Raw genomic sequence first — 72,089 nt, forward strand, 5'->3', positions numbered from 1 at the left:
TTTTTTGTCTCAATTTTTGGAATTTGAATCTCTACAAAAACTTAGGCATTTTAATAACCATTAAATTATTGGCACACTTTTTAGTGTTTTAATAAGAAAAATATATTTATAATTAATCTCAAAGTTCAACGCAACTAAGCCAATGACTTGTAATATCACAATGTTATTATTTCATTCTTGTTTACAAATTAAACTCTGAGAATTTTACATGTTTTATGAATATGATTTGGTGAATTTTATTAAATTGGAAGGGATAATGAAATGTTGCATTGATAGGACGTGTATTGGTGCGCACACAAATTTACAAGTTAATCATGATATGGCTTATGTTGGATTAATGGGCAAAAAATATCTTTAGCGTTTGTGATTTATCTTTTATATATATATATATATATATATATATATATATATATCATTCGTTGACTTATTACCTCATAAATGCCCTCGATGTTATGTTTTATTCGATTATTATCATGAAAAATTAGAAAAGTTCATATATGCCTTTTGCACTAACGGCGATCCATACCATGGATACTTGGACCTTTTAATTATTCAAGAATATTCAAATATTTTCAATTACTCAAGAATATACTTCAAATTATTATGAATTATATTTCCAGACAACACACACTTAAAAATGTGACCCTTGACATTCTTTTTAATAGATAAAAGTTATCTTTTCATTTTATTTTATAGTATGTTGTAATTTAATCTTATGAAATTTTAAAAGGTAAAAAAATTTAAATTTAAATTTTAAACTAAAGTTATGTATGATATATATATATATATATATATATATATATATATATATATATATATTTTTTTTTTAAATATGCAAGGCAACATTTTATTTTTGAAACAAATTAAAAAGGAAGTAAAACACATAAATTAAAATTAAAATAGATAGTAAGAAAGAGAAAGAGAAGAAACTTTGGGAGCCTGGGAGGTCGTTTGTTAGGATGGATAAGCAAAAATAGTCTTGGGATAAAAATTAAGTATCATCTTATTCCACATTTGTATAAAATCACGCGATAACTAATCCCGAGATTAGTTATGCCAATACTGTAGTATTAGATTAGTTATCCCGGGATCACTTGTTCTCCAGCCAAACGAGATTTGACTACACCGAGGGATCAATGGGAGCCAACAACTATGCGTGAATAGACCGGGTAAGGCTGAAACAAATGAGTTTTTAAACGAATCATGTATTCAAAATTGGATAGGTCGTTTGATTATGAGGTTGCAAAGTGTCCCTCATCAAAATTAAGAATAAATTTCTGCGACAGGGTAACGTTCCAAAAGTATAAGACGAGAGGTATATTTCGTCAAAATTAAGAGTAAATTTGTGCCAACACATAACAAAAGTGTATGTTTGGACGGAAAGTATAGCAATATTTGTAAATTTGTGCCAAAATATAAGAAAAAAGTATTTTTGGACCGAAAATATAACAAAAAAGGTATATTTAATCAAAATTAAGAGTAAAACAAGACGAGTATATTCGGATCGAAACTATAAAGTAGGGTATATTTAAACTATTTTTGATAGTACAGGGTTATATTTATAGCCCTTTTCCTTTTCGTAATTGATTTGACTACGCTGACGGATCAATAAATGGCTCTGGTGAGGACTCTTCCTACCTTCGAATCAAATCCTCATTATTCAAAGCTGAATTGGGTATTCTCTTTTTTCTTTTTATCTAAATATTCGAAAATTTGCTCAATTAGTGAATTCGCCAATTCATTTGCAAATCTCAGAATTATTTTACTTATAGAATATGCTGCAGTTAAGATTACTTTTCACGATTTCTAGTTAGTCAGTTAAGCAGTGTGTGCAAATTTAGTATAAATATAATTTTTTAGCTGAATACATCGATAACCCCTTAAACTTGTCAGTATATTTTATTTAAACAGTCGAACTATGGTATGTGTTACAATTAAACACCTGAAGATATAATAAAGTGTTCCTACTAGATACTTTTGTCTTAAATTTTGGAAAACTTTTACGTGCAGAGGCGTATCTAGCTCAGTGGTGGAGTCAGGATTTTCGCCGAGGGGGTTCAAAAATATAAAAAGTAAGAAATGAGGAAGCCAAGGGGTTCAACATCTATTATTTATACATAAAAATAATTTTAACCTTGTGTATACATGATAATTTTTCGCCGAAGGAGGTTCGGGCGAACACCCTGGCCATTGCTTGGCTCCGCCCCTGATGTAGCCTTGTTGTCTGGGGTTCAATTGAACCCCAAACTTTTGACACGAGCATAAATTTGTGTGTAAAAGAATACTAAAATTGTAATAAATGGTATATATGAACCCGTGACTTTAAAAATATAATTGATTCAGTGCTAAAATCTTAAAATTGAACCCATAGAGTTTAAATCCTGAATTCGCCTATGTTTACGCGTGTTCTCAAGTTTCCATTACGTAGTCACATAAAATATATCACCTTCTTTGATTAAACATATCAACATCAATTGAAACAGGAGTGAGGTTTTAGGGATTATTGAGGCTAATGCGTATTATTAAAAGGAACTGACATATGTTAAGTGGTTGAACTTATCTACATAATGGGCGCTAGAAAACACGCGCAGAATTTTTTTTAAAACTTTAGCCGGAAGTGTATAATACAGACACATTATCACGTGTTTAGGTGATCAGTTGGAACGGCCAGGCATAGCAATCAGAGGCGTAGCGCATAGTATGTTGGAAGGTTCTTATAAAAGGAAAAACCAACTAAAGGCCTTTCATAGTCTCCAACTGAAAATTTCTCTCGATCACTCTCTAACAGCCTTACCTCTTAGATGACCCAAGCAAGTCATTAAGCTATTGGATGGATCCTCCTAACTGTAGTTACTTGAGGTCGAGTAGACGCGCTATTCAAGTCGAGTTTCCTTATTGTCCCTTCCAAGACATCCTTTCTAACTTCCCTATTTCCAAAGGAAGAAAGAAAGGTCGAAAGCTCTCTTTCGAGAGCCTCTTTTGTTGGGCTCGGCAATTCACGTATCGCTTGATACGGACGACTTCTATTTTTTCGATTGCTCGTTCGAGAACTACGATCTTTAGCTCTGGAACTGAATCATTTCCTTGTATCTGAGAAGAACTTCCGGGAAGGAGAAGGTAGGAATCCCTTATACGGAACAATAATTTCTTTTTTTCATTTCCACGATAGACTTCAGCTAATAAAATCAAGTCAGTCACTACTGAGACAGCTCATAAAAGTCGTTTCAGGTTCCCTCAAAATGGAATATTATCTCAGCTCAAAGGTTTTTTACTCAGATATTTCTTATCAAAGCGAGGGGAGTCTGTAAACTCAAATGGTCTGAGAGTTGCCTTTGGCTTGTTCGAATGTCTAAATGATATTTATTTGCAAGTTTAAGGGGCTATGACGTATCCGGGCCTAAATTTTTTCTTCAAAGGGTGTTCAAGACTTAATGAGCCCGTGTTCCTTGTCTGATTGTTTATGTAGCTAGTTGAAATTTGCTGCTGTTTTTGCTTTATTTTTTCTTTTTGTCCCCAGTTTTCTTGTAGACTCAATTGCAAGGCTAAGAGAGTACATAAATGTAATTTAAATCATATATAATCTTATAGAGTTGATACTGCTGATCTTTCTGAATTATGAGAGAAGAAAAGAAGTAGAGCAGCTGCAGACAAACTTATTAGCCTTTGTGTTCTATAAGCAGCTGCAGACAAACTTATTAGCCTTTGTGTTCTATAAGCAAATAAGATCTATGGTGTGGTTTAGTAGGTAACAGAAGTAGCAGTTTAAGAAAAGCTGTATATTTTCTAGAAAGGTTTAGCATTTTCAAGAGTTTGCACAGATGAAACAACTCAGAAGAAGAATTTTATAGATTAGGTGTCAAGTTACAATCTTCAGAAAAAGAGACACAACTTTGAAAATCTTAACATTTCTCTTTTTTTTTTTTTATAATGGTGGTGTCCGGGCCAACTTGTGCACACCTCGACTAGACCGGGTATCTGCTGCCGAAAATGTCTTTGAAGTAATATATATATATATATATATTTTAAGACTTACTCTTTTGTGCTTACCATAGAGATGGTTTGGGCATGTGAAGAGGAGGGACACAGATGCCCCAGTGCGGAGGTGTGAGAGGTTGGCTATGGATGGTTTCAGGAGAGGTAGAGGTAGGCCGAAGAAGTATTGGGGAGAGGTGATTAGACAGGACATGGCGCAGTTCCAACTTACCGAGGACTTGATCGTAGATAGGATGTTGTGGAGGACTCAGATTAGGATAGAAGGTTAGGAGGTAGTCTCGCTTATTCTATTGTCCTAGGAGTTGTAGTTTTGCTCATTCGTTTAGTGCCATTTGATTTCTGCCTATATTTGTTGGGTCTTGTACTTCGATTATCCTATTTATCTATGGTAGCTACTGCTCCTTTCCTCCCAGACTGTTTTATCATGACTTTCTCGCTTTTGTTATTCCTCGTTTTCATATTGTTTTGATATGCTTATCCCTATCTGACCTTTTTGTCTTGTTCTCTCTTGAGCCGAGGGTCTTTCGGAAACAACCTCCCTACCTTTCAAGGTGGGAGTAAGGTCTGCATACACTCTACCCTCCCCAGACCCCACATTGTGGGACTCTGCTGGGTATGTTGTTGTTGTTGTACTCTTTTGTGCTTACCAATACCCATTTCAGATGGACTTTCCCTATCACGTAGCTCAAAGTTTATGATGATTGAAAGAGAATTCATTTTCTCCTTTTGTTTATTTTTATAGGGTGCATTTTGAGGAAGGTGAATGCTCAAAGTCATCATTCTTTTTACTGGACAACTATATCTCGAGCTGATGGAAATTGTGTCCCTTTACCACTATGTATAAGCTGGTTCAAGCTGATTGAGTTGTTTTTGGGATATCTTTTAGCTTGAATGTTCTGAGTGCCCTCCACTTTTGTCGACTGAGTATCTTTAACTGTACAGGAATTTCATCTGCTAGATGTAATTCTGCAAAAGCAAAACAAAAGAAATAATGGATGATCGGACTGTTCTTGACAAGGGTGGAAAAAGGCAGTTGCCTGGGTGGATGTTTGCTACGTCTGCTGCTGATCAATTAAAGGAAAAAGTCAAGACTGATCATGTAGACGATAATGATAATACAGAGGAGAAGATTGTTACCAAGAGGCGGAAAAACAGAAAGATTACAGATAAAAAGGAAGCATTCACTGAGGAGTCAACTACTCAGATTCCAATATGTCAAACAACAAAAAGAAGCAGAAGAAAGTTAAACCTACCAAATGATGATTGTAATGATGAATGCGGTTTAACGGGGAGTGAATGTGACAGGATGAAGGTAAATGGTGATGGACCGTTGCCTATGTTGAGGAGACGGAAACAGAAAACGAAGAATTCCAAGATTGAGGAAGGTGCTGAGATGGAAGAGACAATAACAGAAGCAAGTGATAAAAGTGGCTTAAGGAAGAGAAAATACAGCAGGGTGAAGGAAAATTCTAATGAAGCTGGCCCTAGTTCAAGGAGGCAGAAACAGAAAGCAAAGAATTCTAGGAATGGGAATTGCGCTGATGTTGAAGAGTCAACACCAAAAACAGATGATGAGGATTTGACTGTTGAAGATCTAATGAGCATAGCAGAAGAGGTGATCTGCTAAGTTCTCTTGACGTCTCCTAAACAATTCTTCAACTTTACCATCTGAAAGTAATGATCACATTTGGCTTAGAAATGCGGTATCTCAGATATATTTACTGTTCATTTTTGCAGTATGCTGGTGATGATGATGAAGATTTGACCGTAGAAGATTTAATGAGCATAGCTAAAGAGGTGATTATTGATATCTACATTCTATTAATTTTGAAACATCTGAATCGTTTAATAAAGCTATACTGCTATTTAAAATGAAAGGTACGATTTCGCTCTCTATTTAAATTAAGGAAAGTAGGTTATTAATTTGTGGCATCTCATTTGAGTGAACTGTGAAAAATATATATTATCTCAATGTGTTTGTTATTTGGTATAAAAAATTTGCTAGTTTTAATTCTGTAGTAAATATGGGACCTATTGGTTGTAATTGTATTTTTTCTATCCGGGCAGTATGTGAATGAGAGCGAGCAAGCTGCATCAAACAAAGAAAAAAGCGGTCCAATGGAGGATGCTATTTCCATGTCATTAGGCTCGTTAAGTGACATTGAAGTTGACAATCAATCATTGAGAAGAGAAACAAATTTTGATAGTATTTCAATTCAAGAGAGAACAATTGATGCTCCTCCTCCTAAGGTTAAGATGTCCGAGAATCCTACCCAAGACATGTTAGATTTGTTTTTGGGCCCCCTATTGAAGAAAACTCACGAGGAGAAGAGAGTTGAACAAGTTAGAGAAGAAATGAATTTTGCTTGTGATCTAAACAAGAATAAACAAAGTGATCCTTCTGGGGATCGGCCAGTTGTGGTAAAGAAGAAGAGCAGTCTCAAGGACAAGGTAGCCCTGCTTCTTGACTAATAGTTGTAATCCTAGTTAGGTAGAGGATTTGGAAGAATAAATTTAGTTGATAGCTGGATTCAATTTATTCACCAAGCATTTACTTGTCTGCTTATAAATCCCATCTGAGAGTATCTTTATTGTAGATTCTTCATAGTAGTAGTTTTTTCGTTATCTCATCATTGTACAGTAATTATGAGAACTTGATATCCAGTTATACAAAGGGATAATTTTTCCACGGAAGTGAATGGATTTAGAGAAAGATTCTTCAGTAGCTGTGTATTATTTTTGTCCATCTATACCAAAATGTTATGTCCATATTAGCTAGGGGACTGAATTTCACATTCTTGATGCTGCTGATGGAGATCTTTCATCTGAAAAATATATTGAATATCGAAATTTCTATTTATCAATGTGATAAAAAATCATACTGAATCTTTAGACACGCACGCATGTTGTGATTTGTTATGTTGTTGTTCTAAAGTTTCATTTATAAGTATGTGGCCTTCTGGGTATTTTACTATAGTTGACATATGATTGGAAAACGAATGAAATAGCAAGTTTTGATGATCGGATTCAATTGGTGTTATTAGATGTATATGAGTGGCTTAGTCTACCTTATGATTGCTTGATTTTATACATCTCTTGGTTGACTAATTCGAAATATATACCTTTAGTTTTTTATTTTGTTGTAGAGGTTTTGTGGTCAAGTACTACTTATCATGTGACCTATGATTAGAAAGTGTAAGAACTCGTATGGGTCTAAATGATGAAGTAGAAATTCAAGGAGTCTAAATGATATAGTTAGAACCCTACCAAACCTAAAAGTCGTATTTAAGTGGAGAAAGATAGAGGTAAGGTTATGTTATCCATCGAATTTCAGATCGTACGCTAGCTGCCTCTCATAGATTTCTCAATTATAAAAAAGTAAAGAGTCTAAATAATATGGATGACAAAGCGTAACTTTTATCTCTATTCATCAAATTGAGAACAATAGTATTTAACATACAGAAGTAATCTTTATATCTCTCTACGCGGTCGCGCCGATGGCATAACGTCTGTATTGCCTCTTCCCCTCTGAAACAAAAAGAAGCAATCTCTCTTCTACCTTAACTTTAGAATTACATAGGTGAATTGATCTACATATATATACGTACGAATGAAATAGAACACAAAATTTATCTTGTATCAACTCCCTCAAATTTGAAGTTCTCTTTCAGGATCTAGGACTAGTGAGTACGATATGCAATTTTTTTTTCTGTGCTATTATATGTGCTAATTCCTATAGAAGAAATCTCGAGAGACCTACTTTGTGGCCAATCAATTTGACATCTTGTTGAATCTGATATCTGTATTCTCCAAAGGTGAATTTCTTATAGACAGAGGGCTCTTTGCAGCTTCCAATTAAAGAATCATAAGAAGGACAAAGGAAATAAGCGATTGAGAATCTCTCCATTTTCCCATTAGCCATCACTTTGTGTTCCACACTTTTATACACATCATTGCTCCAAGCCTGCATTTATTTTACATTGTCAATCATCAAATTTATTTCTCCATAATGCAAAGTAGGACGAAAGCAGTAGGAAGACTTAGAGGCGGATTCAGGATTTGAACATTAGCGATTTGAGTTTGGGATTTTAACACAATATATTTGATTTTACAAGGTTCCAAATCTATAATTTCGACTTATTTAGTAGATTTTTAACACATATATAGGGTTCGAATGAGCCTATAAGATGAATGCTAGATTCGCCCCTGAGCATGTTTCATTTTTCCTAAAGGAGAAAAAAGAAAGACCTTCTCTATGACGTTCGAGTTAGATTGCGTCCAATTCTAATTATTTTACTAATGAAATGCATAAACTTGTTAATGACTTGGAGATTAGCCACCAATCAAAGAGAAAATGAGTGTTTCATCATAGGCAAGTATGGACAAATGAGTAGTGTTATTTTTATCGATGGAGAAGGAACTAACTTTGGTGGGCATAATACTTGGACCAATATAACATGCCAAAATTTATTTTTTAAATTAGTTGATAATCAAAATAATAAACACATACCTTGCTTTTACTGGATTAATATTTTTAAATAATGACAATGAGACCATAATAAGTGACTCTGGCAATTGGAGACAAAACTTAGTGAAAAAGAAATTGCACCTGTGGACGTTGGTTTCACCATTTCTTGATCAATCAAAAACATTTATAAAGAAATTGGACTTGGATTATTTATATAAAGTTGATAATGACATTTTCTTCTGTTTCTTGTAATTTTCAAATACGAAAGTTTTACTATTCAGAAACAATAGAATTGATGTTCAAAATGAATCCAAAAATTAGAAAATTTGACCCTGATATTTACAATACTTTTGCTTTTTTGTGATAAAGGAATAACATGTTACTGAAATAAAAGTTATTATTTGCAAAAAGAACTTATTTTTGGAAAATGGATTTTTTTTCAAACTTAGTGTTTTTTTTTTTGGTTGGAAGATATTGATTTTTTTAGAAGATGAAGAAATGATGATCTTTTTTTTGCTTTCACTCGCAAAATACTCACATTTATTTTTAAAAAGCAACTACACGAACATACATTTTTTTTTATAAACCAAGCAAGAGAGGAAAAAACAATTAGACGTTTCTTTTCTTTCTTTTCGTTATCATTTCTCTCTCACTCATGAACTACGAACCAGGAAAAAAATAGTATCTGAAGTCGAAGCTGAAAAAACTATTCAGAGTCATTATCACTTGTCATTTTCTCTCCATTAATTTCCAAAAACAATAGTAATAACCATATAAAAGTGAGAAAAAAAAAGAAGAAGGGAAAAAGTGTACCTGAAAAAGATCTCCAATGTTGACAATAAGTGCATTTTGGTTAGGCTTGACAGCTACCCATTTGTTGTCTTTCATTAGCTGAAGTCCACCAACTTCATCTTGATGAAGAATTGTTAAGAAATCACTATCTGTGTGTGGCACTAATCCAAATATTTCTTGAGAAATTTGACATTTTGGATAGTGATTTAATCTAAGGAAACATGAACTCTCATTGCATATTTCTTTGATGTGACTATCTCTGTGGCCTAAGTTTCTTACAAGAACTCCAGCAAGTGATTTGGCTAGATTTTGCATTGCATTTGCATATTCCACCATCACTTCCCTATAACAAAGTTAAATTTTATGTTAGGATAGGCCGATTTGAAAGCAAGCTTAAAAATAAATTGGGAGGTCATTCATTCGTAATAGAAAAAGAGCCCATTAACTCGTTTCTGAAAAGGCAGGGGCTCTCTATCTTTAAGATAATGTTTTTTCCATTCTTAAAAGCCCTCTTTCCTAGATAATCAATAGTATTCCTCTCATTAGCTATTCTAAACTAAGCGGGAGAGGGGATCTTTACACCAATAACCGGCCAGAATGACTGTTAACTTTTCATAGCCAATATAGATAGATTATACACTGTACGTTATATATATATACACATTTTTTTTATACTTCTGCTGGCTATATATTTTTAGTTTATAAGCGGTTGAATATGGATGGCTATTTAGGTTAATTTTCTTTGTGGTTGGGGGTGTGGGGAGGGAGGGGGGGGGGGGGGGGAGGGAGTAAGTTACGTGAAAAAACATGATACAAGGTTTGTTTTCAAATCACACTACAGGGTCCATGTCCTTTTCTAACAAATTATCTGAAAAAATATGATAGTAAAGTGAACTTTAAGTTGAAATATGGGGTAAATGATAACATGTTAAGGAATAAAAGAAACGGCATATACACAATTTTATATAGAAGATTCCGTTTTATTATGGTAGAATAAACTATCACACCAGTATATATATTCCAACAATATATTCTCTCTCTCATACATATATAATTTGCACGTGCAGGTTTGATGACAAAATGTTACAATAACAAATTTATTTCTTTTAATGTGGAAAAAGGAGGAGTAAGGTAAACTACCTAAGCTTGTTTCAGAAGCCATCCTTCATCCATAAACACACATTACTACAATAAATCAATTCTAATTTCAACGCGTTTATTCTTAATTTTGAATTTTCCTCTACGCATTTCATTACACAAGTAATCAAGCTAGATATAATAAAAAAAAACGAGCTAGATATATAAATGATAAAACCTCTATTTATTTAAGTTATATAATACAGTTTTATATAAAAAAAAATTACACCATCCGGTCACCTGAACCTGTTAGAGCAAGTAATCAATCTGTCTTAATTTTCAAATCTCATATATTTAGGAGACTTACATGTAGATATTATTTAAATGATCTGATAGTATTTTTTTTTATACTGACAGTGTATATATATATAGCTTAAAACTCTTTAATTAATTGATATATAGATAGTAGTACCTCAAAGTTGTGAACTCTCCATAACAAGCAGCTTCTGAAATCTTTGTCAAAGGGATATGAAAAGCTTCTGACCAAGAAAATTGTTTTGGACAAGTAGCTGTTGAATTCCCCCATCTATAAGAATTATTTAAAATTCCACAACTAGCTTTCATCTCAAAAGGTGCTTTAAACAATTTCATTTGTTCTCTTCTCATTTTTCTAAGTAATTCAAGACTCACACCATGGTTCACAACTTGGAAAAAACCCCATTCAGAAGAAGCCTTTGAAATGGCGTCTTCGCATCTGATCTTTTCTCTCTCATCTTCACTTGTCAGACCATTCAGGTCTATCAATGGAAGTTCACACTCTTCCATCAGTACTTTTTCAGCGCTGAGGTTTGCTCCACCATCATTACGAATGTTTTGTCGTCGCGAAAGCTTAGAGTAGTCATGTAGGAGAGGAGGATTCCAAGACTCTATCATCATGGCTTTAGAAATATGTAACAACTAATTAAGTTGTGTGATCAAATTAAACAAGAAAAATGAGAAGGGAAGAAGAATTGGGAGTTGAGGAAAAGAGTGTACATGCGGTATTTATATGGCTAAGGAGAGGGAGAGGAAAAAGAAAGGAAAGTGTGGAAGGTGGCAAGAGACAAAAGACCGCATGGGGCAAAAACAAAGAAAATTAAACCTACCAAATTCTTGACAATTGTCACAATGAGAATGTATCTTCTTGAAATTGACCCCTCACACCCTTTTGTTTATTAATAACAGTAGGTTGCGAGCATCTTGACTAGTTCCGAAGATATTTGGTATTTTCATCAGTGTAAATATTGTCATACCCGATAACTTAGTCCGCTGTGCACAGATGAGAAGAAATTACCTAGTAATTTTTATGTTCCATGAATTTTGAAAATGAAATTGAGTTTTTCATCATATAGGACTAATCCTAAACATTCACAAGCCAACGTTTTTTCTTTTAAAAATATTCAAAAGTTTGAGAAACAATTTTTGTCCAGAATATTGCGGTGCCTAAATATATTCCGTAGAGAGGAGTTTTATAGAAGAAATACTTTTCTATATATGTGGAAAGATGAAAAAGAGAAGTGTCAGATTCAAAATAATTTGAATTTCACCACAACTAGGAAATATAATAACTTAAATTCCTGATTATACATGTTAACCCTGATTATACATGTTAACGAAGAATATTGTCGTTGACTTTGTCGAGAAGAGAAGTTTTGACTTTTGAGGCATTTATTTGAACCGTTGATAGTGAATTTTGCATTTAGAAGGATTTGGATTCTGTCTGCTAATGGTTGTAAAAAAGTGAGAACGAAAATCCACATAAATTAAACCCTTTGTGACAACTTCCTTTTTTTCCCGTTTAACCATTAGGATCATGACACATATTGTCTGTTTTGACTCAATAAACTTCACAAATTTGTCCTTCAGGATATGGCATCATCGAGTTCAAAATCACATGTAACATGTGAACGCAAGTTATTCCATATAAAGTATAAAACTCTTCACTTTCCTCTCTCATTCGACGTGAGATTCAACTTATGTGTTATGCATACCCTTTCTTCAAAAGTTAGACAATGTAAGCCTGCCAATATTTTTAACCCACCCTTATCGTCGGCCCGGTCTGTGTCATGAATGTCACACATTGGTTAGTGTATTGATTCGAATTCGCGCTAAGTAAAACTGTTGAAGGGTAAAATTATTCTTGACCGAAAGATTTTTATTTTCAGAGTTCAAACATGAGACTTAATTATAAACTTAAAAAATCTCAACATCTCCCCAAATCCTTCGGTCATTCTATGATAATAATGTGAATGCTAATTAGCGTGTTCATGAAATATTGCTGTCATATTGTGCAGCTGTTTGTGCTCTGTATTCTTTTGGATCGTCAGAAACGAAAATTTTAGTGTTTGATGAAAAAGTCAGTCACACGTACGGCTGAATATTAAAGTAAATAAAAACAGTCAATTTCCAGTATGAAAGTAAATTTGCTTTTTATTTCCTTTTGACTCATACATAAATATAGTTGAGACAAAAAGACATCGCGTAATCAGGAGAGTTAAACTTTCTCTGTCGTAATTTGAATGTTTTGTTATATAAAGTCAAAAGTTAAGTTGAACACTGTCTAGTAAAATCGTAAAACACGTTACTCTTTTTTGAATGAGAATTCTATATTTTAAGTTACCTGACAAAAAAGTGTGCCAATATTGATTAGTTTCTTTTTATTGTTGTAAAAAGCAAAGTATGGAAATATCGGTGAACTTTCTCGAGGAAGAGATGTCAAATTTAAAGTGGTCGTCCACTTCTTTCACTTGAGCACCTAAAGTGACCCTTGTTCCATTTAGACACTTTAGGTGGATCATTCCTATTCCACTTAGACACTTTTTGCACCGTTATTGGAGCAAAACCAACACCAGTCGTCTCCTACGTGGATTAAGTGGCCAATTAAATTGTGTCAGCTCATTTAAATTGTTCCAACTCATTTTAATTGTAAATTCACTAATTTGTAAATTCGTGGAGTTTTGACCATTAAAAATTGGGGCTTTTGGGCTGGTTGGATGTGCAATGAGGTGGCGCCCCCTTTGGTGTTGGTTTTGCTCCGATAACGGTGCAAAAAGTGTCTAAGTGGAATAGGAATGACCTACCTGAAGTGTTTAAATGGAACAAGGGTCACTTTAGGTACTCAAGCGAAAGAAGTGGACGACCACAGGTATCTGTCGATGGGTTTGGCCTAATGTAAATTAATTCCTTAGTACTAAGAAACTAATTACCTAAATCTTTGACTTTGCGGAGAAGAAAAATATTGAAGGCACTTATTTTGAATCGTTGATAGGGAAAAGGATTTTGTTTCAGTGTGCTAGTAGTTACAGAAAATGGGAAACGAAACCCCACAAAACAACACCAAGGAGTGTGAAAGAATTGTTAAAATTCGTGAATTTTTAAGCAAAAGTCTCGAATTTGAATCCAGAAAATATTGAAACTCTTGAAATAGAGAGCGGTTTACTCCTTATAGTGGATCGAGTCGTTGTGAATTTAGAATAATTGAAACCCGTTCATTTTTAAGCAAAGATCTCGAGTTTGAATTTGAAAATTGGGAACCTTTTGGGATAGGGACCATTTCACTCATTAATAAACTACTCATGGTGAATTCAGGATGGTTGAAATCCACGTACTTGTGCAAAAATCTCGAGTTTGAATCCGGAAAATGGATAACCTCTTGGTATAGGAAGTGTTTCACCCTTTCAGTGGATCTATTGGTTGTCAATTCAGGATGTTTAAAATCCTTACAATTTTAGTTAAGATCGGGTTTGAGCTCAAAAAATAGAGAATCTCTTGTGATAGAGGGTGTTATTACCTTTTTAGTGGATCTATTAGGCCGCGGTAAATTCAAATTAATCAGGCTAGTGATTTACCGAATATTTAAACCCGAGAAAAGAATAGGAAGCAAAAGAAAACCCCCACATAAAACCGGTCGTTGTGTTGCTGGTTAAGAAGTAAGTTATTCATGTATTAGAATCATTATAATTAATAAGTATCATTTTTGGTAGCATTTTAATTGTATGTACAAAATTCAGCACATTAAATTAATATAATGTTTGGTTACCAATTTAATTACAATCCCACGTAACTAATTAATACATGTACTATAAGTTATGAGAGAATCTATATATTATTTTATACAGAATAAAAAAAATAAAAAAAAATTAATACATGAATAACTAAACCCTACATAACTGATCTTTATATAGTTATGCATAACTTTAACATGCAACCAAACGACCTACGAACAATGGCGGATCCAGGATCTTCATTCAGGGGTTCGAAAAAAACAACAAAAAATCTAAATATAAAAAATGATGTTGATGGGAATTGAACCTAGGATACTAGAGATAATTTTGAACACCCTGAACCGCTTGAGCTAACCTTTTGCATTTGTTTAGGGTATTCAAAAGTTAATATATGTAAATAAACATAAAATGATCTACCCTATATATACACTGTAATTTTTTGCCCCTGCGCGCCCACTATGTGTGCAGTTTGTGTTTGTGCTTTGTAAGATGTTGGTTGTTAAAAACGATAGTTCTAGAGTTTGATGAATAAGTTAATCACACGTACTACTGCTGAATGTTAAAGTCGAAAAAAGGATTCAATTTCTAGTATGAAAATATATAGTATTTGCTTTTTCTTTCTTGACTCATACGTAGTGGAGACACAAAGAAGTCATCGCAGATTCAGGAAAAAATAAACTTTTTTTGTCGTAATTTGAATGTGTCTTGTTGTATAAATTCAAAGTTAAGTTGAAACACTGTCCTGAGGAAAATCCTAAGACAAGTTACAATTTTTAAAGTACCAGGTTTATATTTAAAAACTAGACAAAAAAAGACCAATTTCGTAAAATGAAATTTGCTTGTCTTAAAGCAAATTAAACCTGGAAATCTCGGTGAACTTTCAGCATAAGAGAGGAGTATATTAGATGCAGAGTGTGTATAAAGATAAGTTTTAATTTATAGTATTTTTAGCATAATGGTGAGTTCCTCTCATTCATGTAGATAAAGTCATAAAACCTCAAACACAAAATAACACAATACTAATATTTACTCTTTTAATTATACAAAAATCACTAAAAATAATAAGATTGCAATTGCTTTTATATTAATTAGACTTAAAATAACAAAAAACTTTAGATCAACTGCCTTAAAATTTACCTATACATGATATTTATATCAAACTATATCAACTTATTATAGTTGATGTCAAATGTAAGCAACCCAACGGTCAATCAATCATATGGTAATCTCTTCCCTCTTTATGAAGATAATATAAATCTTAGTACTTTTATTCAATATTTTTTGAAGTAAAAATGATCAGAAATCTGCACTCAGCAACAATGGTCGGGGTTTCAAAAGTTTGAAAGCCTAAAACCTTTGCTTTGATGGTTTGGTCCTTACTGTCTACCAAAGAACCACTTGAAGGGTTGTGATGAGATGAATGAGATCAGAGGGATGGAGATTTAGAATTTCAAGAATATTAGTTTCACCACTAAAAAAAAGGGGAAAAAAATAGAGTTATAATACGTAGGAATCAATCCCTATTCCTCTAAGTAAATAATTTAGCATTCAATCAAGTGTGCTATTCAATTTATTTAGAGCATGAGAGCCATCAAATAATATTGAATTATCAATTCTTAAAAATACACTATATACATAAGTACCTAGTTATCCGAAGAAATCATGAGTACACATGCACCATAAATTATCAGTTAAATCTGTCACCGGATAGGATTTCGCCATCCTTAATAAGAAAAAGAATCGTGTTCGAGCTCTGTGTAGGAAAACAATCTTATTAAGGAGCGCTTTCACCTTAAATATGTTTTACACCGAACTAGTCGTGAGCCATTGTGAGTACCGAACATCGCTTGAGACCTTGAGAGAGAGAAAAAAAAAAAAAAAACTAAACTGCGTGAGGAGGAAGCAAGCACGAGGCAAAATATGGTTGAGCACATGCAAAAGGCACGCCCAGGTTCACTGCATGAGTGTGACATATGTTGGCCGACCATGCATGTCGAGGGCAAGGCCTAGGCCTAGTGGCATATAGTAAAATATTTTACATCACAGTTTCACAATTCATTTTTTTTTTCAAGGTAGGAATGTAGTTTAATCAGTGCCAGGATTAAATATTTGGCTGTTTAATCTAACAACCCTATTGTTTTGCTGGTGACTTTACAATGGTATAATTTAAGCCTACGGGTGGATAGCAATGTAATAAAAACGATTCTTTATTGCTTTGTCTCTTATATTATAAGAAATAGCTTTAAGGTTTAGTCAAATTAACTTTTTAAAAGTGAAAAGTATAAATAAATTGAGATGGAGAGATTAATTTTTTGTATCTATCTGTACAATATATAATATTTTAGCTCGGGAGCAATTAACACTCCTTGGGAAAGGGTGGCTCCACCCCTAATTCTTTTGTTAGATCTTCCAGTCGTTCAAGCTAGAGGACAGCTGACTCTCTTTCTTGTTTAAGTATTCAAACTCTGAAATTAGATGATTCGATTAATTTCAACCCACGCCATAAAAAATTTACAATTTAATGCTCCCTAATAAAGGAGATTTCACATCTAATTAAGAATAGAAATACTTTTACTAATTTAATACATCCCTGTCGGTGAGTCGAGTAGCCTGTTTGGATCGGCTTAAAAAAACAGCTTATAAGCCAAAAAAAATAAGTTGGGGTAGTCCAACTTATTTTTTTTGGCTTATAAGTTGTTTTTAGCTTATAAGCTGCTTTAGATAAGCTAAGCCAAATGGACCTAATTAATTTTTAGGCTTATTTTAAGCACAAAATGGTTTTAAGCTGGCCAGCCAAACACTCAAAAAAGCTGAAAATAGCTTATAGGCAACTTATAAGCCAATCCAAACGGGCTCTAAAGATACAAACTAATCAATTAACAAGTTCGTACTAATTATTAAAAGGCTGCATGGATTGGAATTGGACATTCCATGACTTAAAGCATGCGCCAGGCCATCTTAAGTGGCGCATATATAGTTATTCCAATTAGACTTTATTCAAAATATTCAATTTGTTCTATGAAAGTGCACTAAATATAGGAACTATCCTTCAACGTACGTAAGAGGAGCATGACAAACTCAATTATTCAAAACATACTTAAGATGAAGCAATGATGATTTTTCAAATTTGGTTGTTGTGTGTCACTACTCATCTGACTGATCGATTTGATACATAAACATCACTAAAAAAGAATGGTATTTAAGATTGGTCGTTGTGTATTACAACCATTCACCAATCTTTCCATAATTGATTGCGACAATTGAATTAACCGTTTCTCCTTAAAGTGTGTGTTGAATTATTCACGGTTTGACTCGATTCAGTTTTGCTAATTAACCAAATTTCATCTCAATAGATCTCACTGTTGAATGTAACCAATGTTTATTTGCCGTCCATCACTCAAAGCAACAAAATCAAAAGGTGAAAATGCCGTCTCGTGACAAGAAGCAAAGATGTTGTTATTGTATGTCCAATTAACCACTTAGCTAGCAAACCATTGATCTATTTTTTTATTGTTTTTAATTTCTTCTTTTAATCAATCCCCGCGACTAAAAGAAGAACAAGTTGGCATTTGAAGTTTTGAACAATATTTGAGTTAGAAATATAAAAAAGTATTAGATAATTTTATTATTTTTTGTAAACGTCTAGACATGAGATTCAATTAAGAAAAAAGTTTGTAAAAGTTAAAAATTGATGAGTGCAAATCAGTTGTTCACCTTAAATACGAAACTAGTTGTTACGTTTTTCCTATTTTGCATTGCAAGAACAACTTATTACTACCTTATTTGTCCTTTAAGCTCGTTTTCCGCTAAAGGCAACATAATACAACACTTATGTTGTAATACATAAGAGAAATCAGGATTAAGCAATTATGTTATTATTGACACCCAAAATTAGAAAACCATAATAGGAAATTCAATTGTAGGGGTCTGTATGATCATATTATGACCAGTTACAATTTTAAATAGAAGAAAATAATCTTATAAAAAATTTATGTGTTCTATTTACCGTTTTTTTTTTTTTTTGTGTGTGTTATTTTTATTGATCTCCTGTAAAATCCATACTACAAAAACATATTTTTACTCAAAGTTGCATGTGAAAATTGAAGAAGTTGACAAATAAATTTAGACGAGCAACAAAGTGAGGGCCGAGAAAAGCATCTGATGCTCCAAAGACTAAAAGATGGAAACAAGAAATAAACATTTGAGTTAATTACATGGAAATTGTCATCTCAACTTAATTAAGACTATTTAAAATTTGCAATCACGAGGGGAGCTGAAAAGAAATTTTATGTACCTTTGTATAAATTTAAAAACAATTACGGTCAAATACTGAATTAACGATAATTAAGAGCTAAGACATCATCATTAATCTCTGATTAAGGAAAGCCATTGTCTAAAGGTATTGATTCATTCTCAGGCCTAAAATATACTATGATCTCTAACTTTTCTCGTAGGGCGGCAAGAATAGGTACAAAGTTATGAATATTTAATATAGGGACCCTTTATGTCGTAATGAATATATTATAAGTGTTATTTTATGTATTGTTACACTAATCGTTGATAAACAACCACTAACGGTTGTGACGGGATGGTAAGTACAGTCTCCATCATTAACTAGATTCCTCAGGTGGTGGCTAAGGAGCGCCTAATTCCCCTCATAAGTGGGACATCATGCGGCAAATTTGGATTACTCAGAACCAAAACGGATGTTGGACACCTAGTGGAAAAGAACCTATTGATGGACATAAAAATTGTAAGTCTTGTTTCGAGTTGTTGGAGAGTCTGTCGAAAAAGAAAAATACTTTGAAGTGAAATATCTCGATCACGAGGGGTCAAATTTGATATTGAAATCAATACATACCTGTATATGAAGAGATACATGGAAGAAATGAAAGATAGAGAGAAACGTAAATGATAAAGCTCACACGAATATAATCATGTCGTCATGATTCTGGATCAATCCGTTGTATCTACATTATATTATATGCTATTCATATTCTGATCTTACTTTAAAAGCTTGATCAAAATGACTCTTAATTAAGAAGCAACATATTCCATTTGGCAAAGAATAATATCTATTCTCTAATAAAATAGCCAAATATACAAATATAGTAAATCCACAAACATAATGTTACTATATATAAGGATAGGTTAGGAGGAACCTACCACTTTCTAGGAACACCTTGTCATGTTCCCTTGAGAATACATTCCAATAGAATAGGCTATTTGAAAAATTGCATCCACGAGTGGAGCTAAAAGAGAACTTTATGAACTGGTTTGTATAATAACTAATATTTGTAGACAATTTGTTTTAACTATAATATTTATGAAGATGAGAGACAAAAACATCAGAATCTCATAACACATAAAGTCAATGTATGTCTAAACTTAGCTTTATAGGGTTTCGATTTGAGGGCCCTAAATATATTGCTTTGGGCGGCAAAAGGCACAAAGTTGTGCATGATATCATCTAGGTCCCCACTTTGCGAAAAGGAATCACAGGTTCTTTTATTTTTTTTTATTTTTTTTATGGTTGTTCTTCTGTTCCATATCATTGAGTTAGGTGCATCTTGTCATAGTTATAATTCATTTTTATTGTACTTACTTTTTTCCACCTTCCAATTTGAATATCTTATTTCTTTTTTTGAATGTTGAATTTGATACCTTTTTCGCAAACCAATTTTTGTGACGTACCGCATGAGGCTGATTTGGAAGTGAGTCTTGGTACTCAGACCATTAAAAAAAATAAGTTTCAAATATCTTGAGTTTATTATACAAGGAAATGAGAATATTGACGATGATGTCACACATCTTATTGGTGCAGGGTGGATGAAATAGAGGCTCGCTTCCGGAGTGTTGTGTGATAAGAAGATGCCACCAAAACTTAAAGCCAAGTTCTAAAGTGGTGGTTAGACCGACTTTGTTGTATGGGGCATAGTGTTGGTCAGTGTCACGACCCAATTCGTCGATCGTGATGGCACCTACACTGTGCCCCCAAGTAGGCGAACCATTCCCAACTCATTTTAATCATTTATAAAAATTATGCGGAAATCAACAATGATTTAGTTAAGAGATTCAAATCATATTGATAACAAGTGCGGAAATAACAACAACCCCAAAATCTAGTCTTAACTAGTACAAGAGCTACTACCAAGAAGATACAAGTCTAATAAGAAAATAGAAATCTCAAAATATCAATACTGTCTCAAGAATACAAAGTAGACAACCAAATGCAAAGGAAGAGTCTTCGGGTTGTAGAACTAGCCAAAGCTCACCCTGGAATCTCTGTCAAGTAGACTCGAATCACTCTCGATGATAAGAACTGGAACTAGCAACAGACTCTGCACTCAAAGAAGAGTACAACAAGAGTAGCATAAGTACAAACAACATGTACTGAGTAAGCATCATAGGCCGACTAAGATTAGTTTACGCATATAAAGATAAAATCAACAAAATAAATAGACAGACACATAATACTCAAATCAAGGTCACAGAACATTCCATAACTGAATCGCAGCCTAAGGTGAAGCTTCTAAACCACAAGTTTGTCGAGTCTCAATACTCTCACACGATATTCACAAGTCCAAATTCCGACCATAGGTAGAGTCACTACTCCACAAATTAACTCAGTTAATTATCATATCTATACCACACAACCGTTTCAACAAACGATACTAAAATCAGAACTAATAGAGCTATATAATAATGCAGAGTATATGTTCCTTACATAGATGTATATGTTCCATCTTCAATTATTATCAGTATTATCCATCACAATGTATGTCTCAGCGTAATCCAGTTCATTAGTATGTATGGACTGCGAACAATTAGCAATATCAATGTCAAACACAAGGCATCATGCCCCAAGTCTTTCATGAATCGTTTCCGAACCATTTCCATCATGTATGAGTGAATGAATGCAAAATGCTTAAATCAATGTAATCAAAGCCAATGAATATACTATGGAGTCACAACACTATAAGCCATTCAAGACTTATATAAATAAACTCAACAGTAAGCATGATCAATCAGTGAAATCAAATGCAATGAAAGTGCAAGTCACAATGCTATAAGCCATACCAAGACTTTAGATAAGTCAGCTCAACTATGGAATGAATCATACAAACCACCTCAGTCAACACAAAGAGTCTATGTCCCCATTTACTTCTACAGATAACGAGTACACCTCACAACTAAGTCTTGTTTTACCAAGGTGTTCCATTTTATCGTATATCATCATCAACACTAAGTCATAACTCAATATCAATATACATATGCAATGAGAATGTATGCCATGCACAATATCATCATCAGCAGTAAGTCATACGTCAAGTTTCCATCTGAGTACTACCATAAGTATATATCACGATTGAGGTCTAAACTCATTATCCTTCCTTTCTCCGATGATATTTGTCACAATAAGAGAGAATGGAGTTTAACGCGTATCACAACACAACAATTCAAGTAACAAGTCTAATCACAATAATATGGCAACAAGCCACCATCAACAACAACCATCCTAATAGAACTCCATCCCGAATCACCACAGTATGAATACAAATACACCTTCATAATGCGTAAATAAGGGCGACAAGCCCACATAATTAGAAGTCATACCAACTTAGATAATATCCAACCATACATCTTGTCCGAAGACCTAGTCATGCTTTCTCTCGTCAATTCTACACAATATATACGTTTTACTAATCAAAGTCTAACTAAAGTAAGCCGTAACCTACCTCGAATGCAGAACAGGAGCCACGAACTACTCCACATGAGCCTTCTGTTTCCGAAACGCCTTAGAACGATGGTAGTCTAGTATATAACGACAGACCATAATGCTAAGTAAGCAACATACCATCTAATCAACAAAAACATTAATTGGGGAAGAAAATCCAATTTCTTCTACTCTGTTCAAATGGATAGAACCATCATTAAATGATAATTCTATTATAATCTCACTCCCAACAATCATTATCCTCCAATTTATAGTTTTCTAATCAATTTAACCCTTTTAAAACAAATTTTAGGCCAAAGTTCCCATTTTTATTAGAACCCTAAGTTTCAATACATAATTCTCATCATTAATGTCACGCCTCGAACCATGGCCTGGGCGAAACACGGCACTCGCTGCCTTACTGCATGTGACCGAGCGAACCACATGGCTTGCTGAATCATCATGAGGCATAACATGAGCGGAATATAACGTGAATGCATGATGAGCCTTTATAAAACGTAGCAAGTCATAATACTTAATAAAAATACTTGTTTAAACATGAGTACGGAAATAACATGAATGAGCCAAAATGGCTATACGACTCCGAATGTCTGACATAACATAACTAACTTGTCTAGTCTATGAAACCTCTATCATGAGTCTGACTGGAAAACATACTTACTGGGACAAGGCCCCCAGTATACCTTAGATGGATAACTAATCATAAAACAAAAGTTGACTAAACCCCGAATGAGATGGGGCTCACCAATAAGCTGATACGAATGCTGTCCTACTGAGCAGATGTGTCGTCCTGTATATCAGTACCTGCATCATGAAATGCAGGCCCCCGGGCAATAAAAAGGGGACGTCAACACATTGAATGTACTGGTATGTAAAGCAACTGAATGAAATAACATGGGACATGAAATAACATGATAAGAACTGAACGTGAAACTGAACCTGGTTATGAGCATGAACATGAATACATATATAATATAAAGCATGAGTAAAACATGGTAGGTAGGGAGAGCATTTCATAACCGACAATATAATATCACCACGTGGGTACGTGGAGTCTGGTACCTCGCCGGACCAGTAGAGCCCCCATACCTTGCTAAGGTATGAGGTGGTATCGTGTCTGATGGATCCATTCAGTGTAAAATTAAGGTATCATCTTATCTGGGTGGAGCGATCCTTGTCCTACGGTGGCTACGTAGTTTCAGGCTATCTGAGCCTTCTCGGTAATTCATGCAACTCCCAAAAACATGTACATAATATAGTTGGCTAAGAAGCCCATGATTTTCGTGAATTAACTTGTACTTGTCTTGTAATCAAGATTTCACGAAATAACTTGTAAACGTGGTTTTATGAAATAACTTGTAAATATGGTTTTATGAAATAACTTGCAAATATGGTTTCATGAAATAACTTGTATTTGGTATGTATGTATCTTGTATCATAGCATGAAAGTAATTATATAATATAGTTGCATGAAAACTTGTAGACATATAGGATATTCATGAAATAATCACTCTTAGTAAACATGCATGCAAGAACCCATGGAATACAAAATATGGGTTTTCATGGATTACAGACAGATTCTCAATAATCATAATGAGTATCAAGAACATAATGATAGAACAGTAGCAATTCAAACATAATATAGTCATAGACATGGACCTAGGGTTATCATGAGCATAGTATAGAATAGGAACCCTAGTTTTCTAAAGTTTCATACTTTATGGATTAGGAGGCGTGGGGAAGAACAATGATGTTTCCACACGTAGATAGTAACTCTACATACCTTAATTGCTCCAAAACTTGAAGAAAAGTCTGAATCTTTTAAGAAGAATCCCAAAATCTTGAATTCTTGAACCTTGAGATGGGTTTTCTTGAAAACCCTAGTTTATGAACAATGATTTCTTGCTTAGATTACAAGGATATATATATTAGAATTGACTTGGAATGATTAGAAGGGTTTACTTAAGTTAGAAAGAGATTAGGGACTTGAATTCAACCTAGAATCATGATAAAACTTACTTTGTAGGGTTCTTGAGGCTTGGGACTTGTTCTCTATGAACTTAGGGTGATTTTTCGTAAATGGGGTGTTGGGGAAATAAACCCCAAATCTTAAATATAACCTCAAACGGGTAAACCCGACTTTTGGGCGACTCCCTGCAGGTCGATATTCAGAGAGGGTGTTTTTGTGAGATCGGCCCGCGACGCGGGGCCATCGCACGCGCCCTCACAAGCGGCATCTGTCGGTTCTGCACAGTGTTCGGTAAAATAGGCATAACTTCTTGTACACAGCTCTGTTTGGGCTGCACAATATACCGTTGGAAAGATATTTCAAAGTGCTACAACTTTCATGTTTTAAGTTTCCTCAAATAACCGATTCTATAGAGTTTTAAGTGCCTTACTATTAGCCATATTGAGACGATCATATCTCCTTGCTCCGATCTCTGATTGGCTTGGTCCTTATATCGTTAGAAAGGTATTTCTACATACTACAACTTTCATTATGGATACTTTCCCAAATTCCCAACTAATCAAGGATTTATGGCTGCCCGAAGTAGGCCTATCAACCATTTTCGCAAAACGTTCAAACCTTCAGTGTTTCCACTAAAACTCTAATGATATGAGTCCAAACTTAGTTCCAAGATACGGGGTGTTACAATTAATAATCGAATTCTCATCCTAGGAAGTGATAATCTATACTCCTAGATGACTAGACAACAATAAAATCAACAACCTATCAATTATTTAAGGATTTACTAATTTTTAGGGTTCTAGGATTTTCATTCACCATTAGAGAATCTTAAACTAGCCATGAAACTTAAGGAAGAAGGGTAAAGGAACAAATAAAGGTAGAGACTTACCCTTAAAAATGCTTTCACTAATGGATGGAATAAAATTCGCCCCTTTCTCTCTTGAAAACTGTGTTTGGGGTTTTATGGGTAATGACTTCGAAATTTCAATATAAAAGTAGGTTTCTGCCCCCCGTCTTCGTTGTAGCAGTCCTTGGCTTCATCGCGATGGCTTCGTCGTAGAGGTCACGAGTTTCGCTGCAACGAACCCTAGCTTCACTGCAACGGGCCTCCCGGTATAGCCCGCATTAAAATGACCATAACTCCCTTATCTGAAGGCGAAATGAGACGGTTCTTTTTGCTATAGCTTCGTAATTCCGATACGGATCTAATGGTTCAATCAAAACAAAAAATAAAGGTCGTTTGATCAATATGGTTCTCTTAATTTCCAAAAGACTACGGCGAAAACATCGAATACGAGCGCGACATAACCCGAATCCATCTAAAACTTTTCGGAACCTCACAAAAACTTGTGGACAAGTCCAAAATCATCATACTAATTTGTTGGAACTTTCAAAACATTGACACGGGGTCATCTTAACCTGATGTTGACCGTGGTCGACTCTATCTCTTTAACTTAACTAGTTCCCCCACCATTGATTCAAATCACACTCAAACCTTTCGGGAATCAAATCAATGACTTTACTAAGTCATAAGTCATACTAACGGGACTCGGGGAAGGGTCAACAAGGGTAAATGAGTAAAAAATACTATAACTACCAAACAGGTCGTTATAGTCAGTCAACTCTCATGTTCAGAAGATGAAAGTTGAGGAAATGAGAATGTTGCGATGGATGTGTGGGCACACTAGGAGAGATAGGATTAGAAATGAAGATATCGGGGACAAAATGGTAGTGGCCTCAGTGGAGGACAAGATGCGGAAAGTGAGACTGAGATGATTTGGGCATGTGAAGAGTGACACAGATGCCCAGTGCGGAGGTGTGAGGTTGGTTATGGACGATTTCAGGAGAGGTAGAGGACTAGAGATAGGTCGAAGAAGTATTGAGGAGAGGTGATTAGACAGGATATAGTGCAGTTCCAGCTTACGGAGGACATGACGTTAGATAGGAGGTTATGAAGGACTCAGATTAGGGTAAACGACTAGTAGGTAGTCTCGCCAATCTATTCGTACTAGTAATCTCAGTTTGTGATAGTTTCTTGTCCTTTGATTTACGCTACTATCTGTTGTTTCTTATGCTTCGATTATCTTATTTATCTGTGGTAGCTATTGCTTTTTTTTTTTTTTTTCAGACTGCTTTATTATGGTTTTCATTATTTTCATTTTCATACCGCTTTGAATTGCTTGTCCTTAGCTGACCTTTTTTGTCATGTTTTCTCTTCAGTCGAGGGTCTAAACAGTCTCGATACCTTCCAATGTAGGGATAAGATATGTGTACACTTTACCATCCCCACACCCTACATTGTGGGATTTCACTGGATATGTTATTGTTGTTGTTGCCCGTTCAGTAAGTGAAACACATTAGTTCTCCGCTTTCAAATTGACAATCACCTTTGAAAACAGGCAATGATTCATTCATAAAAGCAGTTTCTTAGAGAACAAAACATTGGGCGAAAAAGGAGGCACCCGTCTCAATTCTCACGTAATTGGATCCATAAGAAATCCAAGGTTTTACTAAAATTTTGAATAGTGGTCTCTAATTCAAGTTGATTCTATTTCGATTGTTCCTCAAAAAAAGATGAACAACTAATTCACAATCATGGTCCTTGAGAATTGGATCATTCAAATTATATACAAAAAAGAAGCTACATATATTTGTGATCTTTCTTTTTTAATAAGATTTCAATTCGAGCGACAGTTTCATTAGATATCAGTAGAATCCCTTTTCATATGTGCATGATAAGTTGTATTTAAATTAACTTAGTAATATGATCATTGAAGAATTCATATAACCGACCTGAACTTATTTGAGATTGAGGCATAGTTATACAATATACTCTAAAACTTAGACCCCCACCGTAGCTCCCTCCCCTTAGAATAAGAAAAAGAAAGGAGAAAGACCAAGCGAACAACAACCCAACAAGAAAATAAGTCAATCAAGCCGGGGAACAAGTCCAATAACTTTGTTAATGGATCAGAGTATGCAGATTTACTACCCCTGATCATCAAAACTTTTACAAATTTACTCCAACATCTACAATGGTTATTTCAACATTAAGAGTGTCAAAAGGGATTATAAAACTGTGCACTGATTCACCAAACATCAACAATGAAAACCGGAGAGAGGAGTTGGGGAGAGACGAATTGAATTTTAATGTGTTAAAGGAGAAAAACGGTAAGCACTTATAGAACAACATGCTTTACAAAATGCAGAAGTTGGAAGCTTGAGAGCTACCGATTAAAAACACCTTCCCATTTCACTCACTCTTGGTAAGCAGCACAAATAACTCTTCATCTTTGATTGCACCCATATCCATGGCCCTATCCAGTGTACTGAGTCCACCATAATCCTTGATTGATGCACGAGCACCTCTGAAACATACAGAGAGGCAAAGCATAAGAGACTCGACCAAAAAAAAAAAAAAAAAGTTTGATGCTTCGTTTACAAGGCATAAGCCAAAAGTACTTTCAGTAGGAAAAGAGAGTTAGTAGAGAACGTAAAATCAGAAGCTTGAACTCTGCTGATTCCCATGAAGAGAGAGCTAACGTGAAGTGAAAACCAAATTGAAGATGAGAAAGGGTACAGCTATCTTTTTCTCAAAATACACAAGTTTTTAGCATATGATCCGACTCTAAATTGTTATGTTAATGGATAGATGATACAGCAGAAGTAAAATGGCTCCGTCTAAAACTAAGAGCAAAGGAACAAAAGATGGAGGTGAGCATACAACTAAATGTGAGAAAGAGTATAATCTCGAATTCAGTTTAATGGGGAAGACACTTTGTCATGAATATCAATAATTTAGCCAACTGTAAAAAAGAAGTATAGATCTAAATGCAGAGATAACGTAAGAAAATTAAATACTGGAAGAACTAATAGAAAGATATGTCGCTGAGCGCTTAGGTTATTGAATTGCCTTCAAATTATGCTGCATTAAATGGATTCTGAATTGAATATATTACCTTCTAAGCAAAAATTTAGCTAAGTTGTGTCTCCCATTGCTGATGCAATGTTGTAGAGGAGTCCTTCCATGAAAATCACGTCTATTTATATCTGCACCAAATTGCAGCAGAAGTTCAAGCATCACTGGAGTTTCCCCTTTGCATGCTAGATGTAACAAAGAACAGCCTTGAAGGCAAAGCTTGATTTCCTGGCAGGCTGCTGGGTTTTGATGTTTCTTTTCGGAATCCTGAAAGCCTAGTTTTGCATCATTTTCAAAAATTTCATGGTACATTGTAGCGCCCTCGAACTCATCATAGGTAGTGTTGATAATATTCACATCTGACACTACAATAATTCGATAGACGTCCTTCACGTTATTACTCCTAACTGCTTCCCAAATGAGGGTGGCACGATTGTTGTAAGGTCCAAAAGCTTCTTTATTCAAAACCTGCTTTTCAACATACTGGATAACATGAAGCAAGTTAATATCACATCTATTCACATAAGCTTTGCACGTATTCTCAATTGAAGCAGTAATTCTTTGATCATAGTCATTCTATATGATCCATTGCAACTTTTAAGATTCAGATTTTTTTTTTTTAAGATTGGTAACAAATTCTATTATCAGTGCACAAAGGCTGAGCAAAAGCCATATATACAGAAGAGAAGCTGCAAATGCTTGCATTAGGTAGGCTGTCTACATCACACCCCTCAGGGTGCGGCTCTTTCCGAACCTGCTAATGCGGGATGCTTCGTGCACCAGGTTTGCCCTTTTTTTTTAAGCTGATAAAGTGCAATCCTATACCTACTTAAGAAGATTCTAAAATCTCTAGAATAAATTCAGTATTCTTCTTTCACACCAAAATTAAAACAACAAAAGAGAGTTCATAAGATCTTCTGAATCAGACTACCTGCCTTCAAAAGTATCTCAGATTTCTTTCATTCTGATGCAATTTTCATTACTAACAGAAAACAACACATACGAGTGTGTCCACCCAGCTCCAAATGCTCAACTTCCTCATAGCAATTTAAACCCGAATTTCTTTAAATAGTTCTTTCACAGTAAGTGGGAAAACACACTGTTTCTCCAGTAGACCTCCACAAATAATAAAAGAGCAGACAAATGATCATGAGATTTGCTTTGTAGAATTCCATGGAAAAACTATAAGACTGATTTGATGGATGATCAGGCTTTAGCACAAGGGATAAAATGCATGATATGGATAAGGAATGTCCTTGAAACATGCAAGAAAGTATACCTTTGCCAAAATGTACTTCTCCTTTGCATGAAAGGCATCTTTGGGGCTTGGCTTGGAAGCAGAGTGAATAGCATCATCATTTGTTAATCTGAATGAATTGATCATTCAACATGAGTTATACCAGTAAAACATAGTTTACAAAAAGTTAGAGCTATGCATGCTATATCATCATGGAACATGGGAACATTATCTATCTGACAATGTGTACTGAATAAATAGGCATTCTGATCCAGATAGAAAGTCAAATTATGATGGAAAAATGGAATGTGCAATAACTAGTTCAACTGAAGAACGAATAGAAGTATAGACATAGTTATGGGAACTGTATAGTGAGAATTTTATGATCTTTGATATCTCTCAACGTTTCGTCTTTTCTTGGCTGGGTGGAGGACCTTTCACATTAAATATGAACCCGAAGATCAATAAATAATGGAGGATCCACTGAAATTTATACCCATGCAAGAATGCCTTTCTTGTATGTTATCAACTACTACATACCCATCACTTGGAAGTAGAAGCAGCTCCTCCCACACCGAGTTACAATAAGAATTACCCAATGTGCGGAATAGATCCAAGATGGTAGGCTCCCAAACCCTGACATCTAATGTTATGGACCTTACCTGCAAAGGATAAGTATCTCAATTATCAATCAAATCAACAGGCCCATAGACTTTCATTTCGTTGCCTGCTGGGGGCAGCAACTGAAAACAAGTTATACTTTGAATTGCATCTCCGCAAAAGATTCAATAGCTACGAACCTTCCAGAATGAATAATGGATTGTCATGAAATTAACACAAAAAATCATATTCTTAAATATACATGCAGGTGGACCAGTACGAAATTGAACAAACACCATGAACTAAATTGGAACTTTCTATTTTTTTTTAAAATTTTTTTTTTTTGGAGAAAGGTAGATGTTTGTAGACAAAAGGAACAAAAGAAATTTCAACATAGGTAAAGATGTACCTTTGAGATATGAACACCAAGGTTCCGATGAATTCCCGAGCATTCTATGCAAATTAAGATGCCAAGATTTAGAGATGCCCAATCAGGTTCTGAAGCACCACAGTCAGCACACTTGTCATTTCCAGGAACTTCTCTGAGAATCTTAGAAACTGAATCGGCCTGATTGGCTCTTACAGTAGCTAGTGCATTTTCATCATTAACCGCCCCTTGAACATTTAAAGCAGCAGCATAGGTTTTAATGCTACCATCAGTGTCATTTTTACTAGGATCAAACTGCAAAGACGAGACGATGCTCAAGATGACTTCAGAAAATCATTTTGTACAGAAATCATTTTGTACAGAAAACTAGATTTCAAGATCTTGTTTTTGTGAAATAGAGAAAAATAGATTTCAAGATTCAACCTTCTGTAGATGAGAATTCAAAAGGGACGCAATTACTCCGGTGATTTTATTCATCCAGTCAACTCGCTCAGCTTCACTTTCAGCCTGCCAGTGGAAAACAAAGGGAAATCATTATACGTGGTGGATCAGCCCTTGCTAAAGTGTCGTTGAGTCTGGTAAGACATTAATCCAACTGCAAAAGAGTTTGTACTGTTCATGGTTCTTTCTTTTTTTTGATTAAGCACCGGGTGTCCGGGTCTCTTTGAGCCCCGACTAATCCCGGGGGTGCACAGGCCCTCGGCAAAGAGTTTCCCGCAAGTGCACCACAGGTAATTCAGGGTTTTACCCCAGTCTGATGGCCCTCAGAAATTGTTTGCACCCAGTGGGTTTCGAACTTGAGACCTTGAAAGGGAGCAAACCCCAAGGCTCAAGCCAATTACCACCAGGCCAACCCCTGAGGGTTCATCATGGTTCTTTCTGCTGAAGCAAATAAAGAAGCCAATCGTGACTATGGCTCAGTGCATAGATTCCTAACAAAATGTTGCATAAGACTAGATAAACACACAGTTGACAGAACTTTTATTTACTAGATGAAGTTTAAAATAAAGTATACAGCGCATAAGCTTAGCAAATGATAAGCTGAATCATATTGAGTAAAAGAGAAGTAGCCAAATGAAACAATTACATTATATCAAGTCAAACACTTCTACATACTAGCTTAACCATGTAATTTCCTCCTTTCAGTAATCAGATACAGATCTAATGCATCAAAGCAATAGTAGACCAAGAAATTAAAACTTCTATTGTAGACAAGAAAAGAAGCTCCCAGTAAAACAGCTCAAAATATTGAGTAACTCTTAATTCTTTATTCTTTGAGATGTTCTTCCCTTCTAGAATTGAAATATCAATTTAAGTATTGAGAACAAAGATCAACTATTCTATGATTTACCTGCAAAGTATAAGACTTTAACGGCGAAATAATTCTGAAGCAAAGCCTCAGGTCTGTGTCCTCCGCATCCAGTTTTATTGTAGAAGTATGAAGATCAACAGTACGACAACCTAAACTCTCCTCTCCAACGGATGACGACCTATACCTTGTCCGGAATCTGCCAAATACACTACTATTGTTATCAACACCAGGAGGGTGAGATGATGGGGAACCCTGCCAATAAGATAAAATTTGAAGGGGTAAGCAAAAGAGTGCCCTGGAAAAGCTTCATTCCTGAAATACTCTAGCACATTGTAAATCAACATCCGTCAGATTTGAGAAAAGCATACATTTTACATTGAATAGAAGTGCTTTCCAAAGTACTAAGGAAATACCATAAAGTACTTTGCGTGAAATTTCCTTTTCAAAAAGCTCAAGTTTAAAGCTTTAAAGTACTTTACAGTTTTGAGTGGAGAACATGTCTACAACTTATCTTGGCATGCCTCTAGGCAGCAACCACAAAGCAGAAGGAATTTGGGATGGGATAGTGGAGAAAACAGAAAAGAAACTGGCCAGGTGGAAGGCTCAATACTTATATTTGGGAGGAAGGGTTACCCTAATCAATTCTGTTCTGGATTCTTTGCCTACCTATGTTATGTCTCTCTTTCCCTTACCAGCAAACATCCAGAAAAAATTAGACAGACTCAGAAGGGAATTTTTGTGGCAAGGAAATAAAGAGGGCAAAGGTTACAAATTGGTGAAATGGCAGGTTGCAATGCAGGGGAAAGAAAGGGGTGGGCTGGGTATAAGAAACTTGAGGTCTCAAAATAACAGCTTATTGATGAAATGGCTATGGAGATGCAATGAGGAAAATGCATTGTGGAAGGAGGTTATCAAATGCAAGTTTGGTGAACTCAATCACTGGTGTACAAATGTATGAAATAGTACTTATGGAGTTGGAGTTTGGAAGACTATAAGAGCACTTTGGCCAAAGCTGGAAAGAAACTTGAAGATGGAAGTAGGTGATGGGAAAAAAACAAGGTTCTGGAAGGATACTTGGAATGAGCAAGTCCCACTTATGGATACTTATCCAGACTCGTTCATTTTATGCAATAACCCAGAGGTGACTATAAATGAAATATGGAGTGTACAGGGATGGGACTTAACTTTCAGAAGATTTTTGAATGATTGGGAGATAGATAGGGTGGCTGATCTGTTGAGCAGGATTGGTAACTTCCAAGGTACCAACACTGATGCAGATACTTTGAGATGGAGACACAATAGTGATGGACACTTCTCAGTAAACAGAGCTTACAGAAAGGAGGACATAGGGCAAAATGGGGAGCACCAAAGATTTTGGATAAAAAATTGGAAGTGTCCAGCCCCGACCAAGGTGAAATGTTTCACTTGGTTGGTGGCAAAGAGGGCTTGTTTGACTCATGAAGTGTTCAAGAAAAAAGGAAACATCATAGTCTCCAGATGTTTTCTATGCAATGAAACTGATGAAACCAACAACCACCTCTTTCTTCACTGCAAATTCACAGCAGAACTATGGTCCCTATTTTTCAGCCTGACAGCAGTGTTGTCAAAGGCGCGCTTAAGCCCTGAAGCGAGGCTCAAAACACGTTGAGCGCATCGCCTCGCTTCGTTTGCGCTTCAGTGTTATCAACAAGGCTCTAAGACATACTTTTCCTTGACAATGAGCCTCTCTTGAAGAGGTGACACTAGATAATTGATATTTCACTTTATCGTAATGTTTTTACAATTTCTTTGTCCATATATTTGATGTTCATGCTTATTATCATTAGTCTTGGACTAAACATATACATATATTTGTATTTTTTCACCAGTGCGCCTTTTTTCATTAAAGCCCACGCTTTATTTGCGCTTAAAGCCCCAGCTGACCTTAGAGTTTTTTAGCACGTTTCGCTTTTAATAAAACTGCCTGCAGAGACAACATGGACTATGCCAGAGCACACAGCAGATCTACTAAGTTGTTGGATGAGAAGAGGAGGCAGCAAGAGTCAAAATAAGTGGTGGAGGATAACCCCATATTGTATCTGGTGGACCATCTGGAAAGAAAGGAATGGGAGGTGTTTTAAAGATAAATCCAATTCCATTTAGAAAGTAAAATGGAATTGTATAGTATCTTTCTACTTTTGGTATAAAGAAATAGGATTAGAGGATATAGATCATTTTGTAGACTTAATAAAATCCCTTCTCTTTCTGTTTATAGACCAACACTTTTGAAGGTCTCTAGCATATCCTTAATGCTGTGGAATACAAATTTACCAGTTTCAAAAAAGAAAAAGAAAAAGTAGAGGGTACTTTTGAACCAAACAATCAGGTACCAGATTCTTGCATTATCATTTTCTCAAAAGACAACTTTGTCTTGCTATGATGCTATTACATCAAAGTTAAATTTTTGTTGGTTAATTTCTTTAAAAGATTAAACTGATCACCTGTCTTTCTTTTTATTACATTCTCGGGATTCTTTTTTTCTGTGTATGTGTGTGGTTGTGGGGGCGGGGGCGGGGCTGCTGGCTGACGATTGGAGGGAGGAAAGGGTTGCCTTTCAACGGGAGAAAAACGAGCACAACGTTAACCTATTATAGATGGTCATATAGTAGCCAACGATACCCATCTATATCAGCAAATATAGACATACTTCAGTTGTTCTCTCTGATCAAAGTAAATTTATGTTAACTTGCCAATTCTCCACAAACATCAGCTTTTGAAACATAAAATATTCTTAGCAACAATCAGAAGTTCATATAGGAGTAAACCAACTCATGAAGATGTCAGAGAAAGTCAAAGAATCAGCAATTTCATACGCCTGGCCTTTAGATTTTTCTCCGCCTCATTCCAATACCACCTAACGATTGTACTTTACAAAAATACTTTATTATACTAATCATTACACTTAAGATCAATTATTCAACCTTGACTTTCATGTCAATAAACAATCAGAAAATTAACATTAAACAAGCAGGGATTGATCACACAAAGTGTCCACGGAAAAATGGAAAAAAGAAGTATGAAGCACTATCAAGGCATGACAATGACTTATGTAGGAAGACGAAAATAGTTAAGAATACTACCTGTCCACCCTTGAGCCTGTAATAATATAAATTGCCAAGACTGTCAAGTACAAAGAACCGTCTCTTCCAATCAGCCCTCAAACTAGAAGATCTTTTCAAAAGATATCCCTGCTTAATTGTTTGGACCTGCAAGAATGTATCAAAAAGCATCCATATTTTAACATCTAGCATCTGGGAAAAAAAATTATCTACGAAATCAGGAGATATGTCAGGCATTCCTATATTCAAATCAAGTGCTATATTTATTGTAGAGCTCTCAATGCATACATAGACAAATAGCAGACAGAAATGTCATTGTCACATTACTTACCCCTCCTTCTGCACTGGACTGCATAATTGCGTCTATCTTTTTGTCTGAATTCATACCAACACCATTTGATGCTATAGAACTAGTTGAAGTACCAAGGTTACTGGATCCCCGCAAATGATCAAGCTCAGCTTGTGTCCTGAACTCTTGGATTCTTTTGGCAAGTTTATCTTGTTCTATGCTGGCCTGTTCCTTCGACTGCTGGGCATATGTCAAAACCTGATTTATTGAGTTAACATTAGCACAAAAAATATGCAAGAAGAAAGATATCAAACACACTCAAATTTCTAATCAATGTCAATAATCAAGCAAGAGGAAAATGTCACCCACTTTATATTTATAAATGCAGCAAAAAAGTAGTGCAAGACATATTGATCTGAAAATTATTAATAGAGGTGGAAAAATGACAGAGCTGGGTAACATTTGTGTGGGTTGGAGAAGGTTGAGTAGAATAATAGTAATGATAAACCCATCCAATGCTGGTCGACCGCGATTTAGGCCACAATTGGCAGTAACCTGTTGTAACTCATTCAAAATTCGCCAAAAATAAGTTTCCACCAATATACACTTACTTTTATGTCCTTCACTGAGGTACTAGTGAAGTATCTTCTAAACCAGAGACAATGGACTCTCACCCTTTTTTTTTTATTTTTTTTTAATCAAAACAATGCACTCTCCTTCGAGAAACTTTGCAGTGATTGAAGCGATTTTCGGAAGAAAAAGGCCAAAGAACTGAGAAAAACAAAGCAAATAAACACCAGATCCTCAACCAGCCCAATGGTTACATGTAACACCTCGTATCTTAGAACTCATGTTAGACTCGTAACGTTAGAGTTTTAGAGAAAAATTTGAAAGTTTGTACGTATTACGAAAGTGGTTGACCAGCCTACTTCGGGCACCCGTAACTCCTTGATTAGTTGATAATTTGAGAAAAACTTAAAACATGAAAGTTGTAGCCCTTTGGAATAGCTTTCCAACGGTATCTTATGGAGCTCAAACGGATCCCTGTGCTAAGAGTTATGCCTGTTTTACTATCACTGGTTGGAGCAGAATTTTCAGATTTGGGGTTACGTTTTTAGCCTTTTCCTACTCGAATTGGGACTCCTTATTTTATTATTGTATGAAGTAAAAACGTCCCTACAACTATTCTAAACCCTAATAGACTATTCTTTTTCTCTCTACCTCCATCCCTAAAGAACCTAGACACTTCAATCTTGCAAGAAACTCATTCTTGCAATCAAGAAAAATCAAGAAACCTTCAAGAATTTGGTTTGGCAATCTAGTTTCCTAAGGTTTCCTCCAAGGTAAATATTTTAATCAAGAAGATTTGTATTCTACAAGATTTATCATTTATAAAGACTAGAATAAATCCATCCATCCCGTTACCCTATAAAAATCAAGAGTTGTAAAAAGTAGGAGAAAACTCTAGTATTTTTCTGTAGAGTTTCATTCCGACCAGCCATATTAATTTGGTGTTTTCCGATAATCTAACCGTTGGATCAAGCCCAAATTTTAACTGAGTGTTCATAACGCATAAGTCTAAAATATGAATGGTGGAGATTGGATTTGGAGGTCCGGAGCAGTACCCTTTGAGCCACGAACAGTAGCTACGAAAATCAGTGAATATCCTCTCAAGGTTTCCAAATTCAAAGCTTTTGGAATTCTTCTTCAAAGATTCAGACTTTTTTTCAAGTTTTGGAGCAATTAAGGTATGTAGAGTTACTATCTACGTGTGGGAACATCATTGTTCTTCCCCACGCCTCATAATCCATAAATTATGATTCTTTACGAAAACTAGGGTTTCTAAACCATGTTCACGATGTGGGATTTCACTGGGTTGTTGTTGTTGTTGTTCATGATAACCCTAGGTCCATGTCCATGATTATATTATGTATGAATTGTTATAATTCCATCATTTAGTTCTTAATATTTCTTTATGATTATTAAGAATCTGTCTGTAATCTATGAAAAACCCATATATCTCATTCCATGGGTTCATACATGTTAGTTTATGATATATTATGCTATTTTCAAGAAAATATTATACATGTTTTACAAGTTCATGCAAGCAAGCTATAATTCATGATATCCATGTACAAGCAAGTTATATTCATGAAAACCATGGGCAGCAAGTGCCACTTATTTTACATGTTCATGTTTTTGGGAGTTGCTTTAATTACCGAGGAGGGCTTCAGATAGCCTAAAACTACGTAGCCACCGTAGGATGAGGATCGCTCCACCCATGTCCAGGACGATCTCTCATAATGACTGAATCCTTTCATATTTTATTAAATCTCATGTTCCCTGGCAAGGACCGAGTGTTTTGCTGGCCGGACGCAAGCAAGAGACCATGGATCGGTTATAAGTTATTGCTCTCCCTACTTATGATATTTTTACCATGTTATATATAAATATATGTATTCATGTTCATGTCTAGGTTTTCAGTTTCAGTTCTTATCATGTTATTTCATTCAGTTGCTTTACGTACCAGTAAATTCAATGTGCTGACGTCCCCTTTTATTGCCTGGGGGCCTGCATTTCACGATGCAGGTACTGATATACAGGACGACACATCTGCTCAGTAGGACAACATTCGTATCAGCTTATTGGTGAGCCCCATCTCATTCGGGGTTTAGTCAACTTTTGTTTTATGATTAGTTATGCATCTAAGGTATGCTGGGGGCCTTGTCCCAGTAAGTATGTTTTCCAGTCAGACTCATGATAGAGGTTTCATAGACTAGACAAGTCAGTTATGTTATGTCAGACATTCGGAGTCGTATAGCCATTTTGGCTCATTCATGTTATTTCCGCACTCATGTTTAAACAAGTATTTTTATTAAGTATTATGACTTACTGCGTTTTATAAAGGTTCATCATGCATTCACGTTATATTCCGCTCATGTTATGCCTCATGATGATTCAGCAAGACATGTGGTTCGCTCGGTCACATGTAGTAAGGCATCGAGTGCCGTGTTTCGCCCAAGCCATGGTTCGGGGCGTGACATTACATATGCTTGACTTTATCAACTTTGGCGGGTAGGGGTGGATCACCCAAGAAGGGGTCAAGATTGACATCGTCAGTAATCAGAATATGAACAACCTCCCTCTCCCTACCTCATCTCTCTTTCTCGCATGTGAAGGTGATGTGTTTCCTAAAATAAAATAGACATATCCCTCCTAACAAAAAACTTAGAACTAAAAATAAATAGAGCCATCTCCCTGATCTTCTCAATGACAACTTCTGAATGAGGTAGTATCTTAATAGTATGCAAGCACAAAACCGAGATGCATTTAAAAGCTATGAGTGAGCTATTTTATGCAAAGACCAATCTCCTTAAATGTATTTTTACGCACACTCTAATCAGGAACCAGAAAAACAATGAAAGATTCTCAAGAAAGAACTAAGGAACAAGAATCAAGTCGCAGCAGAAGAGGACCAGTAGTCTGTCAAACCCAACAACATACCCAGTGGAATCCCACAAGCGGGTTCTGGAGAGGGTAGAGTGTACGCAGACCTTATCCCTACCTTGTGAGGTAGAGAAGCTGTTTCTGGAAGACACTCGGTTCAAGTGCAGCAAATCAAAACAATTATGAAAAAAGTAAACATGGCAACTACTCACTCTGTCCCCATTTAGTGGCACACTTTCCTTTTTAGTCTGTCCCAAAAAGAATGTCAACTTTCTATATTTAGAAACAATTCAACTTTATGAGATGATTTACAACCACACAAGTATCTAAGGCTTATTTTGGACCACAAATTTCAAAAGTCTTCCTTTCTTTCTTAAACTACATGCCAAATCAAATGGTGCCACATAAATTGGGACGGAGAGAGTAAATAAGGAGTAGTCTGTCAAACCCAAAATGACTAAATGACAGCATGATGATACTACCTCTTTCCAGTCAGAAGCTCCTCGATCACAATATAAGGAAAAAAATAACTCATATAATGGGGTACCTGATGGATGAACGGCTCCATCTGGCTCAATAAGTCATAACCCTACATTCAACAAATATTGAAATTTGTTAGTTTAATGATGTAAACATAACGGCATCAACGGGAAGATCAAAAAGACCATACCAGCTTGAAGTATCTCAGATGTGCATCCATAATAGCGCTAAAGGATTCTAAGAACTCGTACTTCTTTTTGGCTTCAACATTTGTGATAGCATTTACCTGCAATCCTTGAGGCAACAAGGCTATAAATTAGAACCTTGAGGCAAACAGTTTTGCTAAAAAGTGTAGAAACGATTCTTGTATCCATTATACATACTAGATTGAAACGGCTTCTCTCAAAAGTGGACTTTGAGTTATGTAGGTCCTGTCACAGAAAAAGCTAACGATCCTTAGATTATTTAATTAAGCATGGTAAATTCCAATTCCCAGTTTTGACTCCTAACTAGTTGGAATGTTTTTCTTGACAGATAAGTGCTAATATAAAAACAGAGGGAAAACAGGAAGTTGGATATATTTCATGAAAATCTGAATAGGGTATCGTTAGCATCAAGACAGCAACAGGATACAAGTTAAATGCTTCAACATATATTTAGCACAATTAGTTTCCTGGACTTGGGAGCAAAGCATATATGTAAAGCTCTGAGAAATGCTTTTTTGCATAAGGCTCTACCAATAAGTGGCCTCAGAAAGCTTTACCTGAACATGTATACATTTTTTTTCCTTTGTGAAGGTCATTTTACAACAACCAAAAAAAAGAGACACAGACAGAGAACAAAGCAAGGGATACAATGTGTTCACCCAAAGCATGAGGTTGGTTTTTTTTTTTTTTTCCTTTTTTAATTAGAGCATGAGGTTGAGTTGTTTATCCCTTACCTAATTCAATATCGTGCCTATAAAATTATCTATAGCAGTAAGGATAATGCTTTTCACCCAAAAGCATGACAGAATCAGTTTCTCATCCTGTTCCTTTGTTATACCCAGAGTCCCGAGTTTCTCATCCTGTTCCCTTGTTATACCCAGAGTCCCAGACAATTTCTATTAAAAACAAATAATGGTAGTACTATGGAAGATGTGGTTGGACAAAGGTATTCATCCATGATCGAAATTCATGAGGATGAATCCTATTACAATTTCCTCCCAAAGAAACACCTTTTCATATCTATTTTTATTCCTCAAGGTAAAATAGCATGCAACTGATTCCTCAGAGGTGTCCTATGAAAAAAGAAGTACCGCCAACCAAGTTTATTCTTTCGGCATATATTAATCTGTGTTGGGTTACCCATTATCAAGTTAGGCAGAAAGAGAGAGAGAGAGGTAGATACACACATGAGGATGAATAATCCACAAAGATAACCTTTTTCAGAGAAAGGGCTTACTTCTTCTAGTTCAGTAACAACTTCATCCCGGGTATTCTTCTTCAGAGAAGAAAACCTTTCACGTGCCTGGCAGGTTAGCAATTCAAGAGTGAAATTAATACCAAAAAGAACTGGAAGTGTTATCTTCCTATTGAGCATAGAGCTTTGCACATGAAATCTTCTCAGAATAAAAAAAATGAGGCTTTCCACCAGTTTCTATTGTGACTTCCCATTACCTGGTCATAAGTGGATGAGGCTTTATCAAACCGGCGACGGGATTCCTGCAAAATTAGAGACCAGTCATCAGCTACATTAACATTTAAGTCCAAAAATTTTTATGTCAAAACCCACTCAGAGGCATCCATTTGACAGAATGACATCAAAAATTAGGCTGGCCCAGAAATTTAACAGATGCTACACACTGCATCTGCCCCTGCTCGATTGATGTATATTTTTTTTTTATAACATTAGATCAAGATAACCTAAAAAAGTAATTGTAAAATTGATTTAACAGCCTGTAGAGTAAAAGTGAATAACCAAACCGATGGCTAAATTACTAATAGTTCATGGATGCTAAAATAGTTGTATGCAGGATTTGGCAACAACATAGAATAATTCCTAATTAAAATAGCCATCCCAAAAGCAGAGTTGATTTTGAACTTCAAATCTCTGCAATGCTACCCCCTTCCCCACCCCAATAAAGGGAAAAGAAACCATCACATTTGGACTAAATGAAGAAAGGATTAACTACTAAAAAAATTGGAAACAGAATTAGAGGGTAACCTTGGGCAGGAATAAAAATGGAAAGAGGTTTACATCAAATTTCCTCGCCTTCCAAGTTTCTATCTACCGTCGAATCTAAACCGAGATGTTCTTGTTTTGAGTGAATGTTGCGCATAAATAGGCGTATCTTGTATTGTTTAGATTATCAAGTAATCAATACCTCTCTTCCCTTCTCTTAATTTCTCTCACTCAATACCAACTGTATGACTTCAGAGCCACACATGGGAATGAATGTCACGTACAACAGAAATAATTCATTAGATACGTACTTATCCTGTGAAATAGAAGCAATTTTCTAGTTGAATTGGGTACTATAATATATCAAATAGTAAGCCAAAGCTAACATCCCTATAGAGCAACATTTAGCTCCCTAATTCTGTAAAGCAAACATATAGACAGATTAATCTAGATTTCCACAACAATATTGAAGTAATGTCAAATCTGGTCACCTTTACATCCCGCAAATCAACAGACAAAAACTGGCTTACGCGATCCACCAGCACATGTTCTACCTGCAAATGTTATAGCTTGTCTTACTTTTTCAAACAAGTATATCAGAATAAACATTAACAAATCCTTGACATAAAATGAAGTGACATAATCAGACAAGCTTAACACATCCAATTACAGAAAGTCTTGAAACGACTTCATTTTGCAATCCCAGAGAAAGGTCCTAATGGCTTGTTCTAATATTGCAAGTCCCAAATTTTCTACTTATGCTTCTCCAATACCACGGCATTTAAATGAAACAAAATAATGGACATCTCACAAGTATCAATTTGGTTAGTTTAACAAGTTATAATAGTAATTATAGAAAAACTCAATAGCGTATAAGGTTGGTATAGTTACAAAAACAGAAAGATTGGTTTTTGATGAGAATGATTGTGGTTCCACTCAGCTCGATGTTGCTATGTGCATGGAGCTGAAGAAAGCAATTTACAGAAGTTTGTTTTCTAAGTCAAATGAGGAAAATCGTTTTTTCAATTCTAACAATTCTGCTGACGTTTTCCATCTTTTTTTTTTTTTTTTTTTGATAAGTGATGCCATATTACTTGCAAATTAGAACCAAGAAAGTGCTAAATGTATACAAACAAGAAATTGGATCACTTCCCCTTATTTCCTTTGTAGGAAGCCAATGCAATCCATCAGAACACCTGTAGCATCCACAGGTTTTAAATAACACCAAGGTTAATAGAGTACGCAAATCTTCAGCCAGTGTAGAGCTTCAAATCTCATAATTTCACTCGGACTTCAGCCAAGTGTAGAGCCTCGGATCTTCATTCAGAGCACCTATGATTTATCTCTCCACATTGCCTACCAAATTCATGCTGGACTCCATATCTTCTGATGTGTTTATGAGCGAGCATTCCTTCTTCTTTTTTAGTGTCTTAGGCATTATCAGAACACCAAATGAACTTAGGAATGTGTTCCACCACTCAATGGTATGCATACAAAAAGAGACTATTAGGATATTCCAACTCTCTTTCACAATTGTGACAAGTGTTACACAAAATGACATGCCACTTTCCAGATTATTCTGAGGGATACAAACTTGTGATCCATCCAAAACAAACAACTTTAAGGACTGCTACGATTTTCTGGGGAATTTACCAAGACAACTGAGTTGAGCAATTCCCAAGATTTAACAATGTGTAATAGTGGGCCACCGCTCTGAAGAATCCCCGTTTATAACAGTTGATTAGAGAGTCTTTTCTTTTCTTCACGTTTCTCTATGATAATAGCCAGTCATTCTCCCGTCCAAATAATACCTAACTCTAATATTCCAATCATTAGTAGATATGCAATGAGCTCTGGTTGCTTCAGAATATGAGGCAAGGTTGTATAAACCTGGTAATTCCTCATGGGTATACGACTGTACGTCTCTGTAACGACCCGTTCGGTCATTATACACGTTTTTACCCTTTTACCCCGTCGACCCCGTTCCCAAGGTTATTGGATGAGTTTCAAAGAGATTTGAGAAAATTAGAACCTTTAAGTGAAAGCATTTGACTAATAGTTGACTTTTGGGTAAACGGACCTTTTTTGGAATTCTATCGATTCCGTGAGGTCTGGAGGGTCGTTTATGACTTGGTGGGGTAGTTGGTTCGGTTCCCGAGGCACTCAGGAGCGTTTTGGGTTCTTGGTTGGTAACTTGTCTTTGGGTTTTGGGGGGCTGACCGAGTGAAGGTGACCTCCGTTGGGAATTTCGAGGCCACGGTTGGTTTCGTAGTGTGTTTTTACTTGTGTCTGCATGTTTGGTTTGTATCCGAAAGGTCTCGGATGGATGTCGGGATTTTAGGTTGAACTTGGTGAAAATCAGAATTTTTGGTTTTCTGATGTCCCGCCTCGGCGGGAGTGGGTTCGCTTCTGCGGGTCCGTCCATGCGAGACTTGGCCCGCAAACACGAGAGATGACGTGTTTAAGTGGTTCCGCAGAGGCGGAGCCCTCTTCGCCTAAGCGAGTCCGCATTAGCGGACAAGGTGTCCGCGGATGCGGAAATCGCTGAACAAAACCTTCCTTTTATTCCCAACTTCGAATCATTCACTCAATCACTAAAATCTTAACCCTAAGGAGTATTGTGGGCGAATTCTGAAGAGTGTTGGGTGAAATCATCTTGGGGTAAGTTCCTATAGTTTCTCTTATTATTTAATCATGCTTAAGATTGGTATCCATAGTAGTTAGATGAACCATTGAGAAGGATGGGTTTATGAACCCTAGGTTGTTGATTTTAAACCTCTTTTAATCTATTTGGGTATTATTGAGTTATTTACTGATTTCTACTATCTAATCATTAGGAAATTAGCTTCTAGGCCTGAATCCTCCTTTATTTCAAGAATCAAGTTATGGAAATTCAGGTTCCCACCTAAATTGGGGTTTTCCTCTATTGATGAAATTAGGACAAATGGGGAACTAATTGGTATTGTTAATAAGTAATTGAACTTATTAGACTTCGAATTGACCTTTTCCAACCTATAATTTTCCATTTTACCCTACTAAAGTCGTAGTCACCTTTGGGTTTTTCTAAATTATAGTGATATTTATATCGTTGGATTCTTAGTCTAATGTAGAACGTTAAATTGTTAGACTTCGAGCGTTTGGAAGCACTCCGGAAGGGGAAGGCCCAAGTTTGACGGTTCGAGGCTCGTGCTCGTGCTCGGCATCGAGGTAGGTTATGGCTTACTCTAATTAGACTTTGATTAGCGAATCGTATATGATTGCGTAGTATTGACGGGGAAAGCATGATAGGTCTTCAGACATGGTGTTGGGATGGATATTCAATTAGGTTGGTATGATTTATGATTATGTCGACTTGTCGCCGTTATTTATGCATTGATTGACTTGTGGTGTATCTGATTTCGTGATTTGGAGTCGTGGGATGTGATATACTCCTATGTAGTAGTTGAGACTTGATATTTGATACGTTTCCATGACGACTGATGATTTATGCAAAACTTGATTGGTTTATGGTACTTTGTGATCTCCATAGCACATTCATTGACATTGATTGTGTGGATTTCTCATTCTTGCATACATGCATTCATACATGATGAAAATGATTGATGGAAAAAGGTTATCGAAATGTTGAAAAGAAGAAAGAGAAAGATGGAAATATATTGATATTGCTATCGAACCGAGGTATATGCGGACGTATAGCGGTAAGGTCACAGTTTGGCGGTAAAGTCAGGCGGTACAGTGACGGTACATGGACTTCGTGGGTCCCCCATGGGTCATGACTATTGAGAAGTCGAGATTCCGTTCGTAGCATATGTGTACAAGTTTGAGTTATTGGCCATTGCATTGCACGGCATCCATCTTATTTGCATTGCATGTCTCATTATCATATCATACATCGATTGACTAGATTGTTGGCTATGTTCGTGTTGTGGTTACTTGAGGAGTTATTGAGAACTTGGCATACTTGTGGTGTAGGAGCTTAACCTTAGGTTTGACTTGACTTTGTGATATTTGTAACTTTTGTCAGTTATTGTTTGGCTATCTGTTGACTTGTTGATTCTTGCGTGAACTAATCTTAGTCTGCCTATGATGCTTACCGGTACGTGTGTGTACCGATACTACTCTTGCTGCACTTTTTTTGAGTCAGAGTTTGAGCCAAGATTCTCTTCGAGACCCCGCTTCTATCCTTGAGGCTGTTCCTGCCGAGATTCCGAGGGTGAGCTACCTGCCTGCCTGGGGTTACCTGCCGAGATTGCGCGGACTCTTCACTTTCGTGGCCACACCCATGTTGGATTCTCCAAAAATGCACGACTTTTGGAGTATCTGACGCGCACCCGACGATATTTTTGAAGAGTCCGTGCCACATAGTTATTGTCTATCACTCATTTCTTTAGAGAGTGTTTTCATGTATTCAAACTAGACATCATTTTGAATAGTCGTTCTTGTACTGTGACTTCAGTTCTTGGGGGATGTATTATCACTTAGTATTTTCCGCATTTTCAGTATTTATGTTATGACTTAGACTTATTAATGATTGTTCTTGTTATTAATGTTGATTCGTATTTGATTAAGAAATTGAAATAAGGGAATGGTACGCCCACCAGGGGGGTTAGTGTGGGTGTCATCACGACTGTGATTTGGGTCGTGACAGTCTCAGCCATGTATCTTATCAGAATCCTATCTTTATACTATCACCCACCTTGAATTGTTTTCCCGTATGGAACTCATCCCATTGACTACTTATCTACCTCCATGATCCCACTCCATGAGTTGTTGACACAGGTTTACCGCACCAAAATTGTATTTAACTATTATGGTCGTATTCAAGTAAAACAGAACAGGGCGCCACACACAAAGCAATAGGTTTTTATAGAAGAGTACAAAGTTTCTAACAAAATGCTCTAGTGTAAACTTTAGTGAAAATTACAATCCATCCACTTACTTGGGAACGGATAAGCTCCTTGTATGTAGCAAGTTCACGCAATGCCGAGATGAACTTTGATATGATTGGACCTGAAATACGAATGCATTTAAGAGTGACATATAAACTTACCGTTTGATTCAAGTAATTATAAGCTTCACAATGTGAGCATGCAGAAAATGTTAGCAAACTACATTAGGCAATCATACTTTGGAAATATAAACGGAGTAATAACAGACAAACTGCCCATATCAAGTGACAACCAGAACTACAGCTTGAAATTTCACATATCAGCATGCATATTTTGCAAATAGAACTACAAGCACTTCATGGAATTATGATCTTTTTTAATCAAGGCTTCATGAAATTATGATATACTAACCATTGGAGTTAGAACTTAGGAAGACAAACAAGCAACAGGGAATTTATTAGAATGAAACATCACTAAATAGTGGTTTCGGGTTAGACCACGTAATTTTTTATTTTATTTTTTTGTTATCCCTTGATGTACAAAAAAAAAAGTTAACTCTTGATGTACTTTGCTGTTATTTTTTTGATTAAGCACCGGGTGTCCGGGTCTCTTAGAGCCCCGACTAATCCCGGGGGTGCACAGGCCCTCGGCAAGGAGTTTCCCGCAAGTGCACCACGGTTAATTCAGGTTTTACCCAGTCCGATGGCCCTCAGAAATTGTTTGCACCCAGTGGGTTTCGAACTTGAGACCTTGAAAGGGAGCCCCATAACACTAAGAAGTTTAGAATTGAACTATCGAGTTATTTCTTAAGTGTGGTTGCTCTTACTTTGACAAGTTATATGTATGTACATATGTACGATATATACGAATTCAAGATTTGGAATCGTGATCTATTAAGGAATGATACACCCCCCCCCCCCCCCCCACACACACACAAAAAACAGCTGTTTGGGGCCATAGGATTCAAAAAGCCTTAGCAGGGATATAATTACACTTTGACTTGAAGTCCCAACCAAATTTAATGTGATCATTTATATGAGAATTCCAAAATCCAGTATTAACATTGAAGAGAAAAAAGCATTCTCCAAGAAAATAAACTGTGCATGGTGCACTAGTTGACATTTGCAAAGAAAATCAGCAAAAATGAGAACTTTGTAATTGTTTGAATGAGTAAATTAACTAACCTCCTAGGGACACACTGAGAGGGTCGTCTAGACCACCACCAAATGCCTCTAATGATTCGGCAAACATGATGTCTCCATTGTGTGAGTCTCCGAGTACTTCCCTGAAATAATGAAGTATCAAGAATAGCCTCTACCAGTCTACCTAAACCAATAGATACCGATGAAAAAAATCAGAACTTTCGACATAATAATAAAATGAGGATTTTTGCCGATCACAAATTGGCAACAGCATAGGTACATAGGCATTTCTATTTTTTTCACAGAGAAAGGGGAATGAGGTGTCATTAAGAAACATATATTAATGTTCAGAAACCTATAACATTTCGAGAACCTCTGAATTTGCCTTGAAATACAAATTATTTAGTACTATTAGAATAAAATGGACCTATGCAGCAGAATGAATATAGATGATTCATATAGCTAACTTTAGCACAGTGCACAAACCTCTTATTAAAGTTCAGTTAATCAAACATAATGGTTCATATAGCCAACTTTAGCACAGTGCACAAACCTCCTATTATAATTCATTAAAATCAAATAAAATGATTCGTATAGCCAACTTCAATAGTTTGAATTGAAATGCAGTTAACTGGACTAAAAATACCAGCTTTTACAGTTATTACAGTAAAGAGAGGCTAATTGCACCAACAGAAATAACAAAATATCAAGAATAGCCTCTACGTAAACCAATACATACTGATGTAAAAAAAAAAAAAAAAAACTTTCAGACAGAACAATAGATGAGAACTTTTGCAGATAAACAAAATTCGCAACGACATAGATACATATGTATTTTGCTTTCTTCATAAAGAAAGGGGAATGAATATAGATGATTCATATAGCCAACTACATAAGTTTGGATTGGAATGTAGCTAACTGGACTAAAGATTCCAGCTTTTAAAATCATTAAAGGTTATTTACAGTAAAGATAAGCTATTACACCAAAGAAAATGATAACATTATGTACCTAAATAGACAAAATATTTAGTATTAGAACAAAATGGACCTAAATAGAGCATAACAGAATATACATGATTCATATCGCCAACTTCAATAATTTGGATTGAAATGTAGTCAACTGGACTAAAAAATCCAGCTTTTAAAGTTATTACAGTAAAGAGAAACTACTTGCACCAAAGGAAATGATAAAATTAGGTAATTACATGTACTTAGAACCAAAGGATTTTCGCGGAACTACAAAATTGGCAACAGCATAGACATTAGAACAGAATGGACCTATAGAGCAGAATGAATATATAGCCATGATTCATATAGCCAACTTCTATAGTTTGGATTGAAATGTAGCTCATTGGACTAAAATTGCCAACTTTTAAAGTCATTAAAGGTTATTTACAGTAAAGATAAGCTATTACGCCAAAGAAAATGATAAAATTATGTACCTAACTAGAGCACAGCAGAATATACATGACTCATGTAGCCAACTTCAATAGTTTGGATTGAAATGTAGTTAACTGGACTAAAGATGCCAACTTTTAAAGTCATTAATGGTTATTACAGTAAAGATAAGCTATTACACCAAAGAAAATGATAAAATTATGTACCTAAATAAAGCACAACAGAATATACATGATTCATATAGCCAACTTCAATAGTTTGGATTGAAATGTAGTTAACTGGACTAAAGATGGCAGCTTTTAAAGCTAATTACACCAAATGAAATGATAAAATTTAGATACTTACATGTACTTCTTACAACCTTTGTATAGCTTTTGACATCTATCTCTTAGGTCATCTGTTGTCTGTTCAAGAGACCTCACCTACAAACCAACAATTTTTACATTAAAAAACACAAACTTTATGCAATATTCATCAAATACAAAACCCCACAAAGCAATTTCTCAAAAAATACTACCTTTGTCTCAATTTATCGATACAGTTCGAATTTCAAGAGTCAAACTCCAATTCAGACATACAATCTTTTAAGTCTCTAATAATTAACAATGTAAAACATTTAAAGGACATACGAAATAAGTCGCGGTCAAAGATTTTCTTGATTAACTCTCCAAATCCAAACTGTATCACATAAATGAGACACAGAGAGTAAATAAAAAGGGAATTAGAAGAAATCTAACTTGTTTTTGGAACATAGGAGAATCTTCAAGCTTAATAAAAGCAGCCATTGACATTATTTCTCTTTGGTTTTTTGCCCCAAATTTTTTGTTTAGAATCAAAAACGTGAATTTGGGTGTTTCTCTTTGGTTTTACTATGCTTTCCTAAATGAAGAAGCTTTGGATCAGATCTTCATAGTGGCAGATATGTCAATTTAGGTGTTTTGGTAGGTTGTCTTTTTCTGTTTTTTTGGTTTTGGGGCTACAAGGTTGTCAGATCATTCTTGAGGGTAAAATATGTATATGTGAGCTGGTTGAGGACCATATTTTATTTCACAATTGTGAGTGGTTATTAGTAAATCATCAATAGAAGTATTCCAAGATTTTATGGTGTGTTTGGTAGGTAGAAATATAAGTTATGTTTGTTAAGTAAGCAAATATTATTTCAAAACCATTTATAGAGACAAATATTACGGGAGTGATGTGGAGTAGGGGTGTGGGGGTGGTGGAGGTAGGGGGCTATGGGGTGGGTGTTTTGGAGGGTTAAGAGGAGTCCGGAACCAAAATGCCCTAAAAAAAATATTTTGAACCAAAATACCCCAACAAAAAAAAAAAAGTTACCAAAGTATCTTTAGCACAGTATTTTACTGCGCTATAGCACTTAACGGAGACGGAACCGTTAAGTGCTATAACGCAGTATTTTACTGCGGTATCCAAAATTTTCTCTCACCTATAACGCATTATTTTACTGCGTTATAGGAGTCCGCCATTTCCATTAACATCGCATTTTTCACTCCTCTTTACGTAGTTTATCTTTTTACGTAGTTTAGCCATATATTAATCATGCTTTGAGATTCCGGAACTTCAATATTTTATATAGAACTCTAGTTATATTTGTACAATTAATAAAACAAGCTCAACACATCAAGAATACGCAATACTTTGGATTGTCATTTTAGTGGTTGAAAAGTGCTCGAAGTCCTTTTTTATTTGAAGACTTGTAGTCATTAGCTTTAAGTTATTTATCTTTTAGGGTTTCGTCTTAGTTTTAAATTAATGCTTAACTTTATTTCGAATGTGTCACGTTTTTTTTATTATCAATTTAGGATGTGAAACTATAAATAATAATAAAGACTAAGATAATATTTATAAATATGCAAAAAATAAATAATATTTACGACAAATTGTACAAAACTAATGTATATACACTATCGAGGATGGGTCCCACATGTAGTATGCCGGAGACTATCCCTGGGCCTAAGGCTCATGCCATCCCCACCGCCCTCGCCATCGTCTCCATCGCCCTTTTTCCTCTTAATAACCAGGCGATCCAAGTCATGATCATCTCCTCTTCCCCTAACCCTTGCGCCCTTAACTAGAACGCGCTTCTTCTTGGGATCTAGTCCCGCTGGCACGCTCAGAACCTCAGGCTGAGCTGGGTCTGGAAACTCGACCTCTTCCTCGTCGGGAATCGCCACCGCAGGCGCCGAAGGATGAACCTGAAAAGTATATAAATATTAGTACCATTTCTTATTTATATTGAATACGCTAACGTTATTTATTTAATCAAACCTGTGTGTCAACGGGCGCCTGAGTAGGCTCTTGAGATGGGTCTGTAGGCTCCTGAGATGGGTGTGGTGGTGAATATGAGGTAGTCTCCTGGACGACATGTTGTTCGAAGTCCAAGTAAAGGTTATAAAAATTAATTAAATATTTACCTTATATTGAATAAAATTAGTTTTAAGTAAAAAACTTACATGCGTCTCGGTAGTCTCATGAGAAGACACCTCTGCCTCGGCAGGCTGATGAGAATGCTCCGGAATGGGCAGCTCTTGTGGACCCACTGGCGCCGAATCCTAAAATATGAAAAAAATGAAATAATTAGTACTTTAAATGATCAAATATGTATATTAAATATTGACCTTATATTGAATAAAACTAATTTTAATTAAAAGCTTACATGTGGCTCGACAGTCACATGGGAAGACATCGCTGGCTCGGCAGGCCCATGAGAAAATGCCTGAGTGGGTGGCTCTGGTGGACCCGCTGGCGCCGAATCCTAACATATAAAATAGTACTAAATAATGAGTAACATATATATATTTAAAATAAATAATTTAAATGAACAAATAAGTATTTTAAATACTAACCGGGATCAAAAACTCATCGAAGTCAAGAATCCGGGCTCCCTCTAAATTCCTCACAGGCCGCTCATCAGCTAATGAAACGCGTAACGCCGCCCAATCAACGTTATCACGCTCCTCCATGTATGCATTCTGGCTCGGCTGTGATGAAGACCCGGGTATCTCAGCAAGTAAGAGCGCCGACGTAAACGTAGGTGCATCCCCAGGTGAGCTGCCACCGGCCTGGAAGGGCTACGGATGGACTAGACCGTGAACATCCTCTGGAATGGGATCGACCTCATCCGCCTCATCTACCAGTCCTCCACCACTAGGTCCTCTAGCAGCAGCGCCGCGTCCTCTACGCGCACGGAGTCCTCCGGCAGCACGGAGTCCTCTGCCAGCACGGCCTCCTCCTCTGGGAGCACCCGGTGCTGCCTGATACTCAGCCTCCGGAACAAGCTCCGCCATGCGCCTAATCTCGCCTGCCTAGCGGATACCATCCTCGAAAATCCTAACCATCTCCGCGGCAAGCCCCGCAAGCCCAGGGTAAGGCATATGCTCTAACCCCAAGATGCGTAAACGCTGTACAGCCACCAGCTGCATTTGTGTTTAATAGAAACAAAAAAAAATTATTTTTAAAACGTAACAATTAATGAAATTAGATAAATCTAAATACGATAAACTTACCAATGCCTCGTACTGCCCCGCGAGTGCTGAGTATCCTACATCCCTAGGGGGACGCAAAGCTGGGTTGCCGATCAATCGGCGTGTGATCTGATGATACCAGCGCATGTAATGCTCAATGGGAGTCAAATGGCCGACCACCGCTAAAGTGCCCAACCTGTTCTCCCAACGGTGGAGCTGGACATCCATGAAAGCCAAAAAATTATCATCAACGGCAGCCCGATCGTCCCGCTGGTAGTGTCAGAGCTCATGACGGACATCAGGGGGTATACTCTGTGTATGCCCAAACTGTCGTAAGACACGCTCGGGCATGTGATCCTCTACGATGTCCAGATGTATCAATGGACACCGCAACCTCCAAACCCCCTGACCTGCCCTACAGAAGGGGGGAAAACCATCTAATATAGCAGTGTATGGCGTCCATATAAATAGCTGCATAACATATAAATACAAATCAGTGATCACCAAGTAGAAAAGACGTTTAATTAAATTATTAATGTAAATTTAAATAGTTTTACCGCATCGTCGTCATGTGATCAAGCTGGTCCCGGAATGGAAGAATACTGTGGTGTGTATCGACATCCCGGTCAAAACCCGCTGTCCACCTCCTCGCATAAGGCATGTCAATCTCGAGGTGATGCCTAGGTACGGGCTGAAAAGGCAGCATCCTCTCCCACGCCCATAACTGTAAGCGATATTAGAAAATATGATTTTTAGTCGTCCTTTCAAGAGGTTTGTTGACATTAAAGGAACGCACACTTAAATATTACCTGGAGAAGAGCAAAAAATCCACACACATCTCTGACAGCACCAATAGACGCTCGGCACAGGCATCTGTAAACATACGCCAAAACAGCACCGCCCCAGCTGTAGTCTCCCAAGCGGTCCAGATGCTCCAAGAAAACCAAGTAACGTAAACTGACAAAGGCACCCGATGAATTTGGGAACAAGATGCCCCCGAATATAATAAGCAGGTACAAACGGGCATGACGATCAACATCATCCTGCGAGGTGCCGTCATCAACCGGATCCAGACCCTCCAAATAAGTGGAGAGTGCACTAAGCTGAACCCGACTCTGTCCCGATATCTGGGCCGCGGCATCAGGCACGAAGTGGGTGAGCCTAGTCAACTCTGTCACCCACATCTGACCAGGAGGAGGCTCGTACCGAGTGTACAGTGGCTCTCCATCTACCCGTAATCCAAAGAGGACTTCTACATCCTGAAGTGTAATCGTGGCCTCATCAGTGCGAAGATGGAAGGTATGTGTCTCTGGCCTCCACCGCTCAACCATGGCCGTGATGAGCGCCCAATCATGCTGTACCCGACCAACGGACACGCAACGGTAGATGCCACCCTGAAACAATATCTCCAACACGCGAGGGTGTGGGGGGTGCTCGCGTAAAAGAGTCCACGCTCTCTGCAGCCTACGGGGACGGAGCCTAGTAGATATCCTTATAGTATCGGCCCATAGTAACTCTGACCTATGATTGTCTTGCAAAGACAATACTGATCTATCAGCGGGCCCCGGGTGATCATCGGGCATAGGGGGAACATTCGGATCCATGAAAGAGTCCGGTCTGTACAAACTAAATTAGTCATTATTCTTGAAATGAAAGATAAATTATATTAACTAATCGAAATTTAGCAGTAATATTTGTTTGGAACTCTATTTTGAATATGTGATACATTTTTAGTTGACCAAATAGCCAACACAACTACGATAAAATTAAACTAAAAGAGTATATTCGTTGACCACATATTTTCCTATAAACTTTACATTTTTATCGTTAGCTTATGTATTTATGAAAAGAAGAACTTTAACTATTCTTTTTAAGATAATTTTTTTTACTTAACATATATATTCACGCTTTTAAAATTGTATAGATTAACATTTCATAATCGTTTACAACTTGTTTGGATGGTTGTTACCTATTGTATTATATTATGTTGTTAGTTTAAATAAAATATTTGTTTTGATTGCTACTTTAATTTTATTGTTATGTAACGACGAAAGGTTCTATTTTATGTAACCACTGATTTGGTCCTATACAATACAACACAATACGATAAATGTCAAAACAATACATAACAATCATCCAAACAAAGTGTTAACAATATAATAATTCATTACCAATCAACTTCTTTCAATTCATAAAGAATATTTAACAAATACTCAATTAACAAAATAATAATTCATTAACAATTCATAAATAATTAATCAAATTAACAACTCATAAACATATAACAAATTAACAATGCATAAACATTTAACAAATTAACAATTCATAAACATTTAACAAATAATGAATTAAACCAAAAAAAAAAAAAGGGAACAGTGGCATAAGCGACTGCCCAGCCCGATCAAACCAAAGAAAAAAACGAAATTTGATTTTTTTTTTGGAAATTAACGACGATTAAATGTTAAACACGCATGCAATATAATGTATATAACAAAATAATAACAAAAGTTCATAGTAGAAAACCTTAATCGAAGATTTTTTGTAGAGTTATTTTAATCAAGTTGTACGCCGCTTTTTCTCAAAATTCGAACTTAGAATCTTGCTCCTTGACTTGAATATACCGAGAATCTAAACTTTTCGGATGAAATTTAATAGAAAACGACGTTTCTAAGATGTGGGGATCACCTTGGCTCGCCTCCAATGGCGTTTTCTGCCACTGGAGGGGACCAGTGGTGGAACCCGATCGGATTATAGTGGAGTAATATAGCGTAGTATTTTACTGCGCTATAGGAGAGAGACAAACTCCTATAACGCAGTAAAATAATGCTTTATAGGTGAGAGAAACTTTTGGATAGCGCAGTAAAATACTAGGTTATAGCACTTAACGGTTCCGTCTCCGTCAAGTGCTATAGCATAGTAAAATACTGCGCTAAAGGTACTCTGATAACTTTTTTTTATTAGGGTATTTTGGTTCAAAATATTTTTTTGAGGGTATTTTGGTTCCGGACTCAAGAGGAGACAACTGTGAAATGTACTTGCTTTTTCTATTGATAATAAAATAAAAACTAGTGCGATTAATTTAGTCTGCTTGCTGTCTGAAGGGTGAGTTAATAATTATTTCACTTTCAAAGTTCCAAGAGACACTGAGTACAGCATACTGAATAGCGACCTTCATCTTCAAAACCAAAATTCATACATTTCCCTTCTTCATCCTATCACATGAATTTATTTTCTTCAAATTTTTGTTTAGAATCAGAAATGCATATGAATCTCTCTTTGATTCTACTACACTTTCTCAAATGGAGAAGCTTTTAGATCAGATCTTCATAGTGGCAGAATGGTCATTTTAGGTGTTTTGGTGGGTTGTCTTTTTTTTTTTTTTTTTTTTTTTTGCGGGGGTTACAAAGTAGGGGTGGGCGTTCGGTTTTTTGGTTCGGTTTTATCAAACTTCGGTTTGGCTATTTCGGGTTCGATTTTTGGAAGGTGGACACCAAACCAAACTAATTCGGTTCGGTTCGGTTCTTTCGGTTTCGATTTTTTAAAGTTCGGTTCGGTTTCGATTTTTTCAATTTGATTTTTTTGATATGATCTTAGAAGCGATTCTCTTGACACTAATTCATATTCTCAAAAGCAATAAAACATAAAACTGATAAATTGAAATCAAAATCAAACAACAAGATATACAAGAATAGAAAACTATAACCATGATATAATATAAGATTACTAGGTGTTATATACATACCGTAAGAATAATTAAGAAAATACATAAATGACATACATTAATCCTAAAGACACGTCCTAGTTGCCTTCCTTAATATATTAGATTACTAGGTGTTATATACATACCGTAAGAATAATTAAGAAAATACATAAAAGACATACATTAATCATAAAGACACGTCCTAGTTGCCTTCCTTAACATATTTGATTTTCTCAACTGAAGTAGAAAATTAGGGATAAAAATGCAAAAGAAGGCTTGTTAGAATTGGGGTTTTTTAGCTTTAAACTTAATGGGTCTGGACTATTTTAATTTTTTTGGTAATGTATTAAATTTCGGTGTGTGTTCGGTTTTTCGGTTTGGTTTTATCAAACTTCGATTCGGCTATTTCGGTTTCGATTTTTTGAAGGTGGACACCAAACACCGAACCAAACTAGTTCGGTTCGATTTGGTTTGATTTTTTAATTTTTGATATTTATGCCCAGCCCTAATACAAAATTGTCAAATGCCTGTAGAGTAGAGCCACTCTGTATAATATTGATTCTTGAGGGTAAAATGTGTATGTGAGCTCGTTGAGGACCATAGTTATTTTATTTCACAATTGTGAGTAGTAACTAGTAAATCATCAACAAGAATAATCCAGAATTTTAGGATGTGTTTGGTAGGTAGAAAAACAAGTTGTTCTCTTACTTATTTTCTGATGTTAGGTAAGTAAATAAAAAAATATTATTTTAAAAATATTTATACATAAATTAGGCAAACACTATGCGGAGTAAGGTTGCAGGAGTGTTGGGGTGGTGGAAGCGGGGAGCTATGAGTGTATGGTGGCATGTGGGGTGTGTTAGAGGATTGAGATGAAACAATTAATGTGAAATGCTTACAGAAATTTTCTCCTAGAAAAAATGTTTTCATAAATTTTGATCAACCATACAAGAAAAACTGGGCTTCCTCCATACAACACACCCCCTTAAATTTATCTTTTTGCTTATTTCTATTTGCGTTTAGTTTAAAAGTATTGAATCTAGAATAAGTTCTACGGGTTCAACTTAGCTCGTTGCTTTGAGTTTGAACTACTCATAATAATACAATAATAATCAGACCTTGATATTGAAAGAGTTGTAGTGATTATATGAATTATAAAATAACAGATCTATAAACTTAATTACTTAAAAATGCAAGAAATATAGACATTTAATAAGATCACATTTGGTATAAATATACCGACTAAAATATCAATCTAGCTTTTGGAAATGACTAATAAATACTCCCTTCAGTCTAAAGGAATTGAGGTTTTAGCCTTTATAAGTTGGTCCAAAATAATTGATATTTGACAAAACTAAGAAAATATTTTGCTCTTTTTTCCAAATTTACCCTTGACACATATCCCTAATAATTATGTCAGCCTAAAAAAAAAAAATCATAATTAAGGGTTTCTTAGTCAGAAGCCCTCTTAACTGTTAGCAATTAGTGAATTCCTTAATTCATTTGTCCAAACTTAAAATCTCAATTATTTTGGACTGGAGGAAGTATTGAAATAAGGTAAGAGGAGTTGGAGTTGGAGTTGTGGTGCCGTTTGGCCATAAATACCAAAAATTTTTTCACTTTTTTTGGAATTTTTGAAGTTGGAGTTGTGTTTGGCCATAATTTTTTAAATTGTAGTTTTTAGTGAAATGTAGTGTAAAAAAGTAAAAAAATTTTGAAAAACAAGTTTTTCTTGTTTTTAGTATTCCGGAATACAACTCCGGAAAAAAGTAAATAATTTTTATGGCCAAACGCTAAAAGTAAAAAAAGTGGAAAAAAATTTCGGAAAAAAGTGAATAATTTTTATGGCCAAATGCCCGCACAGTTTGTGGCATTCAATTTAAGTGTAGCTGTGTAGGAAACAAGAACTAGAAAGCGTCAAGAAAACCGAAAATGGTCTACCATAATGTGAATAAATCGAGATCTTCTGTCTCTTACACACACATTTGAAACCTACCACATGTTCTCTTGCATCAAATTTCTCCACCTTTTTGTGGTATTCTTGACTAGTAAGTTGCAACTACCAGCACATTCAAACAACTAGAAAATTATTGCATATAGTGTGATTAATGGTTAATGAAGTAGGTTGAAAATCATGGCGTCTTAAATAAAAAACATCAGTCATTTCTTTCTGGTTAAGTTTTAGTGGATAGAGTTACTTGATATTTATGCTGGTGGGAGATAGCATTTACTCTGTGGAATTAGTCGAAACATTGGTGGACAAAGTTACTTGCTATCTGTGCTAGTATGAGGTAGCAAGTATTCCAAGATGCGCGCAAGCGGGGAGATAGCAAGTACCCCGTGGAATAGCGGAAACTTTGGTCAACATCCGGAGATGCTCGCCAACCGGGAGATAGCAGGGTATAATGGAAACTGTAGTGGAAAGAGTTAGCGATCAAACACCAATTATCTTAAAAAACAACTAGAAAATTACTAAACACTATAAAACACCTAAAATATCATCAATATTCAATTGCATTAATTGTCGTCTTATTTTCCAGCGTTATTCGTTCATGATTAAATCTAAGCAGTGATTATAAACCTATGTACCACAGCACGAGGCATGACTTAGCAATAATGTGAATGTAGGATATAAAGTCAATGTGCCGCTTTTTATTTTCACATAGTTAAAATAAGGTATGAAAGGCTTAAATTGCTTAAATTGGATACTGGTAGTCAAAAGGTGATTGGAATTTGAAGTTCTTCACACTCCAGCTAGTCTTTTTAATCATCTCTGTACTAGCTCCACCCAAGATTTCTCCTTTTTTATTTCCTTTTTTTGCAACAAAGAAATTCCCCAGGACCAATAAAATAATTGGTCTGTCCTTTTATCCTATCATGTTTTTGTCTAGGGCGAAGTTTGAATAGGTAGCATGCACCTAATCCACACGTGATGTGTTACGTTTTTACCACTAGACCAGAGCTGGCCTGGGCAGAGTGTACCTTTTTCATGCAGCATAAAGACTATTTTATCAACCATTTCCTGAAGAGGGAGAATCTTGAATGAAAACATGAAGTTGGATACAAACAAGAAACTTTGCTAAAAAGAAAAGAGCTGGGACCTCAATTACAATTACATCCTCAAAAAACATGCGGTCAACAAACTTTTGAATCAGGAATGGATCATAAACTGGTGAATGTCAATGAAGTGGTATACATAAAAGCAAATCTCCTAGATACAAGCAGCTAAACCTAGAAAAAAACAAGAAAAGTAGAAAGCCCTTAGTCTTTACAAGAGCTGAATCAACAAATCCCTGAGAACTCAAATTCATCGACGTTATTTGGAGCCTCCAAAGTATACTACAACTCATATGCTCAAATGTTCATCTCTTGGCAAGCTTTGGACAGTATCTGACCATCTTCCCGGTGAATGGTCACTGCTATTCGAAGACCCTTGAGCTTCTGCTCTAGCATTCCGAATCATCCTCAAAACATCCTTCATTGTAGGTCGATTCTCGGGTACAAGTGAAACACAAGCCATTGCTGCGTTTAAGAGAGCGCCAAGTTTCTCTTCTGAGGCTTCATTACTAGAGGCAGGTTCATCACCCGATTCAGTTTCTTCTTCTCTAACAGATCTCACCCACCTTGGTATATCTGATCCATGTTCTTGAACAAGATCTTGGAAAGGAGTCTTCCCCGTGAGGAGCTCCAACAGAAGGACGCCAAAGCTATAGACATCGGCCTGATGGGTTAGTGGCCTTCGAATGTCGCGACACTCGGGAGCTTTATAGAAGAGGGAAGAAGCACCGGATTCCTCTGGAGAATCCAGATTCCTAAATGGCATGAGGCCATAATCAGTGAGACACGATTCAAAATCGGACCCCAAGAGTACATTTGATGATTTCAAGTTTCCATGAGTCAGACCAGGGTTCTGATGGATATGAAGCAATCCAGTAGCCACATCCTCTGCAATTTTGAGACAGGAGGTCCAGTGAAGAGGCTTTGAACCACTATTAGCCCTTGTTCCTGAAAAAGTTAGCACATCGTAAATATAGCATAGTTATCGTCTGGCGCATTATTTGAATTAAAAACAAAGTGGTTCCCTAAAATACATGAAAACAAGTGCCACCCCGTCTGTCATAATCTTAAAAAATCGAAACCCTAAAATTTCAAGCATGACTATAGAAACCCGACATATTAAAGCTTCACATGAGGTCTTAACACGAATAGTAACAAGATAATACTAAATGAAAGGAAACACACTATTTGAGGTGGTACTTGCATACGGAGTACATAATTGCTAGAGAGGCATAAAGCACCTTCCACGTTCTTTTTGTTCCAAAAAACTAAGGTATGCCTTTAGCTCTGTGCCTCCACCTTAAGTGATTCCGTGCCTGAAATGGTCTAATGGCCTCACATATCAACTCACTTTCAATGCAGGTGTCTCGTGGGATTAGTTGAGCTGCGCACAAGCTAGCCCGGACACCACGGTTATAAAATAAACTCACTAATGCTTTCACTGCATCGCCGCAACTTTACTTGGAAGAAGAAACTAGCATCTATACTACCTTATTATTGATTATTACCCAACTTGCTATTCCACTCTAAAGTACTACTACAGGTAGTGATCCTGGTGTACAGCATGTCGATTGGCAATAGTTGATACAACATAGACTAACTTTTTTGCTCTTGTCACTGGTGTATTGCTTTCTAGTTTCCCTAATTGAAGAAGATTAAATATTACATTGGGCATGCTCTGGATTACAACGTAGGTGCGACTCCAGTTTACTTGGAACAAATCAACTTTAGGACATCACAAACTATCATACGAGATCAAGAGATAGTGAGCAGATGTTAAAAGCTAAATAGCAGTGTTTGTTAATGACTAATTATTGTCAGAAAATTTCTGTTTTTCTTTTTATTTCTTCTTTTCTAAAAGAGAAAATATCGCGTCTTAAACATTACAGTTCAAAGGTCAAATGATCTAACATTACAGTTCAAAGGTCAAATGATCTGTAAAGATTACTTTTCCACAGTGGCAAACTACCGATCAACTTCTCAAAGGAAAGATGACAGGACAATGAATATCTACTTTTCTGGAATTTAAAGATACCAACAGATCCTTAATTTTTTTTAATTTTTTTTTTAATGAAGTACCACATCATCAGACCCTTACCAAGAAAGAAACAAGAAAAGAGAGAATTATAAAATATTCTGCATAGTTATCTTAGAGAAACCACAAGTTTGTAATTAGAAGCCCATGAAAGTTGCAGAGAGGACTCAGAAAGTTCAAAAGATACCACAGTAATGTCTTCAAACAAGGACAAATAATATAACCATCAGGTTTTGAAAAGGTAATGGCCAGAAAAAGCAAGGGTTTTGACAACTTTAAGCTGATACTTATTTATATACATAACATAGGTATGTACATTACGAATACACATACATAAACACACACACATGGAGAGAGGGAAAGAGGGATATATACATGTTTATCGTTGTCAAAAATAATACATACATTTATATATGTGTGCATCCATGTGGTGTGTATACATACAGGCATGTATGCACATGTTTATGATCTATTTTTCTTTTTGTGTGTGTGTGTGTATGTTTCTTTTTTTATGAATCCGGAGAAAATGGTTTCTTTTTCCAGGTCTCTTTGGACCAATGATCAATTTAGCAATCAATAGCTTACCATACATGTCATGAAATCAGCAAAAGAAAAGAAGCTCTTACATAAGCAAATTCGAGCAATACGCATGGTCATTTTGGTTTTTTCATTCGGAACTCTAAAGACCAAGCAGCTATGCTGATCTACCTTATACTCAAATTATTGCAGAAAACCATGATTTCATCTTTCTAATTATGAAGTAGCATGCGTTATCTCCATATGTTGTGGACAACTATTTGGCTAATTGGCTCTATGCAATATTTAACAGACAAGGCCAAAATAAACAAGTGAAGCAGTGACGTCATTGTTTTGTTCCCCAATTTGAGTTTCCTCTTCTCAGGCATTTTTTCGCAATCCATTAGAAAGAAATAATCTTCTTCTGTCCCCCCCTGATGTAAGATTCCGAAAAAAGGCAGATAACTATGCTCCCCTTTTGTTCTGTTTCCTCTTTTTTCATACATAAAATGCCATCGCTAGCTCCAAAATTTAGAAGAGTTTTGTTATTTAACTTTTGTGCTTTTTTTAACTTACTCAATAATTTAAAAAAAATATTTTTTTTCTACAATCCCCTTATCAGTATACCAAATTAAGATTGGGACTTTCTTTGCGATTTACATATTTGTCCTCATTTGGGCAGCTCACTCTATTCCTAATGCTTGCCTCTCTTTTTTTTTGTCTAAGTTTGTTGGCTCCTACACGCTTCCTTTGTTGGCCCTCTCTTCCCCACCATTACCACTCAAAATCCACAGGAGAAACCAGAAAGTGATGCACTACCAACCAAATTATATGGAGAAAATTCAAAATTAACATAAAAACAAAAAATAAACGGGACACAAAAAAGGGAAGATCAAAGAAACATATTTAAAAAAAAAAAAAAACAATTGAAGGAAAATATGCAAAGTACACAAAGATAACCACAAAAAAAAGGGAAAATAAAGGCCACTAGAGTCCTTTCTTTTCTCAACCACTATTGTCCTTCAATGTCCACAAAACAGCCACGCGGTAAAGAGGTCACAATTTGAATTCTAAAAAAGAAAAGGTCATGTCATTAAACGAATCAACTCTTTGATATTGAGTTATAACCTAGTGATCTCACGGAAAAAAACATTAACCTTAAGAGAGGAGCACTAGGCAATAGGCATTAATTAACTATATTTAAGCCTTATGCTTAAGCAATAACTATTTTTGGTTAAAAAAAAAAAACACATGTAATGCATCTATTGATTTGACGCATATACAAGACGTAAATAAGTTATTTCCCCTTATTTTAATTCCAACTTATACCACTCAAATGCCAGTTCGTCTCGCCAAATCTTTTACTGTTTTTTCTTCCTTTCACTACTCACAAGCTCAACTATCCCCCTTTGTTCTTCCTTTCACTATTCACTAGCTCAACTATCCCCATCTTTTCTTCCTTTCACTATTCACGAGTTCACTCTAATATAACGGATAAAAGCAAATCATACTATAAATAAATAAATGAACTACGGAATGCGTACCGTGAATGAGGGAGAAGAGGCTGCCATTAGGGAAATAATCATAAACAAGCAAACGTTCTTCCTTAGCTTGAAAGTATGCTCGGAGTGGGACCAAATTAGGATGTCTTAGCCTGCCAATAATCTCCACGTGTCGCCGGAATTCTTCTAACCTCGGGAACCTCGAATCCCTCAGCCGCTTCACCGTCACAATGTAGCCGGATTCCATCACGGCTTTGTATGTACTTCCCATTATACCCCTCCCTAATGTCTCTGCTGATGCCTTCAACAAATCCTCCAAACTGTAATTCATTTGTTGATCCCCTGGTCCACAGAACACCAATGTCCCTAGTCCTTCACTTCCTTGTTGATCCCATGTAAACGCCCCTTCTTTTCCACCATTATTACCTGAAGGAAAAACATTTTATTTATATACTAATTAATCCCTATGAATCTCTACAATTTCCACATTAAGAAAATAGCAAGCAACACTCCTATTTATAATAGTAGGAAACCTACTTTAACCCAAACCAGGAAAACCTATTCCTATATATAAATTGTGAAAATCACGCCCTATATCTATTTTTGAAAATATTTACTCCACGTAGTCCATACTTTAAGTTTGTTACCCGACTCAGCTCATATTTATGGATAAACACCTTTTATACACTATTATACATTTTATACAAGGTTGACACATTATGTATAATGTGCATAATGTTGGATATTGGGCTACGTGGCGTAATAATTTTCAAAAGCTGTATAAATTTGATCATAAATCCATCCTAACTAGACATGAATTAAAATAACAAATCCTAACCAATTTTGCTGTACTACAACTTTGAATTATTTTTTCGAACATTACCTCCATTGCCTCCGCCACTTGTCCCCTCTTCTCCTCCACCACCACTGCCACCAACAGCTTCAACTCCTTTGCTTTTTCCATCTTTGGATCGTCTTCTTCTTCTCCTCACACACGCTACGCAAACCGCCACCAAAACACCAAGCAATAACACTCCAACAACAACCGAGACGACGATAACAATGATCAGCTTTTTCCTTCTTTTATCATGATGAGATACATTTTCAGGACTAACCGAATACGATGGACTAGTTGAAGAACAAAGACGTAATTTCCCTCCACACAAGTTCACATTTCCAGCAAAACATGATTCATTAAACCTAGTAAGAGTAACTGGAATTTCACCCGAAAATCGATTTTTCGACACATTCAAGAACTTCAAACTAGGTTGATTTAATGAAGGTAATTCACCTGTAAACTCATTGTTTTCAATATAAAGCATATATAACCTGGATAACTTTGTTAATGTCACCGGAATCTCGCCGGAAAGTTTATTTCCGGCGAGATTTATGACTTTAATACGGTGAAGTCTGGTAACACTCACCGGAAACTTGCCTGAAAAGTTATTTTTGTTTAAAAAAAGTGATTTTAAGTTAAGAAGACCGGTAAGATTAGGGATTTGACCTGAAATTGAGTTGTTTTTGAAGGATAAAACACGTAACTGATCTAATTGATTGAGGGCAATTTGGTCTAATGAACCATTTAAGTTGAGATTTTCAACAACAAGCTTGGTAACTCTTGTTTTTTTGCATTGTTTTACACCTTGCCAATTGCATAAATCAGTGTTTCTTTTCCAATCAAGAAAATTTGAAGGGTCTAATTTGGATTTTAATGCTAATAGAGCTTCAGTGTCACTTGGTTTAACAAGTGGGGAGATAATTGAAAGTAATGAGAAAATAAAAAGGAATAAAAATGGGTTCTTGATTTCCATTGAACACTAAAATGGGTTCTTGATTTTTGACATTTGGATACTGAAATGATGAACTAGAGAGTAAAAATGGAGTCTTTACACTAAAGGGAGCTAATGGAGAGCAAAAAAAATGGATTCTTGATTTTTGGGTGTCACACAATTGATGAATGGAACTAGAAAGTGCAAAATGAAGAGTAAAAATGGATTCTTGATTTGGTTGTCACACAAATGGGAGCTTAGAAAGCTCAAAATGAAGAGTAAAAATGAGTTCTTGATTTGGGTGTCACACAATTGATGAATGGGAACACTAGAAAGCTCAAAATGAACAGCAAAAATGGGTTCTTGATTTGGGTGTCACACAATTGATGAAATGGAACTAGAAAGCTCAAAATGAAGAGTAAAAATGGTTTCTTGATTTGGGGTGTCACACAATTGGTGAAAGGAAACTGGAAACTTGAAAATGGAGGGTATAGAATGGAATTTTTGATTTGTTTTTTTTTTTTTTTCATAGGACAAAAAAGGTAAAGAGTCTTTTTTATTTGGTTAGAATCTTGAAGAGTGAAAGATCCAAAAGAAAATTTCCTGTCTGTCTAGAGGTTTAACAAGATCACTATCAAAACCAGAATCTTCAGATCTACTGCTTTCAAAGAATGTATTGAAGAAATGTAACAAAAGGCGCCAACTAATGTCATTATCATCAAAGGACAATAGCTTTGACCACAAAAGCTATAAATCAAACCAGAACAAAACAAAATCCACAATGCTTGACCATTTTACACTTTGTCACTTTACAGTACTTTCACTATTAATGAATAACCCAAAAACAAAGAGATGAATGGATTAATAGTATAAAGGATTAATTTTTAGACTTGGGGTTTTCAATTCTTGAACTTTGTTTGGCTTTGTAAAACTTTAAAGGACACATTCACGTGACAAAACTCAGAGTTTGCAGAGACACCCAAAAATGCTTCACAATGATTTGGATATCTAATAAAATACTTTTTTTTTGCTGAATTTTTAAAAGAAAACACACATTGGACTACTAAAAACATTTATATAGAGGCATTGGATCCAATAACCATCAACCAAACAATTCAAAAGCAAGTTCTTTGTGTATATTTTTTTCTTGCAATTTGGTCTGCAACCATGTTATGTTACATTGGTCATCATTCTTTATAAGATATACAAGGACAAGAAAACTGTAGAAACAAAAAGGTACAGAAAAAAGAGAGTTAGGACAGGTGGGATTTTTGGCTGAGATGAAAATGGGGTCACTTTCAAGACAAGAAATAGGTGAAGGAATTGAAGGCAATGGTAGATTGTAATTAATGCATTCATGTTTGGTGACACGGGCAGTTTATTTGTTACAAAAAAAGTTCTTTTCTTTCCAACATTGACCTACTAGTAACGTTTATTAGGACAGTGATGCTGTCAAAATAGCTGTTATCTTTTAGGAAATTGTTTGGTTTGTTAGGATTACATTTTAGGGAAATTGACATAAATGGTAGGCAAGAGATGTATAATATACATGTAGGGGTGTACATGGTCCGGGTTTGGTTCGGATTTTTTAAACACCAAACCAAACCAATTGCGTCGGGTTTTTAAATTTATACATCAAACCAAGCCAATAAAATTCAGGTTTTTCAACCTCGGGTTTTCTCGGGTTATTCGGGTTTTTTTTCGGAATAGTCTTGATACAAAATATATAACTTTTACTTCAAATATTTCTTTAGTCCTAGTAAGATACAACTATGTAATAAGGTGTTTCATAAGAAATTAACACAAAATGTGAGAAGAGTGATGACATTGTATTAAAATATTCAACAAAAGATAATAAAGTCGGTTAAAATAAATATTGTTAATTAATAAGTCATAAAGAAAATGACCATAATCTAAAAATACTAAGTCATGCTAAAATAAGTACAGCTAATAAGTATTAATTACATGACAAGAAAAAAAAACTTAAGTTATGTATTTTCATTCTCTAAACCAATTATGCAAAACTAAAGAATAGATATCCAACATTATTGTCATTCTAGTGGCAAATTGAATTTCTTTTGTTAGTATTAGTGTTGAGTTAGTTTTGGTTTGGACTTTATATGTGTTACTAATATCCATAGGATATAAAACTTACTGACATTCAAAATTCTAAGTTCAAGCTTGAATAATATGATAATAGATAAAAACTGCAAAAACAAAATTAAGAAATATTTATAAATTACATTACAAATAAATATTTTTATGTATAAAATATTTTAAAAATTGAATACATGTAATGTCGGGTTGGTTTGGTTCGGTTTGACTTTTTTTAGCTAAAACCAAACCAAACCAATTATGGTCGGTTTTTTTTTTTCCAACACCAAACCAAGTCAAACCAAACCACTAGTCGAGTTTTTTTCTCCGTTTGACTCGGTTTATCGGTTTACTTTGTACAGCCCTATATATATGAAATGTATGTATATTAGCTAGCAAATATATATCTTTTTGGCCAACCAAATGTATAAATTTTTCTAAATTTTAGTCGTGTTGGTCGGAGGCGGATCTATAAAAAAACACTCCTTATCGAATATCGAATTAATGGACTTAACACTTAAGACCGTTTTTTAAGAAATTGTTCAGTTTGTTAGGATTACATTTTAGGGAAATTGACATAACTGGCATGCAAAAAAATAGCCGACAAATCTATTGGCCAGCAGATGTATATCTTTTGACCGAACAACCAAATATGTAAATTTTCCTAAATTTTAGTCATGTTGATCAAAGGTGGATCTAAAAATCAAAAAGCACTCCTTATGGAGTATGAACTATGGAATTAATAGACTTAACACTGAAGATTGTTTTTTCTTTTCTTTGAAAAATAAAATGACCTAGCAATTTTCATTGCCTTTAATGTATAACGTCAACGAGCATGGTATATTAATTCAACCCTATTTACTTTGTAGACAAACAAATGCTCCAAACATTATGACCATGCAAAACCAGCTATGTCAGTAGTAAATTAGTACATGTACTCTTTTAACTTATACATATTTAGATGTTGAGAAAATAAACCATCTCAATTATTCAGTTTCTGATATTTAGAGACGACATTTTAATATTAAACATATATTCAATCATCTTAAATATATATTTAAAAAAAAAAAACACGAAGACCTACATCAAATCAAGGTCATAATAGTATTTGTAGAGCAATTGACCGTTTTTCAATTTAACTATTCAGTATTCAGAATATATTAGTTTCACTAATCTGTATTTGTGCCTGCTAGGTCGTTGACTAAGGGGGGAAAAACACAACCTTCACTCCAAGAACCGGCTATTAGCAACAGATTTTAGCAAGAAGACTGTAATTTTTCTCTCTTTTTTTTTTTTGGTGACAAATAAAATGAACAAATTACAATTAATAAGTATAGTGTCATAAGAATTTTCATTTAATGTATAACGTCAAGGAGCATGGTATAATAATTCAATCCCATTTACTTTGTAACACAAACAAATGCTCCAACAGTGCTCCAACATTATGGCCATGCAAAGCCAGCTATGTCGTCAGTTAATAATTTAATACATACTCTTTTTATTCAATTTTACAAGGTAGAGTGAATGATAATTTATGTGGTCCCAAGTTAATAATTTAATACAGTCTCTATTCATTCATTCATTCTGCTTGTATGATGCAAAAAAATGCCTTTTTCTGAAATAAAGAGTAAAGCTGTAAAAGGCATCAAAGGTGAAACTGTCGTGGCATTAATGGAATTTATAACTTTCCGTCAAAGTTACTAATTTGGAGACTCCATCGATTATGTAGTTATGACTAATGAGTAGGGTAAAGAGTATTAAGAACGTAATGTGGACTAATTATCTGTCAATTTAGATTTTATTAGAAGACACGAAAAAACAAAAGTAAGAAAATGAAGTTAATTGAGAGGGATAGTTTTACAAACATTCCATAAGATTTGGCTTGATTTAGCAAGGCATATAGTTTCATTTTTTTGATTTGGCTTGATTTAGCAAGGCATATAGTTTCATTTTTTTTCCTTTCTAGATCTTTCTAATTTTTCCGAGGGTTGTCCCAACAGTTCTTTGTGTACGAGGTAATTTAGGTTATTGGGTGTTCAAAGAATCCTCTGAACTACCGTGAACTCTCAAAGAATCCTCTGAACTACCGTGAACTCATATTAAAATGTCCATGGAGGGATATTACATAGGGCTGGGCATAAATACCGAAAACCGAAAAACCGAACCGAACCGAACCGAAACTTCAACAAACCAAACCGAACCGAACTAGTTTGGTTCGGTGTTTGGTGTCCACCTTCAAAAAATCGAAATCGAAATAGCCTAACCGAAGTTTGATAAAACCGAACACACACCGAAATTTAATACATTACCCGAAGTTTAAAGCCAAAAAAACCCAATTGTAATAAGCTCTCATTTGCATTTGTATCCCTAATTTTCTACTTCAGTTGAGCAAATCAAATATGTTAAGGAAGGCAACTAGCATGTGTCTTTAGGATTAATGTATGTCATTTATGTGTTTTCTTAATTATTCTTACGATATGCATATAACACCTAGTAATCATATATCATGGTTATAGTTTTCTATTCTTGTATATCCTGTTTGTTTGATTTTGATTTCAATTTATCAGTTTTATGTTTTATTGCTTTTGAGAATATGAATTAGTGTCAAGGGAATCGCTTCTAATATCATATCAAAAAAATCGAAATCGAACCGAACCGAACTTTAAAAAATCGAAACCAAAAGAAACGAACCGAACTAGTTTGGTTCGGTGTTCGGTGTCCACCTTCAAAAAACCGAACCCGAAATAGCCAAACCAAAATTTGATAAAACCGAACTGAAAAAACGAACGCCCACCCATTATTACATGCTGTGTGAACATTACGCTCCAAAAGCTCTTTGAAACTGGGGCAGATCTAGCCCTTAATGTATGGGTTCACAGGATCCCTCATACCTGTATTTATATTAAGAAAATTCATAGCACATTTAAATATAGTCGATTCTAACTCAATTATTATATTACGTTAACTTGAGATTATTGTAGGAACCCACAAACTTCAAAACCTGAATCAATGTCTGCTTCCAAAGAGTTTAAAGTGACAGTACACGTAATTTTTTTTTAATGAATAGGTCAAGAAAACCTTAAATTGTCACCGCTTTACGAGTTTTATACCTAAATGATTGGATTTCACAGAACCCCCCCCCCCCCCCCCCCCCGAACTACCTTAACTCATGTGCCTGCTGGTCTATTTTTTAAGACTTTTTTCATCTCTCATGCTCCTCTCGGGAAGTTACACCAAATATTTTGCGGGATGGGATCCTCTCCAGTACTGTAGTGTCCAGTGGCGGAGTTAGGATTTATACTACGGGGGTTCAAAAATATAAATGAGTAAACAAACGAAGAAGTCAAGGGAGTTCAATATCTATTATATATACATAAAAAATAATTTTAACCTTGTATATACAAGATAATTTTTCGTCGAAGTGGTTCGGATGAACCCGTAGCCTAGGCTTGCATCCGCCCCTGGGACTACTGTCTAGTAATGTTCAATGGACATTTTGATGCATGCCACGTGTATGTTAGGAGTTTAAACTTTAAAGGCTGGGATTTGCACAGTTTCAATACTTACAACAACAACAACAACAACAACCCAGTGAAATCCCACAACGTGGGGTCTGAGGAGGGTAGAATGTACGCAGACCTTACTCCTACCAAGGTAGGACGGCTGTTTCCGAAAGACCCTCGGCTCAATGAAAATCATAAACAGATGTCAGATAGGCTAAGAAATTCAAAGCGATATAAAATGCAAATAACGAAAGCGAAAGCGACACATATAAGATAGAATAATTGAAGTACAGGAAATAACAGATAATAGCATAAATCAGAGCACAAGAAATTCTACTTCGATAATGCGCCTACTAATAATGAAGGATAACGAGACTATCTACTAGCCCTCTACCCTAATGTGGGTCCTCCAAACCCTCCTATCTAAGGTCATGTCCTCGCTAAGCTGTAACTGCGCCATGTCCTGTCTAATCACCTCTCCCCAATATTTCTTCGGCCTACCCCTACCTCTTCTGAAACCATCCATGGCCAACCTCTCACACCTCCGCACTGGGGCATCCGTACCTCTCCTCTTCACATGCCCAAACCATCTCAGTCTCGCTTCCCGCATCTTGTCTTCCACCGAGGCCACTCCCACCTTGTCTCGAATAGCCTCATTCCTAATCCTGTCACTCCTGGTGTGCCCACACATCCATCTCAACATTCTCATCTCCGCAACTTTCATCTTTTGAACGTGAGAGATCTTAACTGGCCAACACTCCGCCCCATACAACATAGTCGGTCTAACCACCACTTTGTAGAACTTGCCCTTAAGTTGTGGTGACACCTTCTTGTCACATAGCACTCCGGAAGCGAGCCTCCATTTCATCCACCCTGCCCTATTACGATGTGTGACATCCTCGTCAATCTCTCCGTTGCCTTGCATGATAGACCCAAGATACTTGAAACTACTTTTCTTCTGGATGGTCTGGGTACCAAGCCTAACTTCCACGCCAACCTCCTGAGGCGCTTCACTGAACTTGCACTCTAAGTACTCTGTCTTGGTCCTACTCAACTTAAACCCTTTAGACTCCAAGGTATGTCTCCAACCCTCCAGCTTAGCGTTAACTCCACTACGAGTCTCGTCGATCAGGACTATGTCATCCGCGAAAAGCATACACCATGGCACCTCACCTTGAATTTGTCGCGTCAATCCATCCATCACCAAGGCAAATAAAAATGGACTAAGAGCTGATCCTTGATGCAACCCCATCATAACTGGGAAGTGCTCTGAGTCCCCTCCTACTGTTCTTACCCTGGTTTTGGCTCCCTCATACATGTCCTTGATCACTCTAGTGTACGTCACAGGTACACTTTTAGCCTCCAAACATCTCCATAGAATCTCTCTTGGAACTTTGTCGTAAGCCTTTTCTAGGTCGATGAATACCATGTGTAAATCCCTCTTCCTCTCCCTATACTTCTCCACCAGTCTCCTCACAACGTGGATGGCTTCTGTAGTTGAGCGTCCCGGCATGAATCCGAACTGATTCTCTGAAATAGACACGCCTCTCCTCACCCTCATCTCCACCACCCTTTCCCACACTTTCATAGTATGGCTTAGCAGCTTGATACCTCTATAGTTGTTGCAACTCTGGATATCCCCCTTGTTCTTGTATAGAGGGATCATTACACTCGACCTCCATTCTTCGGGCATCCTTGCCGTCTTAAAGATGACATTAAACAACCTAGTCAGCCACTCCAAACCTACCGAGCTCGCGCTCTTCCAAAATTCCCCAGGAATCTCGTCCGGTCCGGTCGCTCTTCCCCTGCGCATCCTACGAACAGCACTCTTAACCTCCTCAACCTTAATACTCTTGCAATACCCAAAATCGTGAGGCCTCCCTGTATGTTCCAAATCTCCCAACACAATGTCTCTGTCCCCTCCTTCATTCAAGAGTTTGTAGAAGTATGACTGCCATCTCCGTCTAATGAGAGTCTCCTCTACCAATA

General features: G+C 36.0%; 4 protein-coding genes across 12 annotated transcripts; 1 reads left to right on the forward strand and 3 right to left on the reverse strand.

Moving 5' to 3' along the window:
- The first annotated feature begins 1,528 nt into the window (after window positions 1-1,528).
- On the forward strand, window positions 1,529-6,687 carry LOC132614179 (uncharacterized). Of its 6 annotated transcripts, XM_060328568.1 has the most exons (6): window positions 1,554-1,675; window positions 4,507-4,606; window positions 4,736-4,831; window positions 4,936-5,608; window positions 5,731-5,790; window positions 6,061-6,687. In XM_060328568.1, the coding sequence occupies exons 4-6, from the start codon at window positions 4,985-4,987 to the stop codon at window positions 6,463-6,465; spliced, it is 1,089 nt and encodes a 362-aa protein (XP_060184551.1). In that variant the 5' UTR covers window positions 1,554-1,675; window positions 4,507-4,606; window positions 4,736-4,831; window positions 4,936-4,984; the 3' UTR covers window positions 6,466-6,687. The 6 variants fall into 6 exon arrangements, with proteins under 6 accessions (XP_060184550.1, XP_060184548.1, XP_060184551.1 ...); XM_060328567.1 differs by lacking the exon at window positions 4,507-4,606 and having other exon boundaries at window positions 1,529-1,675; XM_060328566.1 differs by having other exon boundaries at window positions 1,555-1,675; window positions 4,736-5,608.
- A 703-nt stretch (window positions 6,688-7,390) lies between these two features.
- LOC132615410 (gibberellin 2-beta-dioxygenase 6-like) lies at window positions 7,391-11,438 on the reverse strand. Its single transcript, XM_060330017.1, has 3 exons — window positions 10,803-11,438; window positions 9,275-9,596; window positions 7,391-7,957 (listed from the first exon to the last, which is right to left on the reverse strand). The coding sequence occupies exons 1-3, from the start codon at window positions 11,264-11,266 to the stop codon at window positions 7,727-7,729; spliced, it is 1,017 nt and encodes a 338-aa protein (XP_060186000.1). The 5' UTR covers window positions 11,267-11,438; the 3' UTR covers window positions 7,391-7,726.
- A 15,566-nt stretch (window positions 11,439-27,004) lies between these two features.
- On the reverse strand, window positions 27,005-49,432 carry LOC132613550 (ADP-ribosylation factor GTPase-activating protein AGD4-like). 4 transcript variants are annotated; one of them, XM_060327615.1, is made up of 19 exons: window positions 49,180-49,428; window positions 48,788-48,864; window positions 47,087-47,187; window positions 45,953-46,023; window positions 41,505-41,567; window positions 40,509-40,553; window positions 40,294-40,359; window positions 39,234-39,281; window positions 39,041-39,136; window positions 38,918-38,959; window positions 34,966-35,181; window positions 34,656-34,781; window positions 31,576-31,788; window positions 30,648-30,731; window positions 30,246-30,518; window positions 29,777-29,898; window positions 29,279-29,366; window positions 28,040-28,482; window positions 27,005-27,448 (listed from the first exon to the last, which is right to left on the reverse strand). In XM_060327615.1, exons 1-19 carry the CDS (start codon window positions 49,231-49,233, stop codon window positions 27,334-27,336), a joined length of 2,343 nt encoding a protein of 780 aa, XP_060183598.1. In that variant the 5' UTR covers window positions 49,234-49,428; the 3' UTR covers window positions 27,005-27,333. The 4 variants fall into 4 exon arrangements, with proteins under 4 accessions (XP_060183598.1, XP_060183599.1, XP_060183600.1 ...); XM_060327616.1 differs by lacking the exon at window positions 49,180-49,428 and adding an exon at window positions 48,960-49,113; XM_060327617.1 differs by lacking the exon at window positions 49,180-49,428 and adding an exon at window positions 48,960-49,113 and having other exon boundaries at window positions 47,087-47,228.
- Window positions 49,433-58,642: 9,210 nt separating this feature from the next.
- Window positions 58,643-65,775, reverse strand: LOC132614727 (inactive leucine-rich repeat receptor-like serine/threonine-protein kinase At1g60630). Its single transcript, XM_060329246.1, has 3 exons — window positions 63,618-65,775; window positions 62,777-63,160; window positions 58,643-59,629 (listed from the first exon to the last, which is right to left on the reverse strand). Exons 1-3 carry the CDS (start codon window positions 64,543-64,545, stop codon window positions 58,971-58,973), a joined length of 1,971 nt encoding a protein of 656 aa, XP_060185229.1. The 5' UTR covers window positions 64,546-65,775; the 3' UTR covers window positions 58,643-58,970.
- Between the last annotated feature and the right edge of the window lie 6,314 nt (window positions 65,776-72,089).

This window comes from Lycium barbarum, chromosome 10, assembly GCF_019175385.1.
Source record: "Lycium barbarum isolate Lr01 chromosome 10, ASM1917538v2, whole genome shotgun sequence".
Classification (NCBI taxonomy): domain Eukaryota; kingdom Viridiplantae; phylum Streptophyta; class Magnoliopsida; order Solanales; family Solanaceae; genus Lycium; species Lycium barbarum.

Excerpts from the sequence above, each read along its gene's own strand:
- LOC132614179 (XM_060328565.1), top strand. The coding sequence starts at position 4,985 with ATGGATGATCGGACTGTTCTTGACAAGGGTGGAAAAAGGCAGTTGCCT. Across the intron at positions 5,609-5,730 it reads TAATGAGCATAGCAGAAGAG|TATGCTGGTGATGATGATGA; the intron begins GTGATCTGCTAA and ends TCATTTTTGCAG. Across the intron at positions 5,791-6,060 it reads TAATGAGCATAGCTAAAGAG|TATGTGAATGAGAGCGAGCA; the intron begins GTGATTATTGAT and ends CTATCCGGGCAG.
- LOC132615410 (XM_060330017.1), bottom strand. The coding sequence starts at position 11,266 with ATGATGATAGAGTCTTGGAATCCTCCTCTCCTACATGACTACTCTAAG. Across the intron at positions 9,597-10,802 it reads GGAGAGTTCACAACTTTGAG|GGAAGTGATGGTGGAATATG; the intron begins GTACTACTATCT and ends ACTTTGTTATAG. Across the intron at positions 7,958-9,274 it reads ACATTGGAGATCTTTTTCAG|GCTTGGAGCAATGATGTGTA; the intron begins GTACACTTTTTC and ends AAATAAATGCAG.
- LOC132613550 (XM_060327615.1), bottom strand. The coding sequence starts at position 49,233 with ATGTCAATGGCTGCTTTTATTAAGCTTGAAGATTCTCCTATGTTCCAA. Across the intron at positions 48,865-49,179 it reads CTCCTATGTTCCAAAAACAA|GTGAGGTCTCTTGAACAGAC; the intron begins GTTAGATTTCTT and ends GTTGGTTTGTAG. Across the intron at positions 41,568-45,952 it reads AGGAGCTTATCCGTTCCCAA|GTAGAACATGTGCTGGTGGA; the intron begins GTAAGTGGATGG and ends TAACATTTGCAG.
- LOC132614727 (XM_060329246.1), bottom strand. The coding sequence starts at position 64,545 with ATGGAAATCAAGAACCCATTTTTATTCCTTTTTATTTTCTCATTACTT. Across the intron at positions 63,161-63,617 it reads AAGTGGCGGAGGCAATGGAG|GTAATAATGGTGGAAAAGAA; the intron begins GTAATGTTCGAA and ends TTTTTCCTTCAG. Across the intron at positions 59,630-62,776 it reads CCTCTTCTCCCTCATTCACG|GAACAAGGGCTAATAGTGGT; the intron begins GTACGCATTCCG and ends TAACTTTTTCAG.